We start from the raw sequence: 72,089 nt of genomic DNA, 5'->3' as shown, positions 1-72,089 counted from the left end.
GTCTGGCCAGCAGCACCCTTATTTTGCTGTCATTTCAGTAGTATCTGCAAAAGAAAGGCTAGGATTATTCTCAGAGAAAACCTATACAGATTACACAGCGCAGGCTTCCATTTGGTTGGAAATTCATTAAACCTAATTGAATTTCCTTTGGAAAAGCAAAAGCTTCACTGAAAGGATGAGGTGTTTTGCCACACTTTGAAAGTAATAAAAGCTGTTGTAGAGGCTTTGCAAAAAGCCAAAGCAGCAGTTTCTCCCAAACCAAACTGGATCCCACCATGGCATATGATGCAGAAAGGCAGATAGGTAGGCAATTATAGAGTGATAGAGAAAGAGATGGGAAGGCATGTATAGATAAACAGAGATTTGCAAATAGTAAATATGGGTCTTGATGGACTTGCATAGTCTGCCCATACATTTGCAGGGGAAGAGGATTAACAAGCAGTTTGGCATCCCCAATCTATAGAGCAGCTGTTCTACAATTAGGAGGACCTGTTCTTTGTATGTATTTGGCTAAGTTGAAAACTATTATTGAAAATCTATCTGCCTCGCACATGCATGCCGACCTGGAGAATATTTACTTTTTTTGCTTTCCACTATGAGCAGAGACAGAGATCTGTCCCTCCAGTCTGAAATAGATGCTGCCTCTGTAAGGATGGTTTAAGTGCAGTTATTGTGAAATGATACAAAAGCGCTAGGCTCTACTGTCGATTTCCAGTAGATCCATGTGAATAATTGATTTTGCTTCTTTATTGACAAAGGAGAAAACTTAGAAGGGGAAGTGGAATATTTAATAAGAAATTATTTATTTATTTATTTATTTATTTATTTACTTATTTATGTTTTCTAACTCAAAACCAGGCTCTGTCTTGTTTTCTTTTCCTTTGTTTTTCCCACCAGTGCAAGTTCACAGTAAGCTCACTGGAGATGTGAACATCTGTGTTAGTACCTGTGAGATGCTTTGGGGGGAGTCACTTTGATGCATTTCATCTAGTTTATGTCCAGAGAGTGTGGCTGGTGCCTGGGAAATGGCATTTCCCTGGCAGCACACCTGGTTCTCCACCTCTGCAAAACTTGGCCACCGCAGCACTTGCCACCCCAGGTTGCTGTAGCAACTTCATTAATTTCAAGCTGAACTGAGCTGATTATGTCCCAAGATAGCAGCCACCTAAGTTTGCGTTCCCCACAGCCTGGCACAGCGGTGACCTCCACACAAATTGCTGCTCTCTGAGTGGGAGCAGAAACAACCGCTCACAAGCCTCACAGGCTGTGAATCTGCTGTCTTCTTCATATATCTCTTTATATTAGAGAAATTTCAGTCCTGACTCCTTCATTGCATTGTCTTTTTCTGAACTGTCATTTTATTCATTTTATTAAATACTGCTAAACCATCCAGGAGTATGAAATGCTCACGGACTGCAAGGGTTTAGTTTCTCCATATCTTTTTCATATATTCCTGCTCTTAGCTCCTCCATCCCAGGTAGGACACCGCCACACAAACACCTCTTTTTCAGAAACAAGCTTTTTTTATTTATTATTTATTTTTACATTTTTGCCTCCCCCTCTTCCTGATTTTTTTTTTTTTATTCTGCTAACAAGGCCAAAATAACTGTCTGGAAACAACAGTTTAACAAGCTGAGGCCAAATATCTCACATTGAGAATTGCTGTTTTGGTGAAGAGCAACTACCAAATTTAAAAATTTGCAGATATGTGGGCAGATGCACATCATGAGCCCCAGCTGAGCACACTGAGTGTGTGCAGCGATCTGGTCACTGCTATCTCTGCACATCTCCACCAAGGAAAAACTCATAAAACAATTCCCTTCTTTTAGTAGACAGTTGCTTTCATGAATCCACTCAAACTTCAGTTTTTAAAAATACCAACTATCAGCTTGTTCCCATACATTAGGACATCACCACCTTATGCCGGTGTTGTGTTTTGCTGCAGCTGTTATTAAGCCCTCCGATGTTTGTGCAAGATAAATTCCCTGCACTTCAGATTATTTAACACCGAAATGAAATTGAGTTTGTTCATCCCTCCGAGTTGCTAGGCAGCCTTCATAGAGCATCATGCATTTCTGATGTGTCGGTTAGCAGGTGAAATTATTGAAGGAAATATAAATAAAAAGAACAAAACTGAGCAGGTACATTTTGAAGTCAGGCACCTGCTCAGTACTCATGCTGTTGGACCCCTGCAAATAGGCAATAACATCTACTTCAAACATGTAATTGTTCACACAGGGTACCTATGCACCCATTTCACAGACAAGCAAATGTTGTCTGCATCTCTGGTTTCCTTGTGTGTTTATTCAGCTGCAAGCACAAGTAATCCTTATGCTTTTAAAAAATTAATGTAGAGTAGTGCTTGGAAGAATGCAGTACCACCCTGACATGCCTGGGACGTTATTTAGGACTAATCCCAATAAGGGATTTAGCATCTAAATGTGATTTAGGCAGATTTAGGCACTGGAACCACTGGAAGGGAGGTGGCTGGAGAACTGTCCATCCCTTCTGTGCAAAACGGGCTGCTGTGCTCCTTGGATTATTACAGGTTTAGTCCACTGGCTGCTTAATGTAATAACAAACAGCTTGAGCAACAGGAGCTACAGAGGAGACCCTACTCCTGAAGAGTGTGCAAAGCACAGAGTTTCTGAGCAGCAAATTATACAATTAGCGAGCCATAAGATATAGCAGTTGTGATACTGTACCAAAATGTTTCAGCATGTTTTTCCCTTTTGGAAATCTCAGGTGGAGATACACGTTGCTACCCGGTTCCCTCCCACTCTCCCCCAAGGAGCAGCTCCTTATCTATTGTATGGCACTTTCCAGAAGGAAAATTTCAGCCTGGGAATTGTAGAAGTTTCAGAACAGTTCAGATCCTTCATCTCACAAAATGCACCACATTGGTAATTATCAATTAAATGGAATAAATTGCAAAATCCTTACTACTGGAATAAGTTTTGCAAAGCATTGTCAGAGGAGGCTTATTTCTGATACATTACTGACATTATTTCTGATATCTTTTTTTATTTATTCTTTTTTCCAAAGTGTGGCTGACTACTCAAGGCATGATCCCACTTAAAAAATTGCTAGCTGTTAAAATACCATACCATTCTCTGACATACTTTATGTCAATGCATGAGAAAAGAAGTAGAGGTCATACTGATGAAGGAATGGGGCCCATGGGGCTCAGTGCACTGCTCTCTGGAGAGGAGGACAATTTCCCTGTGGGAGGTGACTTGGTGCTGGGTCCTTTGGGACTAGCGTGTGGACAACATCCCTGGCTGGAGCCCTGTGGGGTTTACGAAGCTGGATTTATTTAGAAGTGTTCTTCTGCTGCACTGGGATTGTAATAGAGTTCAAAAAGAGATGTGTGTCAGAAAATGTAGCAACCCTTCTTTTCCATATATATATATATATTTGTATTTGTATTTGTATTTGAAATATAAAATGGCTATTTTGAGCTGAGTCTTACAGGACTGGAATTTCGACACAGATTTACAAGCTCTGGATTTGGAAGGAATACCTCATATTTATTCCAAAAAGATGTATTGATTTTCTAAAAAAAAATCTTTAGAGAAATATTTTTTGTAGAAATAAAAAATGTTCTGTAAATGCCTTAACAACCTGTCATTTTGTTTTGATAGTACCTACGCTAAGTGCTTTTTCTCAATTTATTCAAAGACTAGAGAACATTATTAAACATATATATATTTGGGTAATTTTTTTTAAGTGGGGTGGGAAAAATTACACAAAGACCTGCTGGGTTTCACATGTGACCTACTTATTTTTTTGACCAAGAGCAAATGTCTTGGATGGTGTGGTCAGCAAAGACTGAGGTCCTTCATGAAGTCCATGGCCTTGCTCCATCCTAATGCCTGAACTAGGGCAGAAGCAGGGTCCTAGAAGTTGAAAGCTGGACCTGGCATTATTTCAAGGTCCCTTCCAACTTGGGTCGTTGTATTGTGTGCCTGTCTCACCCCAGTGCTTTGGATAAGTCTTCACAGAGCATGGTTGGAGGATGCACTCTGTCACTGCACTGGGCTTTCCATCTGCTGTGTGACCTCACGCAGAGTTGCCTTATACATCAGATATTTGGGAGATTCGAGCCTATTCAGCTACGCCATATAAGGGGATTTCAGCAGAGCATGCCTCCATGGTGCCTGTTGGGTATTATCTGTATAACCCCTTCGGGCTGGATTATCTCTTATACTGAAATCTGTTCCATATAAGGGGCTGGGAAAGGGCTGTGCTTCTCAATCTGTTCGTGCCTTGGAGTGGTGAAAGGACCGTGTGCCTGCGAGGAGTTGGCTCCAGCCCCAAAACCTCCCCATGCTGAGATGGCTGCAGCACTTGGCATGGGAGCCCCTTCTCCCTGTGGTTTGCCACCCTCTGCTCCTTGCCCGTGAATATTCTCTGGGAAATGGGCAGCTGGGGTCAGATGATGGCCTTTTGTGGCACACAGGTAGTGCCAAAAGATTTGACCCTGGATATGAAATCAGCTCTGGATTATGCTATAGCTGGGAGAAGAAGTCACCACTCAAACCTGGCGTCAGTACCCAAAAAAATGGTACGGTCGGTTTAGCCGTCATGGAAATACAACAATGAAATTTTACTTATGGAAAATGCACTGTCTGATCTCTTTTGTACTGACTACAATTCAATAACTATAGGTAAGAATGCTGTACCTCAGTAAAGGATAGACTTTGGGAAGCATCCTCATTTCTGGGATGCTTGCTAATAAGTTAATGGCACAGAACAATCCATGGGCAAAGCTACTTTCTCATCCCCCCCATTAGTATGTGGTCTGTTTTGTATAGAAGTGATTCATTATAGAATTTTACTCCCATAAAAGCTCTTATATCCTCCTTTTGTACATATGCCAAAAGGCAATGAAAGCCAGAGGCAATTAAAACAAATATGGCTTGAATTACAGACCTGTTCCCACAAGACCATGTGATAAGAAGATGGGTTAAGATGTGCAATAAGGCAAAGTAGATGCTGTAGAGAGGCCAGCTTCTCAAAAATGGGGTTAGTCTTGGCTCCCTTGTGCTTACCCCCTTCCCTTGAGCGAGGGTCTCCCCATCCTTGCAGCACCGTTTGGTGCAAAGTGAGTGCAACGTGCTCAGCCTGTGTCCAGCCCTGACCCCAGCCATCCTGTACCGTGGAGCTCCAAGGCCAGGTTTTGCTTCCCCAGCCCAAATTTCAGCAGCTAAACCCAGTGTGTCTTCTCTGTGGATGCCAGTGGTAGAGAGCAAGTAAGGAGCTTCGTGCTTGCAAAAATGGGGAAGAGCAGGAGCATCGAAGCAGCAAAGGATGAGGAAAGATGAAAAAGGTTTTCCCTTAGACCTCTGCTGTCACATCAGATCAGGTAGGCAGAAAAGGTCAGACTCTTTATTATTTTAGTAGTGCTTTTCCTCTGGTGAACTTTTGGGTGTGTCACCTCCCTCAATGTGGTTAGACACATGGATCGGGTTGGGGCGGGGGGCACTATCTCTCATGCTAGCACAGAGAAAGGCATGATCCAAATTCAAATTCACTCCTGTTCAAAGCGTCAGGGTACACCAAGTCTTTCTATGCTTTTTTGGAACAGAATTGAGAAGATTTAAGAAATGCTGTATGCAGAATGTCCTGGACAAGGGGGTTGGTCAAAACAAAATTAGCACAGTGGTCTGGTATTTATGATAAGGCATGAGGCTCCCTCAGATTATCCAGAAAGATATCATTTGGACATCTCTGTTGTGCTTTTCAACGTTGTGATAAATTTCTATTGTACACCATTTCAGTTCTTTACACTGTAATGACTAATGCCTTAAACCTTGTACTCAACCCATAGCCAGGAAATCCTGGGCTAAACTCTGCACTTGAATTACATTCCTGATGATAGCTGGGTTGGACATGAGTGGAACTTGACCTCACTGTGGGTCTGCGTCACCAGGAATCCCGTTAATCATCAGCACAACAGACTCTGTGGCACCCTGCTTTATATGAAGTCACACTTTTGCATCTTCAGGGCTGTTCAATGTCCTCAAAAAACAGGGTTCGGCCCACATCCTGTATGCCAGTTGCTTTAGCACAGAACCATTTGGATGGATGAACGAGCAATTCCCATCTGGCTTTTAGCCAAAACTCTCCCTAGAAAATTTTCATTTACCTGACAACTCTTTTTTAACAAAATGCTGGAAAATATGGCTTGAGAAAACTGGAAAACAGTGGGGGCTTTGGAATGGTCTGTGCCTATCTGGGGATGGGGGAGACTGGGAGAAGGAGAAATCAATTTTTTTGTTTAGCAGTCAATGAAAGTTAACTAAGCAGTTGCATTGCAAATTCCATCTAAAGCAATGACATTTTAATGCTTTTTGTTATTTTTCCCATAAAAATGCTTACCAGGATTTTTCCTTCACTGCCCATCTTGTGCACAGCCCTGCACCCCACACAGGAATGAGTCTGTGGTAGGACACGTTCAGAAACTGTTGTGAGGTACAGGGGAGAAGCAGAAGGAGGAACAAACTTACTTTTTGGCTACATATTTTACACTGCAGAAAACAACATCACAGACTTGGATTGTTACCTCCACACTGGGTCAAAGCAGACAGGTGACCTTAGAAATAGTCCAACTTGAGACTGCAAAGTTTGGTTCAGGGATTTTCACTTTTTGTCTTTCCATTACACTCCCATTTAGCACTTCTTTCTGCAGGTGAACTTCTTTCTTCTATGCTTTCAAGCCAGTATTTTCTGGTGCTAAACACTTAGAACACAAGAGCTGCTGAGGCTGGTCTAGATGTTCTGTACAAGGATCCAGCTGGAGGCAGCGTGTGAGTATCTGAGTTAGAGCTGTCTCAGGGCTTGTCATGGGCCATAAGGTTAGACAGCTAGAAAGGGGTGAGTGTGGCCAAAAAAGAGTGAGAGTTATAGCTTAAATGGACAAATAAATAAAACAACACTGCTGACCTGTTTTCCCTTGCCAGGTCTCGTTGCTCATTGAAAGCCATCAGTAATGTTATATTTTTGCCATATCTGTGTCAGTTTATGAGCCTTTTTCGACCAGAGATGTTTCTAAAAATTTTGCTTACAAGTGAAATTGGTCCTGCAAACTGTTTGTGAGCTGGTCACCAGATGCTCTGGGTCTGTCCTCCTGTAACTTGGAAGCAGCAGTATCGCAGGGCTACGCTGCAATAATACAGCTCCTCCCAGTGCAATAGTGCAAAAAATAGTGTAAAATTGTGCTGGCGCAAGAGGAGGTCAGAGGGTCGTTTTCTGGCTTCTGGGTTTGGCAAAATAGTTTGGGTCACCCTTTGTAAAATGTGGGTAATTGGTTCAAGATTGGTTTGCTTTTTGGGGACACACCATGTCTGGACACCCTCTCTACCCTCATCTTCTAACTAAGCAAGAGGACAGCACTAACCCCCCAGCAGCAGAGGTTTGTCTAGGACTACTCACCTCCTCCAGGCACATAATGTGATCGCATCAATGCAGCCCTGTATATTCCAGGGCAAAAACAATTACTGAACCCAGAAAGCCAAGGCTGTGCGGGTTATGTGCGGGTCAGCACAGAGCGCCCCGAGCCTCAGCCACGCATCCTCCATCAGAGGTAAAATCAGGGGAAGATGGGCACCAACTGGAACTGTCATTACTGTGACTGAATGAGCAGGCACAACCCTCTGAAGAGGATGGAAAGCATTGATTTTTACCTGATTTATGCTCATTTATACATATGCCTTGCCTGTCTCTTGGAGATGGATGCACAGGCTTCAGCTGATCTACTTTACCACTACTGAGTAAAGTTAAGCACTTCAGAGCCTGCAGGCTTTGGGCCTAAATCCATAAGAGCAAAGCATCTTGCCTCATTCCCTGAATTTATCTAGACCAGAACAGACCCTTATTTCAGCTTGAAGCTTCCCAGACCCTCTGTCTATGTTTCCATAAGAGGACGACCTTAAGCCCTTGACATATTCTGTTGAAAAGTGATTTAAAGTTCTGGCAGAAAGGCAAAACTTTTTTTTCTTTTTTTTTTTTTTCAGAGAAAAACACAATAAACAAACATAAGCTGCTGCCTTTCTTCAGCTCTTCATTTCTTCTAGTAGACGGATTCCTCAGGCAGACAGGTAAGACACAATTGAATTTGTGAGCCTAATGCATATCAGTTCATGCACCCTGGACTAGCTCCCAAAACTGCACATCACACCATCTGTCATGCATAGGTGGAGAGAAACAGGGAAAAAAAATCTGCCTTGGTATACAGAAGAAAATCATTAGCACTGGAAAGGGTGCTGTTACCTGAAAAAAAGGCAGCATGTGCCTCAGGGAACAAAAGCTTATTAGAGTTCCAGTCTCTGTTTCTTTATTGTTAACCATCATGTGTAAACATTAGCCAAAATGTCTATTTCGAGAATTGCAGTGCTCAGTCACACATGATTTTCTAGCACTTTATAGACATCTGCTCTTGCCAAAAGCTGTTCTTCTTTTCCTTCACAGCGTTTGGGCTTTCCCTCCAAGTTTCTCCACCTCTTGGCCTGTGGGACTCTGTAACAACGTGTCCATCTGTCATACCTCAGTTTCTTGATCCATCTCCTCAAAAACCATCACCAAAAGCCATCAGCTTCCTCTCCGAGGCAATCTGCCATGGTGCAGCAAAGGACAGCCCAGCCCAAACCAAGCAGGTTTCAGGGGCTGTCAATATTACAGAAGACTTAAATTACGTCAACCGTGCTTTTGTTAGAGATCACCTTATTCCACAAATATTTCCACTGCTCTGGGTTGAGTCAAACACGTGAGTGATGGGTTGTGCATCCAGATACTCAGCGGGGTTAGGACATTGCTCCTGCCATAAGGAAGAGGGGTCTGCTGTACCAAAATCTCCAGCTGCCTTCCAAATGAGACATCTCCAACAGGGATTATGGTTTTTCATTTTGTTTCCAGAGCTCAGACTAGATGGTGATTGCATCCCCTTTCATTTAAACAACTGATTTATGAACTTCTTGTTCCATAATGAATGCACTGATCAGGAATGCCTGAGGCCTTGCTAGTCCTAGATGTAATTGAATCTTGTTCAATAACTTGAAACTGCTATCAATACTTATTGAAGCACACACCATACACTTGTCCAGTCAGTACTTAAAAGTGACTTAGGTTATTATGTTGTGGTTGATTTACAAGAAAACCATCTGAATTATGAACTGTGAAGAAGAGGTAATTAAATTTGAGAGGTTAAGACTGCCAGTGCTTTTGATCGTGATAAATACAAAGTCAAAAAAGTCTTCCCCAGGGACATTAGCTTCAAGAGATGTTCAACTACTTCATGGACATATATCCTTTATAGGGGAAAAAGTCTGTTCTTGACAAAAAAGACTTTATGATTTAGGGGTGGTTATTCCAGAAGTTAAACCAGTAAGAGCTGCTGCACGTGGCAATGGGAATGTTGCTGAATGGTGAGAAAATTGAAAGACAATCAAATTATGCATCAGATTGATTTTCTTCCCTTACATTTTAGCTTTCAGATTTATGGAATCAGTTATAACAAAGTGTCTACCAGCATCTTAACTCAAAGCCTTAGATGCCAAATGCTCTTTCATAGCAAGTTTGCTGCCATTGTTATTGCTCCAAAAAGGCTAAACCTTCAAACTACTTTATCAATTGCACTTAATAAATAGGCCGTGGAAAGAGATAAATTCCTCTAGCGTCTGATTCATCCCACTTATCTGAGATAAGTAATTTAGGAGGGGATGAGTTGTCCTTTTGAGGCTCCTGTCTCTTACCATGGACTGCAAATGGATCCTTTAGCGCCTAACTTTATGGGAAGTAGTATTAAAGGAAATCCCACCAGGAAAGACTGACTGAGACAAGAGATAATGTCTTGTTCAGTTTGTGTGGCTGGTCATTGCTCCTATCTTCCATGCTGCACATGTATGTCTTTCTCCTAGTGATAAGACTTTTACGTATACTTCTTGGTCCATCAATACAGGTGATCCAAATCACAGACCAGATCAGGAAAGCTTTGAGCTGCTACTCCTTGAGTAATACAGCTGTTATTTGATTTTGGCTCTCATAGCTATTGAAATATCCAGAATGAGGAAACATATCTGTTTGCACTAGACTAATGTACCTGATGTCACATGTTTGTTTTAGAAGTCCACGTTACAGTATGTACCTTCTGAAAACATCCTCATGACGTTGCTTCAGAGACAGTACACTTTAGTCCCTTCTTGACTAGATGATGGATGATATGTTTTCTTTTGCTCATTTGTTCTATATCTCTTACTCTAAAAACAAGACAGAATTTAGGGGCAGGAGTGTGCAGCCATAATGGCTGGTGTGTTCTCCTAGGGGATGGCTTTTGCTCAGATTCTGGCTCCCGGAAACCCCACAATTGGGGAAGATGAGTTTGCAAGGTTTCTTCCAGCTCTTTTTTTTTTTTTTTTTATGAAAGGCTGATTTCTCATTTCTATGAAAAGGCACATTTGTCATAGACTTATCGTGCACAGTTGTCAAGATTGCAAGAACTGTTCCTACTGCTTTTGGTGTTAGCACAAATAATTCGTAAATACAGAGGAGTCATTGTTATTTGTGAACAGCTTTAAAGGATGCTTTTGTATTTCTTCCTGAATTAAGAACTGCAGGCAGTAAAATTTGAATCTTAAAAAAAAATAAAAACCAAAAAAAACTTACTTCTTCTAATACATAAACCAGATGTTCTTGTGATTTCTAAGCTGACATATATTCACTTCAGTGGAGTTAAAGAGATTTCCTAGATGGATAAGGTTTAAGCCACTAACCTGGGTCATTCCTTACTCCCAGCTTCCCAAAGTATCTGTTGTCCTCAGAAGCTGTCTTCTTGAACCCCTCTGTGTTACATCCCCTTCAGCTCTGACTGTGGTGATCAGCTTTTCTAGTTAGATATTTTGATGACAGTTACTGTAATACTTGTGCAGAAGACAAAATACATGGCAAATAATTTATTCTCCAAGAACCCCATTATAAGAGTGTTGTCACGTGCCTGGGAATGGGTTTACCACATGGCATTTCTGCCTTGCCTGGCACTAAAAAATATCTGCCAAGCTTGCTGTATATGGGATGACAGATACCTTTTTTTTTTTTTTTTTTTGAAATGCCAAGACTACACTTGTGGCTCAGGGTGCCCTCTGACTGTGAAAAAATACAGGGGCATGTGCCCAAGCCTGCAGCCTGCACCAGAGTCAGAAGTGGTATTTCCCTTGCTATTATTAATCTGATTGGGGTATTGGCATTAAAATCTGGTGGTGGGACAAGATTAACCGTGTCATGGCTGATCCCACTGGTGAATAGAAAAGACTCAGGCTGAGAAAGAAGTGCAGGACAATAAAAACAAAACCAGAAGAAATAGAAGGATCCAAGTAGGGAAAAACATGAGAAGAAAGAGAAAGAAGAATAAAAAAGGGAAGAATTTGCAGCACCCTAAAATGAAGCATCAGTAAAGCACTGAACACATACCTCATGCCTTCTGCCAAGGGACATGCTCTGCCAGCACGACAAGCTGCCCACCAGCACTGGAGATCCTTCTGCCTGTACTGTGGGATGAAGAGACCTGCCTTTATACTTGCCTGCAGGATGTTAAATATAAAATTTGACTCCCTCCACAGGCTAATGTGATGCTCCTGGACCAGACAATGTTAAAAATGGTTTACCTTTATTTTCTAGCCTAAAACACGTCTGCGCTCTTTGATTATTCCTGCCAACTCAGCCTCTCCCCAGGTTCCCCCCACGTTGCTAGTTCCTATATAAATCAAGTGCACAAATGGAGGTTTCTCTCTGCCGTGTGCCCGTGTGCAGCCTGGAGCCAAGTTTTGCAATAAGGCTGACAGGAGACTAGACCTCTATTAAGAGAGGTGGCAGCAAAGAACAACACAGTGATTAAATGCAAAATTGAAATCATAATGAAAATTGGGGCACTGAAAAGAAATTTTAATTAAGTAAGGAACTGCAAATCAAACAAATGTATTCATTATTTAATCAACTAGTGAGTGCAAAAATCTCAACTAATCAGGAAAGTCTCAGGGAGCAGATAAAGAAACAAATCAAAGAACCAATTTAAAAGCCATAAGAAAATAGCACACATCCGCACTATAGAAGAGCATTTGTCTGAGAAACAGAAGGTGGGGATTTTTTTTTTCCCCCCACAAACTCTTTCTCTCTCATCATTTTATGGCTTTGCGTTTTTGTGGTGGTGGTGGTGGGTTTTTTTGTGTGTGTGTGTATGTTTTTTTTGCTTTTTTTTGTTTGTTTTTATAATATGCTGTGATTTGTGATGCCATGTTTTCTTGCATGTTTACTTTTAACCTGTTCAATCACAAGTGACTATGAAGTGATGTTTTTCTTTTCCCATTCCCACCCTTTTTTCCCCCACTGCAAAACCCCCTATGACGTCTCGTTATATCCAATTTGTTTTACAGGGAGACAAAAGTTTGGGTGAGCTGAGGGGAGCTGAGCACCTCATCTGTATGATGAGGATCTCCAGAAGGCAGTGCTCTTAGCTGTGCTCTCACCCCAACTTTTTTTTTTCTGCTGATAGATGCGACCACGGGAGCGGGTGTGCATCGTTGGCTTAAATGAACTCCTTGCGAAGTCAGCAAACAGCTCAGCAGGAGCACGGAGAGCCCTCTCAAACCTCCGAGCTACTTCAGGGTAACCAAATGAGTCACAAGCAGCCAAGTAATTACTTTCCCAGGCTTCTTTACTCGAGGATTTGGATCTGTGTACAAAACCACGAATCCAGAGAGAATTGGCCGTCATGCCTTGCGAGCGTAGACTTGTTTGTACTCAGAGCAGTTGGAAAGGGGCAGGAGATATGTTAAAGAGTAGTACAAACAAGTCATTTGCTGCACGGGCTGGTAAGTATAGCCTGCCTAGAGCCTAATAAAAATCACACACTTAATTAGTGGCTTCATTCAGCATTGTGTGAGCGGTGATTCACTGTGCCAGGCAAGAGGAGATGGGTAGCAAATAGACCTTGCACAAAGTATCTGAAAAAGAAGGTTTTTTAAGCATATAGTAAAGACCAGCTGCAAAACGAAGACCTGTGTGAAAACACGGTGGTGCTTTTAAAATGCAAGGGAGGCAAACTCTTCTGTAGAAAAGGTGGAAATTGAGTGCATATGCATGTAACAAAGTCCAATTTTACATCCTTTGTAGGGAATTGGGACCCCAGATATTGGGTTTCTTATTCTTTTTGTTTCTAAAACACAGCACAAATGCTTTTCCTTCCATATTTCTTCTTGTCTATGTTATTTCATTGCTCCTACTGCCACAACAGCCAAGCACTTCACACTCATAGCATTTTTCACCTCCTCACATCTGTTTTGCAGATGGAAATGCCCAGCCCTACCTCCACACAGGGCTGCTGGTTGCCTGAACACTGCTTGGGGCTCCAAAGTGAAACTCTTGTTTTGCAGGGTTCAGGGGGCCTCTGATGTTCAGAGCTGGAAATGTCTTTTTAAATTAATGTTTCCAGGTACTTCAAGGTCTGCCGATAGCACTCCACAGCCTTTAGAGGACCAAATATCCCAGTGCCCATCTGGTTCTTCAGGCTCCTCAGGGTGCACAAAGTAGGAGCTCCCTGGTGGGGCTGGGGCTGCAAGCATGCTCAGAGCACATTTGCAAGACTTGAAAGTCTTTGTCCTCTCCAAAATCAATGGTTCCTCTAGGGCCACAGCTGAGGAAGCTGGTTCATTTATATGAGACTTTACTATGTTTTTTTCATCCTCCCCTAAAAATTTAAGCCCATATTCTGGTCTCCGTGGCCACAAAAGCATAGGGGATACTGGAGCAGTGATGTGTGCTTCATTCCCCGCTGTTGATGCTGTTCCATTCTCTTGAAATAAATAAATGATAATTGGGCTGGGAAGAAGAGAGAAGTGCGACTCTATAGCTTCGTGACTAGGGTGCTTTCCTGGGAGGGAGCATAGCTGGCTTCCAGTCCACTCAGTATTTTACTGCTTGATCTTAAAGAAAAGGCTTTGGTCTGTGCTATCCTCTGAGTGCCTCCAGAGCACACAGACCTTCCATCTCATTCCTTTGGTCCAGCTTTGCTGTTGATTTCATGTTCCAAAATAAAAGAGACTAAGAGAGCTCAGTGCCAGCCACTCCTGTTGCTGGTGCTGCGTGGAAGCATCTGCCCATCACAAGCCCCTGGGCAGCCCCAGGGAAGCCCAGTTCAAGTTTCACACATGTTTTGCTGAATCAAGGTTGACTTGACTTAAATTGCAGAAGTCATAATGCAAAGGTAGGTTTGTATGGTTGTCCCGCTGCTGACTACCACAGTTCAGAGCAGTAGCCCTTCTGGCTTACATATCGTCTTGATGCTTCAGTGATCTAACTCCCACACTGTTCCAATTTCATGGCTAGGATGCAGCATCCCTCTGCCTTGCAAGACTCACTCACCCTCAATGCCCCTGGTTCTGGCTTCGCTACCAGCACCCAACATCCCAGACATCCCAGAGCATCCCCTGTTCCCTCCTAACAACATTAGCAGGAGGTAATGACGTTGATCAGATCGAAAGGAAATAGCAAATTTGATTGTGCCTTGCTAGCAGGATTGGTATGCTGTCAGCAAGCACATGCACACATATACATGCCCATGGAGTGACCTATCCTCACATGCACACCAGGCTTTGTCTCTGGAAACCCACTTTCTATTAATCAGCAGAGATCAGAAACAAGCCTCTTAGTCTACTATGGGAGATAATGTCATTCTGGGCTAAGAATAAATCTATCAGCTGGAAACTGGTTGAATAGTACAGATTTTAAGGAGGGTGAGGTCATTTTTAGGTTGCATCATGCAGACATGTTGCATCCCCATTTATATACTGTGAGAGCATACAGCAATTTCAGCTTTCCCACAAGAACGTATTTGAGTAAGCATTATCTTAGGAAAGAGGCTAGAAATCTTCCTGTGTACAAAAGAAGCTGCTTTATGAACTTCATCCTATAGTAAAGGAAGCATTATTATCTCCAGAAAATCCATCTCCCCAAAATCCCTGGTTATATCTTGAGCTGGAGTTCAGAACCGTGCTTGCTGAAGGGAAATCCCACTCAGCACACATCTAATTATTTTTCTGTCCTCCAGATCCCACGTAGCAGTCCCTGATAAAAGGATAGACAGGGAAGAGGAATCAGTTGCAGTCCAGTTTATGATTTTACATTATTAAGCCATTGGGGACTGCCAGACAATCTGAGAGCTTAGTGAACTGAACTCTCTAAGACCTGTTAAGTACTCAGGAGGCACTATGCAAACCCACAGAATAGGAGCATTAATCGTCAGGCAGAGCTGTCAGGATGCTCAATATGTGAGTGACGGATGAAAACAGAATGGAGAAGAGAATAGGGAAGGGCAGAAAAGAAGAATTTGGGGGTTTCACACACCTCCCCTCTCCAAAGCTCACAATCATTTTTCAAAACTCTTTTTTTCAGATTGATTTTGCTTTTTATTTCATAGGGGAAAATCCGTGCCTTAGCACTGATTTCACTGGAATTACTCCAGATTTACTGCAGCGTGGCTGTGCAGCATTGGCTCTTCATAATAATATGCCTCATTAGTGGCTACTTACAGTGTAACTGAATTATAGGACATCTAGTTCTGGGCAGTGGCTGCAAAATGGAGCGACGTGACACCTAATAAAGTACTTGTAAATGCCTTCTGGGAGTCACAATGCTATATTATTTATGAAATGCCATTGTGTTTTAAAGACAGAAGACCAGATGTTAAAATCTGCCTTATTTATATGAAATCACCAAGGATGAAGTCTGTTGTCTTTATCAAGCAGGTCCCAGTATACACCATGCACAGGTTGGCACAGAGCATTCCTGGAGAGTCAGAGGTCAGGCACAGCATGATACGCAGGCACCATCTATGGAGACAGAATGGCTCAAAGTAGATGTGTCCTGGTATGAGCACTGAGCCAGGTGTTACAGATGTGCAAAAATAAGTAGGGAATTATGTTCTTCCCACATTTGACTTCCCACAGCTGTACAGCCCCCTTGCTCAGAAGTGACTTTTTGGAACAAACCAGGAGCCTTTCCTAAGAGTCAAATCTTCTTTGTCTACAAGCTCTGAATTCATATTAAACAGCCTTCTGAAGAGAGAAAAGAAATGCAGTGTAAATCTGAGCTCCTAGCTTGCTGCGCGTGCTGTTAGGTGCCTGCAGGCAGCATGTTGCCCGAGTCCCAGAGCTCGTAGGCAGAGGTGTCTCCTGCCATGTAGGAGGTTTAGTCTGGTCCTACCCTGGGGCACTGCCACCAGGTGATTGCAGCTCCAGAATGCTGTCACATCAGCAGTGTTCAATGCAGTCTGTGTGCTGCGTTGCTGTGCCACAAAGACCTCTGCACCCCAGAAAGGAGCCATGAGGAGCTTACAAGGGAGCCCTGATGGTGGAGCAGGACCCATTACTCCCTTGGGCTTCTGTCCAGCTCTGAATATCAGATAAGTGAAGTCATTCTAGTCAAGCTCTTTCCTTTTTTTCTACCAACGGACGAGAGCATGGACTAGCTTGCTTCTCAAAGCACTTCCCTTCAGTGATTTGAGCATTCCTGGTCTCCTCCCAACAGGTACATCCAGTTGTGGTGAACACAGTGGGATGCTGTAAGCAACCACAACAGCACCAGCCCCACAAATATGGTGCAAGAATGTTGTGTTACACAGCTTAGGGCTTTAGTCCCTCAGAACTGCCTTGTCTGAAGCTTTGTTAGAGTTCTAAAGAACACTTAAAACAGAAATCATGATGACCAGAAATACTGACCTGCTTTAAACAAGCACTGACTTAGGGAAGAAAGCTGCTTGTTAGGGAAGAAAGCTGCTTGTTGGAGGAGTCTTAGATGAGTGCTCCAGTTCTCTTGCCTGGACTGTTCTCTACAGGTACTAAGGGACAGGAAAGGGGTGTAAGGCAGGATGGGCAAGCCTCTTCCACCACCATCAGCTTTTGTCCTCTTCTCTCCACCTTCTCTTCAGAGCAGACCTATAATACCCATGGAGAGGGTCTCTCAGAACAAACCATAGAATCAGAGAATCATAGAACAGTTTAGGTTGGAAGGGACCTTAAGGATCACCCAGTGCCACCCCTGCCATGGGCAGGGCCCCCTCCCACCAGCCCAGGCTGCCCCCAGCCCCATCCAGCCTGGCCTTGGGCACTGCCAGGGATGGGGCAGCCACAGCTCCTCTGGGCAAGTGTGTCACTGTGCCAGGGCCTCATAGTGAAGCACTTAGAGAAACTCATTGTAACGAATAATAGAGAAAGGCTGAGGCTGGCTTGCTGGAGGACAGAACCTGGAGTAGGGGATATCCATGTTCTTTGGTTCCTACAGCACGGATGGTACCAGCACATTTATGTATGCAGCAGTGACTTCATTATATAAATACCTAATTATCACCAGTTTCTGTCCCCAGTGGAAATGACCTGGGGATTTCTCAGTGTCTGATAGCTACATGGCTCAAAATGAGGAACGTTAATTCCTCCACTTCGGTGAGAGTAGTGCCACATCTCTGATGAATAAGAAATGCTATCTCAGGCCAATGAGGCATTTCTCAAGCATACAATTTAACAACTACTTAGACATGACTGTGTTATACATCTTTTTAAATACCACTTCTTCAACGATATCCTTCTACAGCCTGCTCAGGTCAGAGCCAGGCTAGAACCACTCTGGACTTTCAAATAGCTGTTTGGGTGTACAGCTGGCATGTAAGGTCTCTCTCTTCTGCCACAAACTCATGGGGACTTCATAAACTATGCAGGATAAATTAATCCTTTATGCAGCTCCAGAGGAACAATGAAGCTAAAGTAAGGATGAATTGAAGAGCATGGTCAGTGTAGAGTGGCAGAAGAATCTCTCCTGTCATCTCTACCATGACATCTCTACCATGACCAGTGCAGCTGCGCCTTAGAGGTGAAGATGCTGCTTGCCATGGAGGTTGCAGGTGACCTAAAAGAGCAGCTAAGGAAAAAGTTATGTACTGCCTGTAAACATGCACACACATTATTACGGTCTCTGTAGGCATAGACCAACATGACTAGTAATAGCCCAGGCTGCCCAAAGCCCCATCCAACCTGGCCTTGAACACTTCCAGGGATGGGGCATCCACAGCTTCTCATTTTTCCTCTCTCCAGACCCTTGGTGCCCATGGCACAGAACCAAAGAGCTAAACCTGTGAGCAGCTGCCTGCTGTGAAGCCCATAACCTCTGCCAGGTTTGTGGCTTGGCCTCTGAAGATGCCTTTCATTCAGGCAGTTTCCCCAGGAGGACAAAAAGCCCACCATCCACAAGTCCTTGCCACAGCTCTGACCCCAGGGAAGAGCAGTGCTGCCCATGTTTTGAGAGGTATTGTGGTGGTTTTTTTGGTCGAGGTGAACACCTCAGCCCCCTGCGGGGCTCTCCAAACACAGCCAAGCATACTAAACATACCCAAGCATAAATCCATCCATCACTCACCTTACCAAAACCTGGTGGGCCACCACCTTCACCCCAACAGGGAGAACAGCAGGGACAAACCTGACCCACTTGCGCTTATAATTACTATGTGTGTGCAAACACTGCCCTCTGCCTCTTGGAGAAGGGCTTTGTTCTCGGCTTTGGGATATCTTGATTGCATTTTCTTTTTCCTTTCCTATGCAGCAGGGTGATAAAATAGCATTCTCCAAGCCTGGCCTCATGCTGGTGCCCGCTGGCACAAAAGATGCTGAGAGCAAAACACCAGGATGCTCAGTTTGCAACTGGTAGTGCCAGCACAAGTATCCAGAGCCAAGGGGTGAGCAAAAATCTTTAACTATACAGGGAGTTAACTCCCTCCCTTAACTATACAGTAAGTAAAAGTCAGGGCTTTGCTTCTGTGTCTTAAGCAAGGGATTTTGGGGGGCTTGTTTCACCTTGTAGGTTCACATTTTCAAGAGTTTTCCATGAATGTAAAATTTGGAACTTTTTTTGTTTGTTTTTATCTGCGCTGAATTTCTCCACTGAAGGGGGAGATATAATGGCATCAGTTTGTCCCTGCAGGACATGTCCCTTGAAGGACGGTGTGGCCACCAGCTCCTAGGGACTTTAATGGGACTTTCAGCTCCCATTCACACCTTGGAAGATCCCCTTGGCCTTTTGCCAGCACCGGCCATACACAGTCCCTGGTCGCTGCCCAAAGAGGCAAGGAAGGAAGGAAGGCTGTGAGCCAAGGAGTCGCATGAAGAGAAGAAAAGGGGTGAAGGTTGCAGCCATTTGGGTTTCCCAGGCATGGCCTGCCCTTCTCTAGATGTGGGATTCCTGGCTGAGGTGGCAACCCTGCTCCTGTTCCATGCTGGTTTAGCAAAAGGGTTACCATGGGGAATGTTGTATTCTTAAGAAATGCATCTTTTCTTCTTCTTCTTCTTCTTCTTCTTCTTCTTTTTTCTTTTTTTTTTTTTTTTTTTTTTTTTTTCCTCTTTTCTGGTCAATAAAGCTGCAGTTTGACTTTAGGGTGAAGATTTGGATCAATTCTCATTTTCTACAAAATGATTCACTCTTATACACTGAGGAATAGAATTGAAAATGTAATCTATCTTGTTGAGAGGTAGAGTCAGGGTCATGAAAATTAACCCCCAAGTGTCGTTTAGCATGCCTTTTCACATGCCAGCAAATAGCAGGGAACATCTTTGGATTTCTAAACAGTAATTTAGAAAGAAAAGAAAAAAAAAGAAAAAAAAGAAATCAGTCCTGGCTAGGCATCTGAACGGATCCTGCCACAAAGTCATTTTTACCTGCAACGTAAAATAACTGAGAAAAATCCTTTTCAGCAATGATTCACTAGCAAATACTATTGCCAGACCCGAACTGGGATCTGGATGAATGTGTCTCACTGCACTATTTTTTAAAGCAAGGAAGAAAATGTCATTCAAAAACTTTTTGGTGGCAAATAGCAGGAGTTCATACCTTGTGAAATGGACTCCCTCGCATCTCAACATACTGGCTCCAGTATATATATTTTATTCTGCATGAAAACCCAGGGGGAAAGAAAGTTGTGAAGCACCATGGAGACATTGTGGGGTGTGGGCAGGGAAATGTTTTCAGTTAAAAACTCAAGGTTTCAAATCCTTGTCAAAAGAAAACAACAACAACAACAAAAATTCATTAATGGAAAAGCTTTCACAGAGGCAGTGCAAAAAAGCTAGCTGCACTGACGAAGAATGGGGTCTGTGGATTTCATTCATCTGATGCATGAAGCACAGTTTTTTGAAAGAAACTAAGCTGACTTTTATCCTCAGCCCTGCACAACTTAGAAGCAGCGAGCTCTAAATTACTATCCTTCTATTCATCATCTGAGTTCCTACAGCGCTTGAGAGAGTCCCAGCTGTGGATCAGGATATCTTTGTTCTGGCCACTGTAAAAACACAGAGTAAAAAGTTATCCTAAGAGTTTCCAACCAAGGGAAAAGGTGTTTAATAATAGGTGTAATAGATTACTGGGGAATGATGGAGTGGTGTCTATCAGCGCAGTGGCGATGATACTCGTCTATAAGCACAGTGGCGATGATACTCGTCTATCAGCAGCTTAACCACTACCAAGGGCTCTCTTGCAGCAAAAATAAATTAAAATGAGGGCATTGAGGGCACTTTGCAGACAGTCTCTAGGTGTCCACCAGAAAACACAACAGTATTTGTTTGAAGATCATGCCAGTGAGAAGAGGCTGGTGTTGGGCAGGTTTGAGGAGGGAATTAGCGATGACAAGGGACAGGACACAGAGGCCTTGAAAACAAAATCAGGCTGTAGTGGCTGATACAATAGATAAGGCAAAGTGCGGAAAGAGAAAAGCACAGAGGTGTGCCAGCCAGGGCAAAGGGGAAATGCTGTGAACAGATGTGTGCCTAGAAACACTGTGCTTGCCTAGGCTAGGGAAAAGGTTGCTGCAGATTTGGGTAAGGTACACTTGGAGCAAACTTTGGGCTTTTGTGAGTGGTAGGAAGAACAAATCCTAAATAACTAGAAATAAACTGTGTGGGGAGAGGCTGGGGGAGTAGAAGGTGAGCCTCATTGAGGGCACTGATAGGAACCCATTTCATGTTGTCCACAGAGACTTGGCTGGGGGGAGCCCAGGAGGTTCCCCTGACCCCCAGGCTGTGCCGGGTAGGTGGCGGAGCCCTGGCCCAGGCTGTCCAGAGGCTGTGGGGTCTCCTCCTTGGAGAGCTCCAAAAGCCGCCTGGCCATGGCCCTGGGCACCCTGCTCTGGGTGGCCCTGCTGGGGCAGGGGATGGGCCCAAGGGACCCCGAGGTGCTGCCAGCCTCACCAGACTGTGATCCCTTGGTGCTGTGAGACAGCAGCTCAGCTTGGATGCCCAAAATACCAGTGAGATGCCTAAGTCCCAAGAAATGGAGGAAAGCGCTTGCACACCTCTCTGCTTTTTGCTGCCACCTTCATGCTCACAAAGTGCATCCACCTCTGCTAGAGCAAATGCTGCCAGAGCCTCAAACTTACCTGGGGCAGATGCACACGTGGATCGGAGATGTGAGCACAAAGCCACCCACCGTCACAGCCGTGACACCCATGGGCGATGAGGAAGGAAGCCACTCGGCGCAAACCCATCACTCACCCGCTGCGCCTGGTGGCCGTGTCCCAAAGCCGCATCGGTGTCAGCTCTTCCGCTCTCACAACAGCTGCTAAAGCGCTGCTCCAGCACTTCAAAAGGGCCTGCTGAAGTGGTGCTGCAGCAGCCACCGCACACGCTCCCCTTATCTATCTGTGGGGATAAGACAAGACATCAAAGTGATTGATTCCCAGCTCTCCACATCAGAGTTGAACGCGGGGGCTGGCAGCAGCCCACGCATCCTCCCGTCCCACAGGAGCGTGCCTGCACGTGGGAAGGACTGTCAGATTCCCAGGGGCTTGCTTTGTGTTTTTTTTCTCCCCAGTCAACTTCATCTCCTTCCTGTTGGCAACCAAGCTTAATTTGCACTTTTGAAATTATTTCCTTACCTTTAAATAACAATAAGAAACACCCACAGAAAAATGTCTTGGTGCCCTGACAAGCAGATTTACAATGGGAAACAGTGACCACCCAGCAGCAAAAAATGATAATTATAGGCACATAATCCACTCTATCAGTCCACCAATAACCACAGCATGAAATGACCCCATTAACACCCCGAAGACTTAATCATTCACCTTCCTCCAATGCCATGTCAAATAAACAGCTCATGTAAACGCTTGTTATTTTGCTGGATGCAAAAGCCTACCTGCTAGCTGATAGAAAAAATGGGGAAACGTTGTAAATCAGAACTCTCCCTTGATTTATTTTAATTTTGCTAGCAGATAGTTGTTGACGGTCTACTTGAGCAGCAGCTGGCAAGCTGTTTTGCCCTCCCTCTTCACTCTCGTCATTGCCTAACACACTTGATACCATCCCTCCTCAGCAGGACTGTGAGGAATACATATGTCACACTGCCAACCCAAAGAAAAGAAGAGCATCTCTTATCTGAGCTGAGCCACCCTGAGAAGGTGCTGGCTGATGGGAGATAGGCAGAGGCTTGCTTGAGGGACCTCTGAAAGCTCCTTATTGCCTGTTGCGAGGTATCCAGATATGGGCTGCAAGAGGATGATCCAAGGGCTCACTTAATGTACGTCTTTCAGAGCTCACAGAGTGGTTTTTAATGGTAAAAGGAAAGGCAAACACATTGTCCCTGTTTCCCCCAAAGTGTGTCCTGGGTTTCTGCAAGGTTGTGTGAAAGGGCCCAGCTTTCTCCAGCAGGCTAGGAGCTGTTCTCACCAAGCAGGACCTGCTTGCTGTGTCAGTGCGGCATTTTGAGGGACTCCTGCTGTTTGTGTTGCATGAGTGAAGGTCCCCAGCCACCATTTCTTTCACGTCCTTCCATTCTGGAGCCCCGATCCTGGGGACTTCCTGTAGATACACAGGAAATCAGGAAAGACTTTGGAAAACTCAAGTCTTTGTGCAAAGCAGAGGATAACAGTGAATGAAGCTGGCCTGAAAAGCCTGAGCTACATGAAACCCACTTGTTCTTCATCGAGGAAAGACACTGTGCTGGGACAACATCAGTCTCCCCGGTGCATGGTCGGGAAAGAGAAGTGTGTGCTCCTACCACCCTGACAGCATCTACTGCTGCAGAACAGCAACTGACCACAAGTGAGAAACAAAGTCCTGACGGACAGGCAGGGAAAAAAAAAAAAAAAAAGAAAAAAAAAAAAAGGAAATGTTACAATCAATTAAGCAACAGAATTATATTCCAAGGAGGAAGTCAGTAAGACAGAAACAGTCGTGATACAAATAGCCCAGAGGCACACGCCGAAGGCTTTAGCACAGCCGGCTCTTTGCCATCAGCAGTGAGGGATTGTCCCGCTGGACACGCGGGGTCACTTTCTGCTTCGGTTCCTCCCGACAAAGAGCTGAGCTAACAGGTGCAACCTGGTGCTTAAATTTAAATAAGAATAACAGAAAGCTGTCAGCACAGCCATGGATGAGTGTGCGCCTGCTTGTTTAGATGAAAACGGGAACAACAGGAGAGCGCATGGGCTGCGGGGATGAGCAGTGAGGAGGGGACATTCAGCCTGTCCCCAGCGCCGGGGCTGCTGGATATCCTGTGTAACACGAGCAGGGAATCTGTACACAACGACAAGAGGTCAAGTGTCCGCTTCAGAAAGCTATGAAAATCACGGGAAGTGATTATTAATAGCCGTAGCGGGGAGTCGGAGGGCTTAGCAGGTGGCCCTTTCATAAGAGGGCTGTACCTGTTCTGTGGGGGACACGAGAGCTCACCCCTTGGTGCTGTCAGTCAGGCGCTTTGCCTCTGGTGCCAGAAGTCTCCATCGCAGGGAAAAGAGAAATGGGAGTGGGTAGGAGGGGAAGGTTGGGTGGGTCTCCAGCCTCTTTAGGTGATCGTGGGCAAATCCTTCCCAGTATCCACCTCTGATAAACAAATGTAATTATCTCTTCTTATCAATCACTGTTCATGTGAATTGTTAGTAGGGGTGATTATTAGGGACACCAGGAGGATCGGGCCATGCTCATTTGTATTCTGCTCTGGTGAGGCCGCACCTCGAGTGCTGTGTTCAGCTTTGGGCCCCTCACTACAAGAAGGACATCGAGGCCCTGGAGCATGTCCAGAGAAGGGCTACGAAGCTGGTGAAGGGCCTGGAGCGCAAGTCCTGTGAGGAGAGGCTGAGGGAGCTGGGGATGTATGGTCTGGGGAAGAGGAGGCTCAGGGGAGACCTCATTGCTCTCTACAGCTACCTGAAAGGAAGGTGTGGGGAGCTGGGGGTTGGCCTCTTCTCACAGGTAACTAGTGATAGGACTAGAGGGAATGGCCTCAAGTTGCGCCAGGGGAGGTTCAGGTTGGAAACGAGGAGACATTTCTTCTCAGAAAGAGCAGTCAGGCATTGGGACGGGTTGCCCAGGGAGGTGGTGGCGTCACCGTCCCTGGGGGTGTTCAAGGAGAGGTTGGACGTGGTGCTTAGGGACATGGTTTAGTGGTGACACTGGTGGTAGGGGGATGGTTGGACCAGGTGATCTTAGAGGGCTTTTCCTGCCTTAATGATTCAATGATTACTTTAGGACTTCCCAGTCATGTGAGCAAAATCCATTTTTCTACCCAAAAATTTGCATCAGAGGACTGGGACTTGCTGTGCAGTAGAGTTTGGCCCACCCTCACAAGCAGGCCTGAGACCCAGCTGCAGCTCCTCCTTCAGACTGGGTCTCCCACATCACAGGAGCTACCACACCGTGTGACAGCACTTTGGCCACTGGTATCGGCAGTTTTTGGAGCCTTTACCTGGGGAAAGTAGGCATGGGCACAGTGATGGTCTCTCTGCTGACTTCCCTGTGCAACAGCCTTGTTTCTGCCCAGCCTGTCCTTGGTTCATTGCCCTGACTTGGGCTTCTGCATTCAGCCTAGAATTCAAATACCTAAAGTACTCAGTTTTATTCCTGGAAGCCACTAAACTGTAATAGAGACTTGAACACAGTCATTCTCACTAAAACCCAACTATTTTTCAAAATGGGTTAGATTTTGGGGGGTATGAGGCCAGACTCCACCCAGGAACAACCCTGAGGATGATGCCAGATTTGGAGCAAGTTGGTTCTCCATTTAAAATTGTCTCTGGGTAGAAGGGGGAGAAGATGCAGTACATAGTTTTTAGAGGGGTTTGGTTGGCAGAGGCAATCCCTGATGCTTTGTTTGAAATAACTCTTACTCCTTTATGCAAGAAGAGGTCATAATCCTTGCATTTCCACTGCACCTTATTTCTCCTGTAATCTGTATCTCATAAGCATTAACTTGATGCACAATAAATTATGCAGACTTAAAGTGGTCAGAAAACTCCCATCTGCTAAGCAACAAGTATGATCAGTGCTTCTTTGTTCAGTCTGAGATTCTGTAAAAACAAGGCTTAAAAATTTGAAAATGTAGATTACTAGCAAACCTTAAAGGTCGTCTTGACACATAAGGCATTTAATGAATTCCCGGTTTGATCTTTGTCTTAGTTCTTCTAGAATTGGATTGTAATGATAGCATTTGGAGTTTCATTGTTTTTTGTATTTTTATTTTTGGAAATAGAATATTTGGCTTCGTTAAATAAACTAGGGATTGTTTTGCTTCAGAAAGAGTGATTGGCTTTATGAAACTAGCTAACTGCAACTAAAACCTGGGTGCATATGCTGCACTAATCATCCAGCTCCGTGATAGCTTCAGTAATTCAAATAGTCTGACATACAAGAAAGGAAAGTAAATTTAGCTTCAAATTGAAGGCTACGTATTGTTGGCATATTTGACCTCAAGAGATATTTATGAGCAGGTTATTCTTGGGGAACTTCAGCAGGTATAACCAGGCCTGCATCTTTTAAATTCTTCAGGGGCACCAAAATAAATGGTCAGTGCTTATGATATGGAGATAACACAGGTCTAAGCATGTGAAAAATCTGCCCCAGGGCTTCCTTATGTAAAAGGGCATGAAGTTCTTACAAATGGGTAAATCCACACAAGAATTACCACTGATTCCTCCTTCAGACAGCTACACTGAAAATGTGGTTACTTAAAATTGCCATCCTTAATTAGAATGTACAAAGCCTGTGGAGTGCATGCGAATGCCCTCTGGAAGACCCATGAGCAAAGGGCAAAATTTAGGACACGATGCTTTTATTTCTGCTCCTTCCCAGGCAGCTCAGGGAGCTTCCTGCCCCTTGGCTCAGTGCTGCGGGGTCCGTGAGGTGGAAAAGAGATAAATAAGCCAAATATTGCAGCGCTGAACCAAGTAAATCAGGTTTCCAGGAGAATTTATGTCCTAGCACAAACTTAGAGTTAGTCCTGTAGTACCTGTGAAACTTTTTGTTCTTCTCTTTAGCAGCTGTGTAATACAGGCAGCTGTATTATGCCAGACTAAATAGGATTTTAACCAAATGTTTCCTTTTAAAAATAGATGTCAGGAAAATGACGGGGTCAATATTGCATGAGCATTGGCCCCCCTCAAACTGTGACACCTCCCAGGCACAGCCATGCAGACAAGTACAACTCCTTATGATGATCTTCTTCTGAAACCTTCATTCAGCTCTTATTTCCTTGGCCTATGGGCAGATGCAGACTTGGGGAGGTGCGGGTGCAAATATAAATGTCTCTGGTGCCTATCACTTTGCCCAGAAACCTCGGGACAGCTGCAGGGATGGCTGGGTGATGCTCATGACCTCCCTCCCCTGTGCAGAAAGGCAGATCAGATGATCACTGTGGTCTCTTCTTGTCCCTGTCCTTGCTAAAATAAAAGTCACCCTGCTCCTCACCCTGCGACTGGCTCCTGAAGGCAGATGCCTGCTCTCACATGGCATCTTAAAAAGCCCATGCATCGCAGTTTGGATGCAGGCTTTTCCTGTTCTGATCTGATCGCAGGAGACAGCCATCTGTGGAGCTGCATGGGGTCAGCACGTTTTTAAGGGCTGCCCCATTCTTCGGTCTGAACAGGGGAAGAGCATCCCTGGAAGTGACTCTGATGGGATGAAGCTAGATGTGAGCACTGTAATGACTTATCTTTCTTTTTCTTTCCTTTTTTTTTTTTCTTTCTTTTTTTTTTTTTTTTAATGCAAAATAAGGATGCCTTTTTCTGGCTCAGCTTATACTGCTTGCAGCTTGCCTTGCTCCCGGCTACATCTCAGTGGTAACAGAGGAAGAGACGTGATGGGTGGCGTGAGCAGGAGATTTGGCTGCTGTGCAGCAGCAGCTTCTTCTGGGACTATTCCACGGCTCTCCTGCCCCCTCTCATCTGAGCAGAGCTGTGTGTGGATGATGGAGAGCAAAAAAGGTGTGTGTCCAGCAGTCTAACCCGGTGGCATGGCACTGGACGTTTGAAGAATTTGCACAAAAATTGAGATGAAGTTTTCCTTGTCAGATTTACTGCAAGTCCAGTGGGGTTAAATGTCCACCCTCCTCAGGTCATTAGCAGCCTTCTCCAAGCTTTGCTTCCCAAGCCCGAGGCCCCAGGTGTCTTCCAAGCATTGCAACAACGCAACTTCTTTGACACAGATCCCAGTTTCAGCCTGTATAAAGAAACAAACCTTTAAAAAGTCGGTGTTCTGGTTGAAACCTCCACTTTTCCTTTTAAAAGAGATGTAACTATTAAAATCAGATATTGTGTAGCCCATATCACTCTAGGATGGGCTGTTAATTCCCCGTCCATGTTACAATACATCAATGTCAGCAGCATCAAGGCATATCTCCCCCTTTCACCCGCAGGTTTATTTTGCTCCTGAGCTGATGGAAGGAAATGCAAAAGCCAGGGCTTGACTTTGGGCTGAGTTTTGGGGTACCATGTGCTGGCAGGTTTGCCGCTAAACTTACAAACTATGAACGCCCTGGTGTATTTGGCTGGCTTGACGCTGTGATAACCTCGCCAGCTTCCTGGGATCCTTCCAACATCACCTTGGCTGCAGCATCCAGCCCCTGGGATCTCTGGGCAAGCACTATTAGGGCCACAACACTTCCCTTCAGCTTCACCAAGGCTCACGCAGGCTTGGAAAGCCTCCATTCACCGCTGCTGGTAGCAAAGGTCGGGGTTTTCTGCTGGGCTTTTTTCTTCCTTCTCTCCGACTTGGAAGAAAGCAGCAGAACCACAGGTGATGCAATTCGATTAGAAGCTCCCGAGGCTTAAATTAAACAGAATTATTTATCAAATCTCTGGGCCATTAGCCCCGTCTTGAACAACAGCCGTGCCATAACCTCCCCCTCGCTCCTCCCACGTGCATTTCCCTTCTCTTACAAAGGCTCAGCAAGAGCCAATAAAACAAAATGAAAGGGAAAAAAAAAGGGGAAAAAATTTTAAAAGGCAGAGAGTAGCAGGGATGATAATGCACACCCAAGTAGCCACAGTTGCCAGATGCTTTGTGCTTCCACATAGCACCTCTGCATATTCCCCCCCCCCCCCCGCTGATGCTCCCACCCCATCCCCAGCTCCATCCTTCCCATCCCACCCCTCCAAACCTCACTGATGAGGACTTCAACAACCAAGATTTCATTGCTGAGACTGCATGTGTTTATTTATATATATATATATATATTATTCGTTTGTAGTTTTTTGTCCCCTCACTGATGGGAGTTTGGGTTGTAGCAGAGCTGGACATCCTTGGCCTTTACCTCCGTCACAGGGAGTTGTAAGGAAAGCCAAGCTCTGCACTCACTTATCTGTGGTCCTGGGAGCACCAAGCCACACATCAACTTATTTGTGACTTACAGTAAACCTGGCAACTAGGCAAATGAGTTACATGTCACTGAACAGACACTGATAAACTGGTTGAGCCTGAGAAATTTTACATCTCCATTTTTGATATTTTATTCTGTAGGTTCTGCTTTTTGATTGTTTTGTTTGTGCTTTTTTTTTTGTTTGTTTGTTTGTCTGCTTGTTTGTTTGTTTCCCTCTAGGGTAAAATCAGCCTGAGAAGGTCTGTTTAGGCTGAGAAACTTTGTTTCTTCTTGTTTCTCTGCTTAAGTAAATTAACTGTCTTAAATTTTAGCTGTCTTCAGTATGCCTTCCCTGCAGGAATGTTATTGGTGCTATTTGCAGAGCGAGATGATGTTGAACACATGTTAGAAGAGCAGAACTTGTCCCTTGGTACTTAATGCTTCCCCCAGCTTAGGCTGATTATCAGAGATTTCAGTTCTATCTCAGTACTTGCTTCCAGTTTTGTCCAAATTATTTGGCTCAAACATTCCTTGGCTGGAAAATGTGTTGAGGTCAGCCTCCCCCATGGGAATCCAAGGGCTTCTGAAAACACTGCAAGCACAGCCTGCTCCAGAGCAAGGAAATCAACTTCAGTACAAAAGGACGGAGCATGAGCTGGGGGTCCGCGAAGGTACGAAAACCACCAGGAAGATTGGGGTCTAGTTGCCAAAGTTTAGACCTGCTTTTGTTTAACCTGCACTATTTTCCAGTTCCAGATGAAATAATAACACAGTTAAATGTAGTCTGGATCAGTCAGAAAGGGTACAAAATGAGGATGTAAGAAAGCTATAGAGCTTTTATGAAGCCTTCTGTATTAACGTATATGTATAAAGAGAAACTGTACATATATAAAGAAGATATGGTTGTTACAGTTCTGTCATCTTTAAGGAAGCTGGGTTTGTGCTTCATTTAGCATTTGATTATGAATGTAGCCCAATGAAGTTCTTTTCAACTGCTGTTTGCTAATTGGAAGCCTGTAATGATGCCCAGAAATGGTATTCCGTGTTGAAATGAATAAAGCAAGATTACATGATTAAGAAATGCATAGCAATTGCCTAATTAGATGTACAAGTAATAGAATAAATCTTATTGGAAAGTGCTTTCTGCCCACTTCCTGAGCTGTGAGACAATAAAAAATAATAATTAAAAAGAAAAAAAGAAAAAAAGAAAATCCAGCCAAAATGTAGTAGGCCAGAACTTTTCTTTTGCCAAGGGGCAAACAAAACTCCCAAGGATTAGTGGCCACTCCTGAAGATAGAAACAAATCAGGCTTTCAGAGTGGGCTCTGAGTCTGACAAAGCAAGTCATCCTATTTCTGCTTTAAATCACAACCTGAAGATAAAGGGCATTTCAAATGTCACTTGATGCAGCATTCTGACATGGCTATATTTCGGCGAGGCACCTATCTTTAGGTCTATTTCTCTCAAAACTTTGTGCAGGAGTCAGCATCCATTTGCCGTTCTGCTGCAGAGCATCCTCAGTGCTGGCATTTCCCAATGGCTGGGAGCTTGGTACATAACCCGAAGGCCGTCCCTTGCTTGTACGTGGCAAGGACAGATCCTGTTTCTCCTTTCCCGTACATTTGCTTCAGTCATTCACGGCCATGCAAAAACCCCGTCACCGCTCCACTGTGCTCACGCAAACACCAAGGTCAGTCCGTGCAAGGAATGATGCCTCGGAGTTAATTACCCCCAGTTTGATTGGGGGCGAGGGTAAAACCATGAGTACAATCCTGAAGTTAACAAGCACAAAAGAGCATTTAATTATTCTAGTTATGCGGCTATCCCCAGATACTTTCTTGCTTTTCCGACAGGATCTGCTCCTCGAGGGCATGAGGTAATTGCTGATTTCCTTGCACGCTTCAGCGAGCGCTCTGGAGTAGTTAATGATTTATGAGGAGAGCTGGAAGCGCTCGGCTGGCAGCACCATGCCCAGCACCTTGGATGCTGATAACAAGAACCCAAAGCCCAGAAGTGGGGCCAGACAGCCAGCAGGCTGCCACGCAGGGACTTGGGGATGCTAGAGGCTCTTTGCAGGGCTTCCCCTCCTGCAAGAAGCCTGCGAAGGGTCAGCCTCTGGAAAAAAAAAAAAATAGAAAAAATATCATGCTGGTGTAGCAACATCTCTCCCAGCCCGTTTTTACCTGCTGCAAAGCCTCCTCCAGGCTGATGGAAGCACAGCTGCATGAGCACCAAGCTCGTGGTCCGTCTGGAATCCTCCCCAGACTTTCAAGTTGTCAAATTAACATTTGCATCAATTTAATTTTCACATGACTCATCACTAAATGATTCAGTCTCTCTCTGAGCAGCCTTCAAATAGCACTGACCTTTCTTTCAAAGCTTGACCTCAGGTGGGGATTTAGAGGAGGAACATGAGAGTGATTCAAACGCAGATGCCAGGGTCAGGCAGCTTGCAAAGGAAGGGAGCTGTCACTGCACAGGAGATGTTCATGATGCATGGTTTCCTGCTGCCTTGTATCAGTTTCCATAAAGGACGGAGATATGGCAGGAAAGTTATTGCAAGACAACAAAAACGTGGTCATAGGACCCTAATGTTGAGATGGAAATGTGTCTTTGAAGTGAGATCTACGAGTTGTGTGAGACTCACCCAAGTCCTGTGAAGTCTCTTTGCACAGAGCTCTCTTTTCTACCTGGAGCAAGCTGGGACCCACTGGTGTTAAATTTCAGATGACACTATTGAGGAGTATTTGTGAGGGGCGCACGCACTCTTTTCTGAAAGCATAGAGGTCTACCTTTTTTCTCTGTTAGTTTCTGTAGCCTTTTGCTTTGCCTTTAAACACATCTCTGTGGCACATAATGACTGAGCGATCACCCCAGCACTTGGTCAAATTGAAGACTGGTGCCTGCTAAGGTTGCTTGTAAAACCTCTCTGTCCCCACTGCTTCCAGAGAAGCACAGGCACTGCAGCCCTTGGGTTGATGGGGAATACAAAAGCCAAATGTGGTGATAATATTTGTGTGTTTGTAGGGAGGAAGGTGAAAATCTGGTGGGAGACATACTCCAAAGCAGGAATCTGCCCACAACCTGGGTAAGATGTGCCAAGTCACCCCTCTGGAGGCATCTACTGCCCTTCCAAAGCTAGTCAGGGAGCAAACATCTTCAGTAGGTGGTCCCTATGTTGTTGACACATGTCCCAAAGTGCTTAAATTGTTCCAGACAAGGTTGGGCTCAGCCTGGCAGTAACTCCTGAGTGCAGTGTGCAGGACTTAACTCAGCAGCAGCTAATGGGGAACCAAACAGCAGTTTCAAAGAGATCACCTGGCAAAAGACCTGCAGACAGGTCTACATGCAAGGGTGGCCCCTGTAGATCGTCCTCCCCATCCCTCGTATTTGTTACATAGTCCAGAGTAACAAAGGAGCAGTGGCTGCTTCTGAGCATCTGCTTCTTTGCACCACCCCAACAGAATCAGAGGAAAACTCAGGTTGGAAGGGACTGCAGGAGGTCACCTGCTCCAGCCCTCCTCTGCTCTCCCAGTCTGCTTCTTGGGGGAAATGAAAGCCATGCCAGGAGTAAGGAAGACCTGCTGGTTTGAGGAAGTTCCCACCAAGATGACCACCTTGGGCTCACCTCACTAAACAAAGTGAAGTGTTCTTTGCTCTGAAGGTGGGGTGCCAGACCCCATTCCCAGCATGGTACCTTCCTCCCCTTCTTTTCATGTACACCCAATCTTCAGCATCCTCCCCACCACGAAATCCTACTTTTCCATCTCTTGTATCCCCCCAAATACTTGCACATCTCAGGTCTTTGGCTTAGGTCAGTTTTGGGAGCCACCAGCAGCTTCCCAAGCTCCCTGCCCTCCTACAGTCGAGAAGGGCACAAGCCTGACATGGAGTGTCCTGGCTTCTCCTGAAGGCTTATTTTTTTAGTAACTCTTCATTTTCAGAGATTATTGGCTTGCTTTTATCATGAAAGCTGCCCCTGGCGATATTCATCCTTTCTTTGTGAGAAAAACATCCCTGGCCCGAAGTTATATAAGTGTCACGTGGGTTTAAGGCATTTTTTCCCCACTCACTCATAAGTGTCAACTAGAGTTTCTTATCCACAGGCGGGGAGTACAGGAGCAGTTTGGGTCTCTTTGGCTCCAGTATCTCATCACGGGGCACTTTTCACTTCAGAAATCTCTCTTCCCTTCTCAGGCTACTCCTCAAGTCAGGAGAAAGACTGTGAACTGATGTCTGAAGGGGGTCAGCACAGCAAGCAGCTTATTTTTTTTCCCTCTCCACAAAGCTGGAAGTCGGGAGTGTTTATAAGACAGAAAGATGCAAGCTGCTAACCCTTTCATCTCACATTTCCTTGTGAAAGATTTGAACCGTGCACTAAACAAGCAGGACACCAAGAAAAGTCCCAGTTGCTAAAAACCTCATAGCTGTGAGAGTCACCTTGTTTGTGGAGTGATAGGACAGGATTCAAAGATAAAGACTCTTTATCAGGGGGTGTAGTGACAGGACAAGGAGTAATGGCTTTAAACTAAAAGAGAGTAGATTTAGATTAGATATTAGGAAGAAGTTCTTTACTATGAAGGAGGTGAGGCCCTGTCCCAGGCTGCCCAGAGGAGCTGTGGCTGCCCCATCCCTGGCAGTGCCCAAGGCCAGGCTGGATGGGGCTGGGGGCAGCCTGGGCTGCTGGGAGGGGTCCCTGCCCATGGCAGGGGGTGGCCCTTAAGGCCCCTTCCATCCCGCACCATTTTTTGATTCTTTGAAAGATGTATAAATAAGTATGAAAAAATGCTGGGAAAGAGACAGCAGAAGTTAGAGAAAGAAAGAGAGTGCCACGCTGTCCTCATGCTGGGGAGGTGAGCCAGCCATCAGCAGCACAAGCAGACCTGAGCTGGAAAAGCTCAGTCTTCGCCCTTATCTCTGTTGTGGGCACCTTCCTCCATGCTGCCAGAAGTTCCTAGGAGCTATGGTCAAAGCCATGGATAACAGCATGCAAGGATGGTCCCTGTCTGCTCCAGACACACCCTCTGTACCAAAATCCAGGGTATCTGCTATGATTTAGCCTTAGACCATGAAAGACTCTCCCAGAGCTTAAGGACACCTCTCCAACCCCTTCCCCTGGATGGCTTTGTGGGAAGAGACAGTGGAGAAGTTTCCATGATTAACTCAAGGCTGGAGCCCTGAAGATTTCTAGTCATTAGGGCCAGCTTTATGAATCTGTGCTAATGTATTAGCCTCCTAATGTACCCATCTACATTAATGGTCCTGATTTATATCAGTGTTGAAATGACTTTGTTTCACTGTGTTAGCCTGAACACAACAGATCCTGAAACATTAAGATCTCTTAAGGAGAGGACACTTCATCATTTAGCTTGCTGCTAGGACACTTTTTCTAATATTCCATCAACATCAAAAATCTTTAAAATGGCCATGAAACTCAGATATAGAAACAAGAAAAGTAGTGTGAAGTCATGTTGGGTCCTGACAAGTTCTGGATAACTGCAAGCAAGATTTTTGCTCAAATTTCACACAAACTGTGCAAAATAAGATGGAAAGATGTCCTCCCATTTTTATTTTTATTTTTTTTCTGACCAGAAATGATTCAGTTTCTTACAGTTTTAAGAAAAACACTTTCAGATGTAAAGCATGGTATTTGGACAAATGTCTCTTACACCTCTGGAACATGTCTTGCTGATCTATAAACTGCTCCCTTGATTCAGCCACAAATTTCTGCTATAGCTTTATCTAGGTCTCTTTATCCCCATATTACAAGAGCTTGATTCACTTCTTTCCCACCCATAAAATTTGTCTGAATACATGCAGTATCACAGAAACATAACTGCTGTCATACAAGAGGAGACTTTCCAGAGCTGAGATTTGTGCTCTTGCTTTCATTTTCTTTGAAGTACTTGAAGTGTATTATTTTACAGTGTTGTTAGCAGAGAAGTGTAACACCTAAAATAAGAGTCTGAGCTGTGGACACGTTGATATTAAGGATTTAGCCAATGCACTTAATCCTTACAGCAGGGTGTGATATACTTCCTGGGTTTAGTTGAAAGAAATGTGTTTGATTTTGTTGGTGGTTGTTGGTTGATTTGTTTTTTTTGCTTGTTTTTCTGATTCTTAGATCTTTTACAACAGCTTTACAGCCCACCCCCAGGCTCTTTTGATGAGAACTGCCACTGATCAGCACTGATAATGCAGTAAAAGAGGGACTTGATGGACATCTTCATATCTCTGTCATCCAAATGCTGATGGGAACGCTTCCAGATCAATTGTATTGCCGTGTATGAAACCATCTGAAATACAATATTTTGATATGCAGATTTTTTTTATAGGCTTGAGCAATGTATCTTGCTCAATATAAACTCAGAAAGAGGGGATAAATGCCTCCTCCAAAACCAAAAGAACCAAAAGAAACAGACCCCTTGGGTACCTACAGATTAGATGGCAGCTGAGTTACGGCTTTGAGAGCCTTGGTTATGCTGAAATTTGGTATTTGCTTTAAGGCTTTTGGTTAAAGTTTCAAGAGATTGAAATCCCCAATTCATTTTATTTCTCTAGAAGATATTCATGGATCATTAATACATTCCGTTTATTTAATAGACAATAATAGCATTACAACAGGAAAAGAAGGGGAAAAATCAGTACAATAATTTGGTTAAGTGGCTGAGCCTGCATGATGGGGCCGGGACTTCTGGGTTTCATTGACCCCATGTGTGACCTTGAGACAGCTGTGTCCGACTGTTCATTTGCCTTCTGAATAACAACCTGCATTACAGGGGTGATGCAAACTCACTGTTCTGCCGAGGAAGTCCCCAAAGAGCATCTCATGAATGGTACCTCCCTCACCTGGAGGAGCTGGCAGAGGATCAAGGCTAAACATCCCACCAGGACATCATCAGGGTGTGACATGCAGTCCTGCTCCCTGCCAGGGCATCCTTGTGCCTGGCAGGTTTGGGTGAAGCAAAGGTGGGATATGGGAGTAACCAGAGAGATAAGCTTGCACTTTGAGCTTCTCTCTCTCAGAGCTTCATTAGCACACAGTAATGCTCATTAAAACCAATGACCACCCAGTTCAAGCCCCGCTATTTCTTCATTTCCATTTCTTTAGTAAACTTGTAGCATCACCATTGAACATTTCATTAATATACGGCCATAGGTGACCTGCACTTGATCGATTACCTAAGCAGGTATCATGCCTCGTCGCCTACCTAATTGCATCCCTAAAAGAAATGGCACTTGGTCCTGTAATGCCCTATTTAAAAGTAATACAGTTGTGCTGGAAAGCTGTTAATGGTGCTGTGCCACATTTCAAAACAACACAGCGGCTAAAAACTCATTCAGGAGGAAGGCACTGATGTTAGGTAATGAAAGGAGAAGTGATGTAAATCCTCTGTGTGTGCTCTTCTAATTGTTTAATGCATGAAAATGGACAAACGCTTGTCGAGTGTTTCTTTGTTTCAAAGACAGAGCTGGTAATGCACGGGAGGATGGGTTGGCTGCTGCTGGCGTGGGCTGGCCCACTCCCGATGGGGTCACCACACTTCTGGCAGTTTTTACATCAGCAGCGAGTCTGGCTCTACAATTATGCCTCTTCTGAGGAGCTAATTGCATGCTTCATATCAGGCCCTGCCTCTCCAGAGCAGTCTTCGGTACCGATTCCTAAATAAAAGTGCATCTCAAAGGAGTTTGATTCGGGAGGCTGCAGGCATGATGTGGATGACCTGCTTAGGTCCTTAACATGAGCACAGTGACAGCAAAAACACCAGGTGCCTTGCCATGCTAGGATGATCCAGACTGCCTGCATCGAGCACCTCCCGATGTTTGCCACCACCCGCCTGCGCAGGATGGGTATATTTTGGTGCTGGTGCCCTGGGGGGCTGACAAATGGGAGATCAGGTTTCTAAGAAGCAAGAACAGGCTCCATCCTACAGCTGCTCTATGCCAGCCCGTAGCTTCTCCATTCTAGCCCTGCCACAGGCCATGGGTACGCCAAGAGTAGGACTTTGTCCATGTCCAGCTCCAGAGGTGGAGCTGGGATGTCTAGGATTCACCATACCTAGGAAAGAGAGACAGAGCATGAGAGCATCACTCGCAGGCAGACAGACCTGCTCTGGTCTCTCATCTCAGGAGTATTCCTGAGTTTTTCAGCCAACAACTGTCTCATATAAAAGGAATAAGTCATGCTTGAAGGAGGACCGGCCATGAGGTGAGACTCAGCAGCCCCCCAGGGTCACCTGGGCCAGATCATCACCCATCACTTCGCGGTTAGGATGCCCTTCCCTGAAACCTAACTTTATTTTTCTTTGCTGGCAAAATACAGCAATTTCTTCCAGCTCTGCCCCCACAGACATTCCCCACCCGCCTAGATTAGAAATTCATAGAGCACACAATAGGACCGTGATTGCTATTTTCCACATTCTGCTCATCGTTTTCTTTAGTCACACCTCTGTGATGTTTAATAAGTCCTTATTGAATTTGACAGCAGTCGTATGCCAGAAGCACAGACACAGCATTAGTCATATTTCCTCTACTCTGGAGTAATCCAATAATGGCTAGGTAATTAAAGCCTGCCCCTTACTAACATGTTGGGCTTCATGCTTTTTCTTTTGTATATTCAAAATCTAGTCATTTTTCTCCCCTGCAGATCAGCCTGCCAGAAGTGCATGGAACCTTGTGAGCTGTGTGGTGAAGGCAGTGCCAGAACATCAAGGAGCAAGGGAAGAGCAAGTAAAACGAGAGCAAAAGAGGAAAAAAAGGAAGAAAAGAAAGATTGAGGGAGAAGTGAGAGGGGACTACCTGCAAGCCACAGGCACCTCAGGCCTTTTCCTGGTGCCTTGTTTTAGACTTCTGCAAAGTCACACCGAAAGTGAAGGAGCAACACGCACCCCAATGTGCAAGGTAATATTGCAGTAGGACACACAGGCACATCAGGCAACGTGAAATAAGAGTGCTTTAGAAAAGATGCTGATCTCTACACCAAAATCCTTTTTTTTGAGTGTTGAGCTTTTACTTCACATCTGAAGAGAAGCAGCTATGAGGCAAGACAATTACATCTGCTGGTAAACCCATGATATTTGAACCTTTTTCTCACCGGTGCTCCTCATGGATTTCCTTCCTCATTTTGTTCTCCCTCGTCCTCTTTTACCTTGACTTTCTTTTGAAAGCCAAGGGCAGCACTTTCATATGCCAATGCTTAAAATTAGGACATAAGCACACTTTAAAATAAATATCAGGTCAACAGCACAACTATATTATCATTAAGACTGACAGCAAACTAATGCTGTCCACATAAGGTGGTTTCTAACCATTTCAGGTATGAGGTAGGAGAGCGAGGACCTGGTCGCACAGAGTGACCCTCAAAAGCCAGATAATTGGGGTATTTATCTAAATGTACCAAGTGGCTTTAAGACTTTTCTTGGGAGCCCTGATATATTGGCTTTCCCTAAGGGAAGGATCAGTGTGCCAAGGGTGCAGCGCTGTCCTCTGGCCGTGGGCAACAGCATCATGAACCTCCTGGGCTCCAGGCTGTTCTGTGGATGAGATATCTTTTTGACATTAGACATTTGCTGATGAGAGCTCTGGGACACAAACATCATGGCAACATCCAGAGCTGGAGCTCCACTTGTTGATCCTGCTCTTTTCCTGCACTCTCATTTGCAGTGCCTGCTACAACAGCACAAACAGGGGTTAAAACCAGGATAATGCCAGAACCCGAAAGCCAGTTCAGGAGTGACTTAGCAACATTGGCAGGAGATGGAAATATAAACTATGAAGGAGGTAAGGTGGGTCAAGGAGCCAAGCACGGTTGACCATGAGTGCAGATCCACTTTCACCTATAAAAAATGCTTAAATGTGCCAACCAACTCAAAGAAGAGTAGCAGTAGCAGCCAGGAATACAACACTTGTAAAAATAAGTGCACTTTCTCCGACCCCCCTTTCACATAATACTGAACTTTCAGCCTAAATAATGCCTTGAAGGCCAAAATCCCTTTCACATAGCTAAAGTTGGGTATATGTTTCTGTATCCTGATGCTTCAGGGCTTTTTGCAACCCAAATATAGCTGAAGAGAGCTAATATTAGTGCTTTAATTTTTCAAAGTCTTGGCTGTCAAGCCCAATATATTAGTGTTTATATTGTTAAATGTCTACCCTAAATTATATAGGTGGTGCACCATGACCGACTCAATGTTTTCATTTCCTGCCTTCTGAACTCTAAGGAGGCAAATTTCCTTTTTATAAAGAGCCCCCTTTGAAGTCATTGAGACTACTTGTGTGAATACATGTTTGTAGGATCATGCCTTGAAACTGTAAGTCTTTTGGGTGGAAGCCTCATCCTCTCACATGTACACAAAAGGCAGTAAACAAGTACATAATTCTGTGAAATTATACATTATAGCCGAGGCCTCTGTTCTGCCATGTGGACTCATTTGGAGCTATACTTTGCTCCATTAAAAAGAGTGTGTCTACTCAATAGCTAATGCTATATTGGTAGAAACTGAATATTTCATCCCCTGGTTGCAGATGTTATTGCGAAATCAGAACGAGAGGGACTTCATATTTGGGGTGAAACCCTCTAGCAAGACCATTCTTTCCTGAACTTCAAGGCACATTCAGTGTGTCTGTACTGGTAAATTAAGCAGTGTGAGATCTGCTTACTACAAATGGTACAGGGGCTTACGCTAATGTTTCTCTTTACCTCTAGACTGGTTGGTTTTATCCAGATTTCTCAGGGAGAGAAGTGCCTGGCTCACACCATCACCCCTCCCACACCCAGAAGAGTGCTGGGGGGCACGGGACAAGCCTGTGACAGAAACTGTGCCAAACTCTGGACACCCTGGATGCTGTTGGCCCCACACCAAGCCCCATCCTCATCCTTTGCATATTCCGAGCATGCTTTCTGCTGTCTTGGAGCCCCCCACAGCAGGTCCCGTAGCCCCCTGCCCAGCTCAGCAGCCCACTCCCTGAATAACAAAGGGGGTGCTGACACCCTCAGAGCAGGGCATGGGGCTGCTACATTGCCATGGGGTATTGCCCTTGGGCATCTCTTGCCTTATCTCCACCAAAATGTGGAGATGTTTGCTGCCAGCTGCCTGGAGGAGGTTACTGGTGAGCCCTGTGAGGGTGAGAGCAGCTCCTTTGGGGAACTGAGCAGGCTTAAACCACCTCTCTCCTATGCCCCAGTTTAAAAATAAAATCGTGCTCCCTTTTTATAAGCCCACTCCTTCTTGCGAGTTCCCAGAGATCTCTGAAAGGTCACGCAAGCTGCAATAACAGTCTTTAGTAATAGCAAAATGCTTCTTTTCAAGCGTTCGTGTGATGTGTTGGACATTGCTTACTAAAACATTCACCTAGTGGCGACGAAAACACCCCCTCAGACACACATACACACACACACACACACCACGGATAAAAGCTCCTTCCAATTGCAGCAGGAGATGTGACATTTCAAACGGGACAGACAAGGGCACAAATAATCCCTGGTGAAGAACAAACCTGTGGGGACTGAGAGGGGAGTGGGCAACCGCGCTGCTCTTTTCCAGCCTCAGTGCCAATATTCACATTTTTGTGATTTAATCAACAGCCCTTCAACAAGCCCCCGCCATTCCCCTTCTCCCACGGAGCAAATACAAAGCGGAGAAAAACCTGTGCTGGGACAAAGGGACAAAATCAGTTTCACAGTTGTTTGATAACAGATGTATCTTAAATATTGTGTACGTTAAACTCACGGCTTGCTGTCCACTCCCCCAGGCTGTCACAGTCCCTCCAGATATTAACAAGGATGTAAATTCAGATCTTCAGCTCAGTGTATGATCACCAGGACCACCTACAAGCAATGCCATAGCACTTGTCAAAAGACACATCAAATGACACATCGAGACATGAGCCCACAGTCAATAAATTACCCATCTCTAATTTAAAAATCCCATTTCCCTTTTCCCCTCCACCAACCCCTCTTTCTCAGGCATGTGTTGGCTGCAGCATTTACCTGGATCATAATTATATGGTAATTATTCCTTATCCTACCCCATATGCAGACACAGCCCTCTGTGACACCGAAACTTGGCAGCATTAGGTGGGCCCAAGGTCCAGAAAAGTCCACCAGGTGGACCAGTTGGAACGCTGATCACCACATTGACATCTCAGTGTTCCCTGAGGCTTGAACACGCTGAAATTGGGGCAGTCATCAGCACCAGTCACAACCAAAGACACCTTCCTGCAGGGAAAAAGCTTAAGGTGTCATTTCAGAAGCCCTGGCAGGGTGAGGCACCTTCTGCCCTGCCCTTTGGGCATCCCAAGATGCGGGATATTCGTCTTGGACTTGTCCCATGCAGAAGAGCTGGGTTGGATGCGTGAGTCCGCACAGGCTCAGACCTTGGGGACAGATGTGTTATTGGGATGCTAGCACGGAAAACACAAGTCTCTGGGATATTTGCATCCCACCTTGTCTGTTTTGCTCCTTGCCCACCCATGGCACCAGCAAACCTTGTAAGGGAAAGGGCTTGGTGGAAAAAGAAAGGAAATGGGGTCTTAAGACCCCATTTAAGGTGTTGGCATCACCCCCCCCAGTGTCACCTCGTGCTTCCCTCGCCCCCCTTCCCTCTTCACCTTGCCATTGCTTTGCCTTTCTCAAGCTTCTCAGTCCAGTGTCCAGCTGCATTCGAGGAACGAATTTGTCGTCTGGGGGAGGAGGGGGTAGGAAGGGTGGGGGGAGAGAGGAAATAAAAAAAGGAAAGAAAGAAGAAAAAAGTAATTTACTGTGAAGCACTGGCTGAAAATCATTTTCTGAACCACTGCACAATTTTAATCAGGCGACCATACTGTATCCAATCAAGGGAGAATTTGCGAGGGGAGCGGGGGGGCGTTCACCGTGGTCTTCCCCAGAGGACTGTAAATCCAAGCTCTGCTCAGGAAGACAAGATGTCTCGGGCTTCGCAGCCTGCCCAAACCTAATTTGCACTAGAATTACATGGCCATTACTAATGTATACAGTGACTCGAAATGATTACTTTGCTATTAGTAAGAGCAAGGCGCTGGCTTTGGTGATGGCAGTTTCCGACAGAGGGGGAGCACCAGGGGGCGAGAACAAAGCCAGGCGGCTGCGCTAAGCCTGGAGGGGGGTGAGGAAGAGTGTGGGGATGAAGAAGGCCATGGGGATGGAGACGGCCATGCTCGGGAGGGAGTCTGGCACGGCAAAGGGGATGGGAATGGCTGGACTCAGTGTTTAACATGCTTAGCATATCTTGCATTAAATATATATATATATGTATATATATATATATAAAACCTGGCTATAAATATATATATATATATATTAATACACATATATATTATATATATATATATATATATAGCACCTGACTTAATCTTGGGCTCACCGAAGTTTTACCATGAGCACCAAAGCTAGGGAAAGCAGAGAAGATTTAGCAGGAGAGCTCAAGTCCCACCTCCTCCTATACCCCAACGGTGACTGTGTCCCCCCCAGTAGTGGGAAACTGGTGTTCAAAGCCCTGCTTGCATATTGACCCCTAATATTCACTTCTGCTTTTTATGGACATTGCTTTTGCAAGAAGGACATGGCCTGCCTTGAACACCTGGCAAGGGTTCAAAATGGGCAACTCCACAGATGGAGAGAGTGATGCTCTGCTACCGGCAAGAATTGTTCTGAGGGCAGGAACATCAGTTTCTCTCCTGAAACCACCTACTCACTACAGCACAGATCTCAGGTAATGAAAACGTAACCCTGGAGGCAAAGCTCCCTCTCGCAGCCACACGCAGATCCTGGCTCCACACAAGCACACCCTTCGCATCCCCACCCGCGGGAATCTCCCCACGCACTTAAACACCCGAAGATGAAAGAGGCTGGGGAAATTTTGCTGCAACCTTTTTGCTGTTCCTGCACAGCCGCTGTTAAAATTGTTCGGCAGACTACAGGGTGCCTGCAACAAAGCAGAAAGGAAAGGTTGAGAAGTTGTCACCCACGCTAATGTGCACAAAGCAATCGCTCTGCTCGCTCTCTGGCCCTGACAGGTACTCGCAGGGCTTCCAAGTGCCCCTGGCAGGGTGTGGGGACAGCGGGTGGCTCCGGGGAGACATACCCCATCACCAGCACATCTCTGCAGGTATCACAAGGGACCTGCTGATGGCACAGGGACACGGTTTGGCATCCCCCCTCCAGCAGCACCATAGGTTAGGTCAGCTTTGTCACCTTGCTTTCACAACCTCGTTGTAGCTTACCTTGCATCTTGCAGGGCTCAGGTGTTGCAAATGAATCCGAGCCCACGTCCACTTTCACAGCCACACTGTCTAATTCAGCTATGGTTTCATTTCACTATGGTTTCTGTCCTACTGCAGCTCCCCAGGTGCTCAGGCATGGCCAGCCTGTTCCCGGGGCAATGCATTGCCAAAGAGCATCAGCTGGGTCACAAAACAGCCATTCAGGGAGGAATGCATATTTTTCCAAAGGGGAGTAAAATAAGGCTGGACTACTAGAAAATGTGTATTTTTTAATCTGGACCTGAAGCAGAATCCACGTGTGATTTTAACCAGACTGAGATGTGCTGCCTTCGTTTGCTCTCCCCTCTACTTTATAACTACTGTGCAGAGTTGTATCCTCCAGCGGGTGCTCAGTGACCACTGAGCAAACACCAGCTCCTACTGCAGATTATGGCTCCCGTCCATCACAGAAGTGGTGGACCCAGTCTGATCCAATCTGCCCGGCTCACACAATGCCAGGGAGATGGGCTGGTCCTCCTCTGGATGGATGCACCATGAGAGGAGGAGATGGGGCTTGATTCTGAAGGGTTGCAGCTCCCAGTCCCAGCCGCGCTCAACGCTGAGCCCTGCTCCATCAGCTGCTAGAGAAGGTTTGCAAGGGCCTTTTTTTGTTGTCCCAGAAAACATTTATTCCTGGCACAAACCAAACTTACCTTTGTGAGCAGCCAACCACCTCCACTCTGCTTCTGAAGCAGAGCTGGAAGCACTTTGTTCCAAAAATGTTTTCTGCTTCTCTCCCCACCTGCCGAAGGCGCTGGCAGGGAAGCTGGGATGCCAGCCACTGTACCTCTTAAACCAACATCGAAAGCCTTGCATTCAGCAGTTTGAAGCGAGTATTTTGGGAATATTATGTCGCCACAGCCATTAATTTTTCACATGGCAGGTGGGAAACCTGCCCTGTTTGAAGGGCATAGTGGGAACTGCCAATCGCTCTGTAATATTTTACACCATGGGAAAGGGGGGGATGTTTGTAGCCAGTGCTGAGCATCCATCCCAGGGCATCCATGCAGACAGTTCAGATATTTGAAGGAAATACTCAAATCTCTTATTCGGTCTTTTCTTCCAAGGCACGGCAAAGGCAGATAAGCCATTAATTGCACAGGCAGATGGCTATTAGGAAGCATATGAGAACTGGCTACACCAGCACTGTGTAGGTGGAGTTGATTAGATGGACCTGAATCAGAAAAAAAAAAAAAAAAAGAAAAAAAAAAGGAACATTTCCTACAACCCCGCCGATACTGGCTGATCTGCTTTGCTGCATGGTGAGAAAAGCTTTTCCTGTGTAACTGCAGGAGAAGACAATTCAAAATAACAGCAAAATTGCTCTTCACTTACCCATTGAGCCAGGTTACCAGTAAGAGTGCTTTGGGGTTTATACATAATTCCACCACAGCTTCGCTGCCAGGCAACAAAACATGGGGACAGGATGAGGACAGAAGGATTTGCTTCACACCAGCTGCCATAGGTTTAACAGCACCAAGGGATTGGGGTTGGCTTGGCAGCACCTCAGGGTCCCTCGGGCCCAGCCCCTGCCCCAGCAGGGCCACCCCGAGCAGGGTGCCCAGGCCTGTGGCCAGGCGGCTTTTGGAGCTCTCCAAGGAGGAGACCCCACAGCCTCTGGGCAGCCTGGGGGTCAGGGGAACCTCCTGGGCTCCAGGCTGGGCCTATGGCCTCCTGTCCTGGCACTGAGCACCACTGAAAGGAGCCTGGCTCCGTCCTCGTTACACCCTCCCTTCAAGTGCAAACACAAAAAGAGTCCCAGGCGTTAGAGTACCAGAGGTGCCCACTGCTCTGGAAGCTGCCACCAAGTCCTAATGCCCCTCCCTGTTCCTCTGCCATTGTCTCTTTAAGGTGTGTATTTTGGGTGATGAACTCCTCAAGAGCCTCCTGGGGGCCCGAGGCCTTCAAATCCACCAGGGAAGGCCCCAAGCCAGGCTGCTTCCCCCACAAGCAGCCCCAGGGGACAGCAAGGCCTGAATCGGCTGCTTTGGCAGCGTTGACATAAGGTGGAGGTTTCCACTTGGAAGATCGGTGGCTTCAAGGCCGTGAACTGAATAAAAGGGCCTGTGACAGGACTTCTGCTTGGATGTCTCACAAAACCAGGTGGCATACTGGCCTCTGATGGTTTTCCATGAAGGGGTTATCTAGCCAGTTCCATGAAAACGCTCATGACTGAAAACCCTCAGTGAAACCCGGTGCCCACCTCCCACAGCAGTCATTGCTGGAAGCTTTGCACCTTCCACAAATCCTGGTTTTTCTATCTACCTGTCTCCATTTATTCTACACCCAAGTGTCTCTGTCAGGGAGATGATTCCAGTAATTGAAAGGACACAAAGCTGGGTGTTGTAGAAACTGAAGCTCTTTTATGGGTTTCAACCCAAATTTCTGGGTGTGTAGGTTCTCCCCTTCCGGTTGTCACCTGCTGTATCCAATACATATTACATTTTCAGGACAGGGACTGTTTCTCCACAGGTTAGTACAGCCCTTAGCACAACTAGCTAATGAGACCCATTTTTTTTTTTTCCACTGAAGTGCAAATTGAAAATTGTAAAACAGCGCTCCGAAGCGAGCCAACCACACAAAAAATAAAGAGCAGAACTTAAAACTGCTCAATAAGATGCTTTTATAGATGCAAAGCAATATTATTGCAAGACTACGGAGTTAAATCCTCACCTAGAATGAGATTCATGAAGAAGCTGGACTCAAAATTGTCTTTGGAGCAGATACTCAATTTGGCTGGTCAATCTAAAGGCACTTTAAAACATTGTCAAAACCCTTATCCATGAAAAAACATTAGCTCCATCCTGCACTGCTGTCAGTATAACATTTCAAACAACAATTCATTTTAAATGGATAGCTTAGTATATCACAAGCAGAAAGAAAGTTATTATGGGCCAGATATACTCGATTCATATCCCCCACTATTTCTGGCCACCGAGGCCGACACTGCAGAAGCAGCCTGCCACCAAAAGGCCAGACACCAACAGCACACTGAGCTGGGACGGTGGCTGCAAACCCAAGCAGCACCAGCCCTGGTGAAGGCAGGAGCTGAGAGCCCTTGAGCACAGCAGCAGCTCTCACTGCGGTGTTTTAGACAGCATTGTCCTATTTACCACCACTTTCCCCGAGTCAAGATTAGGAGCAACAATCAGGAGTAGGTAGTCAGTGGAATATCAGAAAATTACTGTATCAGGCCACGGCCAGTCTAGCTGTCAACTTCCCTTGCAAGTCAGCTATTTAGCTTTCGAAACAAACATATTGAAATAGTGGAGGAATGAAGGAGTCTTCTCTGTTTCTGGGACTCCTGGCACGTAGGTGCATCAAGGGGTTCACATCATCACTAGAGATGCACAGCTGCAAGTGATTAAGCTCGCAAGGGGAGTGACAGGTGGACGCAGACACAAGCGCTGTTCTCATGAAGAATCTTGAAGCAATTTCTTGTGGAGGTGGCTCAGATTGGTGTTGAGTCAGTCCCCACACCCCCTTGCCATCACTTGTCCTGTATTTCTCAGTAAAAGAGAACACATTTGTTTTGTTACATGCTAGACTCCACAATTACCTCAGGCGACATAGCCAGCCGAAGACGTGCAGGTGACCATATCCTTCAGCACATGAACCATGGTGTACAAACCTTTGACATATGAACCACCATGGACGTGGTTACACAGTTCATCACCTGCTGCCACCCTTCGAGGGAAGCTGAGGAACACCAACCGTGCTGAAACAGCTGAAAATTACACAGGGAGTCGATGCGGTAAACCACAAGGCATGAAAATTATGGTAGTTGGGGCTTGCAGGAATTCAGTGGGGCACAGAAGGCCCAAGGAGGTATTGGGTTAGGGGGCAGCTGGTCTCCATAGCTGGCCTCTGTCAGGTGAGCCACCCTCAGCACTTCTACTCCTGCTGTAACAGCAAGCTGGCAGCAGAACAGGGAGGTAAGAGTTCTTCAGATACAACTGGTGCTGTCCAAACACAGGTTTTTGCCACAGTTGGACACGTACCTGTAGCAATGAGATCTGTTTCAGCTGTAGCTAGGTGTGTGTGAGCATCTGTACCTCTCTGTCCTCTCAGCTGAAAAATTCAGTGACAGAGGAAGAGGAAAGTGGAAGGTGGAATTAAAACCATAAATAACTTGGGTAATGCCGAAACGAGGAAGTTGATGCAAAAAGCAATGACCAAGTACCTTTTCGACAGAAGCTGATGCCACCACAGCACCAGAAGGCAGTTCTAAGGGCTGCCTGGACTCCTGTGAAGCACATGCAAGGCCCCGAGAACACACACGAAGTATCAGGCAGGTTGTTCTTCCAGGCAGCAACACTGACATCTATATCCCACACAGTGAGAGGTGGCTTGTTGTTTTGCAGTTTACTGTTTTGTTACATTCAGTAAGATTAACAACCAAAATTCTGGGCTAAAATTGAAATGAGCAAACATTTTGTCAGGACTTCGCCCAATCTGTCTCTAATTTATGTGGGTAGTAAGCTTTTACGATGTCCTTAGCTAGGCACACTTCTCTGCTTTTAAATGTCTGGATTTTGTAAATGGGTTCTTGGCAAACACAGAAGTATCATGGGAACCATAACGACATTATAGCGATCTGCTTTTGGATCGTGCAACTGAACTGAGATGAAGGAAACTATGCAGTTTTTAAAACATACACGTCAATGATTCACAACAGCCAAATAATGCTCCTGATTCATCCTTTAAGGAAACAACCCAATTCAGCCTGGCATCACGAGACCCTTCTCAGAAATTATTAGTTCTCACAATAAAACTATTAAAGGTATTTTTACTGCACAACTCCAAATTTAAATAGATGCTTTTCATTAAAAAAAAATATTCTAAATATTGACTTTTTTACTCTTTCTTTCCAGACATAAAATCTCACAGGATACAAGTCACACTAATTTATGGCTGAAGCTAAGATGCATACGCAAGAAAACAGTGCAGAACTAATGAAAAAATTTATTAAAATCTCCCAAGAAGGTGAAAATCAGAGCAACTTCAGCTGCAGCTGGAACAGAAGTGGAAATGCATTTATAGTCAATCTGCTTTCATGTTGCAAAGCTGACAGACCAAAGCCTATGATGCTGGGCAAAAAGCCAGCGAGTGACCACCACAAATGAAAAGAGCAGCGTTAACCTCTCAAATCAAACAATAAGCAACAAAACACATCTATCCAAACTTAGTGGTTAAAGTGAAATATCTTACATTAATTTACGAAGACCTAATCTACGCTGGCAGCAACTTGTGTAAACTCTGCTTCAGCTGTTTTGGTTTGCTTTTTTAAATTTGCAGTATTCTATGGGAAGAAGCCTGTTGCAGATGACAACAGTTGACAGCTACTGACATGCTACGGTATCCAAAGCATGCAAGGTCAGCAGAGGTAAGAGACAATGTGTTTTGTTTACCACAACTAACTAAAGACTGTAAGGGATTCAGATTATGCCTTACAAGCCTCTATTAAATGTGTTAAGTATTTCTAAATTAACTTAATTTTAAAAAATCCCAGAAACTACCCCCATTTCTACAGCATCATTCTGAAAGACAATTGCAGGCTGAATTACATTTAGAAATGTTCCTGCTATACTCCCAAGGTGTCTACTGTCTATTTTTATAATATTCCTAGAAGGGATTCCGTACAAACCCCAAGTCTGACGTCCAGCTTGGAAAATAGCACAAAGCCTTTTCTGGAGGTCCTGTAATCTATTCATGCCAAAAAGGGGTCATTTTCATTTCCCACATCTAAATACTGCAGCAAGCCATGTGTGGGCATCGTGTTACACAAGAATGAACATTATCCCAAACCCATCATCTTCCAAATGTTTCTTTATTGTTTTCACAATTCAGAAAAGGATCATTTATAAAGCCCTGTTTTTTGTTTGCCTTCAGCTCCCCTCTCAAAGTACAAACACCAAGCATCTTCCTAAAGAAGTACTCAGCCAGCTTTCCCCTCTCTAGCTGCTGTTTGTTTTTCCTGCAGTAGTTCTTCCTCCTTCTTCTTGTGAAGCTTTAGGAGATACTCATCAGGCTCAATTCCTGCCTCCTTTAACTCTGACATGGCTTTCTCTAACCGGTGCAACGTACGGGCACTCTGCACTTTTCGAGTAGTGATGTACAACGTAAATTCCTTGAAGCCTATCAGTTTACAGGTGTCCACCTCACAGATATTTTTAACATCTCTGGTTTTGTCCACTTGGGGGAAGAAAACTAAACCTGCCATTTTTTCCAGCTCTTCAATATCTACTTGGAACTCAGTCAGCTGGTGACTGAAGCCTATGGGATCATTTGGCACCACAAAAGCCCCCAGCACCAAGGGTTCTGTCGATGTTCTGGTCCGTCTGGCAAGGATCACCTTGTAGAGGTGGGATGGCACAGCTACGTCATCCTTTCCAATTACCTGTCAAAAGAAAAGACACAGATCTTATTAACTGAGGGGAAAAGAGAAGTGAGACCAATCCTACTACCTCTAAAAAGGTGTCAGTCACAACACATAACTACACATTGAAATCATGTGCAATGTTATCAGACCAGAAGCTGAGGTGGAAAGGCACAATTTCATTGCAGCTCCTCATATAGCTGGTCAGGACTGGACTAGTCATTCTACATCCGAATCTCAGACAGAAGAAGCAGGGCAGAGAACAGTTCACTGCAGGGTTGTTTGGCCACCGTTGGTAGAAGACTCTCCCAGAAAGTTCTCTGCATTTCTCATACCGCCCCTGACTTTACATTGCACTACTAAAAGCAACGATGCAGACAAAAGGCCAAAGGATTAGCCAGTCATTGTCTACATATTTGTAAAGATCCAGAGCAAGGAGCTCTGGTAGAAGAATGAATTCAACTTAAATCTCCCAAGCACTTACAAACCAGAGCAACTTCAGTTACAGCTGAAACTGAACTGGAACCGAATCTGAAAAACATATTTGGAACAGGGAGTCAGCCAAGACCCCAGCTCCCTAATCCTCTGGTGCTGATCTGTAAGTGTAGCTGACATGAAGGCATGGTAGAGGTTCTTGTCATGCTGCGTCACACTGTTAACACTTTGAGCGCTGTTTTTAATAACGCTGGGTCTATACGTTTTACATGAATCCTGATCTGACTGCTCCAAATCATGTACCTTTTAGCACCCATTTCAAACCTGCTCTAGCTTACCTTCTGCCAGTCATTTTTCATATCTCTAATACCCTTACACAGGCTGTTTTTACAAGCTGTATTACCTAAGGAAATACATTTTTGAGAGGCTCTGGATATAAAGTACATTCGGTGACTCAGTATCCTGAAGAAAGCCTATCCAAAGAAAATGCATAATTTGATGAATCTACTTCTTCCATGAATTCACTATGATTCAACTTAAGAGCTCGTATGTTTTAGATTTCCTGCTGTGTCACTCAGATCAGGATCCAGGAATTTAACTGAAGCACCAGGATGGGATGATCAGGAATCTGACGTCACATAAAGACCACTGCGAACTCACACACGTATGTACACAGAAGATATCCCACCATGTCTCAAAAATTAGTCTCAGGGAAGATACCTACGATCAAAAGTGTAATCTCTCCAGTATTCAAAAAGTGATGCTCATGCATGCATTGTTAGGCTTTTCTTTTTTTTCCTGCAGCGTTGCTGAACTGGGTCTGCCGTGCTGACAAAGTACAACAGGCTCATGCAGGGGAAGTTTCAGTTTTGCATAGCCCTTCTGTATAATCACCCTTCCAGAACTCATGCTTTTATTCTAATGGCAACAGAAGAAAAAGATACAGACTCCCTGCAAGAACTACAAAGGCATCTTGTTTTTACATCAAATCCAGTAATTTGGTAGTATTTCCAGTACTTGCAATACCTGCAGAAGCAAAGACTGCCTATTTGATTTCTGACAGCTTTTGTTAGATGCAGTTAAAACACAATTTCAGAGAAAGCAGGCATTTATTTTGCTGCCACAACTGATCACATTAATTGCAAGTATTTTACAAGCTAAGTTGGTATATCAGTTCAGACATGCTTTGTCGATTTATATATACAGTATAACTCAACCAAAGAAGAAATATTTCCTATGCATGCTTTATTCTGATAGTAGTCAGTACTTCTGCAAAAGGAAACACTTTTTTTAAATTAAAATTTGACTGTGGGTACTGAAACAAAGTTCACTTCAGTCTATTCCAACCATAAACTATTTTCAGTTACAAATTCTTTCAGTGCTGGACGTGCGTCTTCTACCTCTGATGCCAGTCCTTTCAGTCTTACTGGTTAGACTGAAACCAGAGAAAAGCACCTTTAGGAGAAAGGCAAACCTCTAAATACAGAGAATTTATTTCATGCTTTGTACAGCAATGTAGTAGTAACCTTACTACTGTCTGTGGCAAATGTGCTCTTAAGATTTCTTTACTCTGTTACCAAAAACAGAGTATTTCCTCCCCTTCCCTATACTAGGCTATTTAACAGCATTGCTGTAGTTTACACTTTTCTACAGAAATGATCTTGCTTGTGCCACCAACACTCTCCTAAATAAAGCTCTGCTTAAACATCTAGCAGTGATTGAAAACGGAAAGCAATAAATAAATGCCTTATGCCAAAGTTACTTTCCTTTTCTACGACAGATGTCTTGATAGGGAAATGAGAGCTCCCGAGTGTCAAAGCACTTTACATTTAGCATTCAGTGTGGGTGAAACCACAGTTACAGCTCCTCAGGATCGACTGCATAAATAATCAAAACCGACTGACGTACAGGTAATTTTAAAATACACTGAAAACTACGCTTCGACCCACTGTTATACCTGGTGGGCTACACTGAATTACAAAAACGAGGAGTGTCAGAGTGTAACCTGCTTGAGATAGCTGGCACTCAAACCCGGGAGCACATGCGATGTGTTGGGGGTGGGAGGGAGGGAGCTAAGCAGCATGAAAAGCCCCGAGGGGGAGAGGAGGAGGGGATTCATATTTCTATATTCACCCGAGCACAAGCAGTGACTGATGCTGTTGAAGGCTGGAGCTCTTTTTTCCCAGTGGAGAAGGGAGCTTGCAGAGCCTGTGCTGCAGTCCCACCTCCTGCCCGCTGGCAGGGCAGGGCAGAAGAGAAAGAAGGGGCTGTGCACAGCTGCGCTGCACCCTGAAGCTGCTGTGGCCTCCCCAGGGAAGGCAATACTGAGAATAAACCCTGCTCCCCAGATTCCCCTGGGCCAACAACCCCTCCTCAACATCATTCCTGTGCCTGCACTGCCTTCTCCAGGGCTCTTCGCAAACTTTTTCCTACTATAAATACCTGCATAACACCTTGGTCCTCCTTAGCTTTGTCCTCTCCCCTCCTCAACACCTCCCACACGCAAACACACACCAGCATCCTCTGCCTGTCGTATAAAAGACCAGAGGAAGGGTGAACATGTAGCTGGAGCTGCTGGGAGTACCTCCAATTAGGGGATATATATGGCATATGTAAAACAAACAGGTGAATGTGTGTGAGCGAGCTAGCAGAGGGAACAGGGGATTGAGGCTGAGGACTGACTGGGTGGAGAGAAAGGCGAGGGAATGAACAGAGCTGCACAAAGAGGGGTTAGGTATGAAATGGAAACGCTGAATGCCTGGAGTGGGTGTTAAGGGAAAACAGACCCTGTGCTTATGTGATATTATGCCCCCCCAAATATATATATATATATTCCATGCAAAATAATGCACATTTATGCATTGTATATGAAGTAAAGAGGAAAAGAAGGAAAGAGAGGACGAGTTCCAGAAAAAGGAAGGGTTGGCCTTTTGAGAAAAGCAGTTCTAAAAAACTCAGCTCGGTACAGGCAATGGCCATACGTGTAATTTATGTACCACTTCTGTTCCATGCAAGCTCTCTTTTGAGGATTTAAACAAAATTTAAGGAGTGCACAGGCTTTATACCGTATCCTCTGAGTAGCAATAAACTATTTCTGCAATTACTTTGCTGAGTTCTAATACCGTTAAAATGATTAAGACAAATTCCAGCCTGCCAAATGGCCAGAGTCCACGGCAGCGTCCTCTCCTTACACAAAACGGGGTGTAAAAGCTCTGCCACTAGCTCATTCTGCAGGCAGGGAATACCACCAAAGGAAAACAGAGGGTGCCTCATTTCTCCGACAGACTAAATATGCCTGACAAAAATTTTTCTGCACTTTAACACTTACATGAACCACACACAGGATGCATCACCAGTCAGCTCTGCTGCCAATATGATACAGTGATTCCTGTTAAAAAAAAGTGCAGTTCTGGAGCACACCATAATATTTCCATCATTATGCTCTGTGATATACCACAATTTGCCTTTCTCTGGGAGTTGACACAGAAGCTGCAGACAAATGAATCCATATCACTGGCCCAGACACACAGCCCAGCAGCCAGGGAACGAAGCAGTGTGTGATCCTGCAGAAGTGAAGTTTGCAACAGAAGCAACTGGTAAGAAAAACAAACTCAACAAGTCACTTTCTAATGCCACCTAGAGGATTTTCCTACCTAACTACAGCAGCCTGAATCACTACCCTGACCTGTGCCATCCCGTTTATATCAATGCATGCCTAACAGAGGCAGGGAACATATGCCCCTAATGCACGAAAAGGGAAAATGGGTTAAGATTATCCATACAGAAGCTGACTTTGATTTGTGCTCGTCTATCCACAGGCAGCAGATGATCTTTTAGCAATCAATGCCTTCAACAGCTATCTGTCCCAGTTGGAAAAGAGCAACAGTTTTTAATAGTGTATGTGACTCAGAAATATCTCACAAGCTAATACAGCAATCTAGAAAATACAGCCGTGGCATATTGAAAATCACTGCTGTCCCACATGCTTTTGCACCCTGCTGAGAGCCGGCCAGACGGAAAGTTTTCTCTATTCCTGTAAACTTTTGCTAAATCTTTCAGATTGTCAACAACCTCATGACAAGGAAAAAAATGCACTCTACCTGAAAGTCCTCTTTTTACAGCAGTAAAAGTACTCCTTTCCCATCATCGTTTGGGATACTGATGTGAAGTTTCAGATATGACTTCACTTTTTTTTTATTTGTATTTGTTCAGCATACAAATGTTCACTGACCTTTTTGGAGCTGCTTATTCCGTTAGTTTGCTTTGTTCTTGTTTTGCTTGGTGATTTGGTGCTGGCTATAACTAAACTGGCATCATCTAATAATGCAACTTCATGACAATGTCATTTTCAGCATAGTGTTTATTGTGTTTTTTTTTTATCATTATTGACATTCCACAAGTGTGTATAAATTTGTTACACTCAATGTTAATGCCCAATTAAACATGGACAGCAGTCACAAGGACGGGCCATTAAAATGCACACAATTCCTGACATTTAGAGATACTTATATACTGGTAAAACAACAAATATAACAGCAGTTATCCAAACATAAACAGCCCACGTGGACAGACGAAGATGAGGGCAGGAACAACAAGATTTCTTAAAACAGAGAGAATTTAGTGAACTTTGATAAATTCAGTCTCATACCTAAGTCACTGGATGAGGATTCTTCCTAAACTTGTCTTTTTGCATAATATTTTTTGCATAACTATTCTTGCTTGCAGTTTCTTCAATTAGAGGAAGGACAAATTTGATAATACCTGCAGAGCCATTAGGTATCACAATAAAGAATGAAGGCATTTGCTAACAACGGCATCCAGGGTAAATTTAAGCATATGGCATTAAATAATGTCACCTTCATGGGGGTAATTAGATAAAGACAGGAAAAAGCAGTCCCTAAAAATCACAGTTTGGGTTTTATGAGAAAGAAAATTCCATTCTTACATAAACTGCTTAATGGCAGAATACCTGAAAGATTGTATTAGAACAGTAGCAGAACTGTTATTCTTATTAGACTTTTTAAAACAAGCTTTATCATATCTTTGTTTTACATTGTACTTGTTACAGCTGCCCAGAGCAGTAAAAGCCTTATCTTTTGAAAGGGTAGGAATCATTTTTAAAAGGACGGACTCATGAATGGGAAAGTAGTATTTTGCCACCTAGTGACGAGAAAATGAAAATCAACCACGAAGAGAATTAGCAGAAGGGACTAGCCTTTTACCAGCGAGTGCCAGGTCTCGGCTGGCAATTATCTGAGATTCTTGTAGAACCTGGTAAACAGAAATCACGTTCAATCATGACTTAACTGCCAGCACACGCTGAAGAGTCCTTGCATCAGAGGGTACCATCACAAAGACATCAAAACGATAGCTGCAGATTTTCCCTCTGCACTCCAGTAACCATTTCTTCCATCCCACTCTGTCTTTAATAACCCGATTTTAGAACAAAGCCATGCTGCAAGCCTGGATGGACTGAAAACAGCACACGTACAATTCTCCAGGTAACAACACTCCTACATCTGGCCATTAATGAAATTAAGACGTCCGTCACATTTCTTGAAGTAAAAAGGACATTCCTGTCACCCAAAATAAGACTGCATCTCTCTCTGAAGAGAGGCTTGTTTCATTTTAGCTGTAACTTACAGCATGACACTGACCAGGCCCATCAGATGTTTTATTGTAGATAGTATTCTTCCTGCTGATACGACCCCGTGTTTGACAGTCAGGAGCTCATTATAATTTGATATTGAATTCTATATAGAAGCAGACAATCTGGCAATGTAAAAAAATCCCGTTCCTATCAGTATAATTTGTTTACTTGATTGTTGTGACAGCTTTAACCGCCTTCACTCCAATTCCTTCTGGATTTGTGTTAGGCAGCACTGATTCTGCTGATAGTGTTTTTTCCCCAGTATTTGGGAGAACTCCATCAGACAGCACTGAGAAGAACTGAATGTTGTGAAGGCAGTTCTGGTAATACAGAAAACAGAAAACATTACAGATAAAAACATATTAGCGAACTGTTACAAAAATGCACAACTAAGTTCCCCAAATGTATGTATTTCTGAAAAATTTGTTATGGCCGTTTTGCTATTCCAAATCTTTGGCAATCTTAAAAAATAAATGAAAAAAATAAACAAGAGATGGTAAAAAAGCTGTGCCTAAAAACACAACTACAGCATTAAAGGACACCCTCCGCCCTATTTTTTTTATTTTAATAAAGAGGATGCATATAGGCATTCCAATGCCATATTTACATGATGACAAACTACTACTCCCACAAAATCCATTTAGGTTATACTCAACACTGAATCCACTACAGCCCCTACCACCACTCTTCCTATAATAAAAGAACCTTCAGCAGGGGTACAGTGCTAAATAAAAGCAACCCCATAAATCTACCCTGCACCTTTGGTGTCTCTTCTCCTCCAATCTTAACCCAGCGTCTATTATTTTCACTTGTACATCATGTCTAAATTTAGGGCTGACAGCGCTCTGGTCATTTACACCAGCTGATCTAGTAACTACCCATTTGAACGTAGGTTTTATGGGACGTGTATAATGGACCTACATCCCCTAGGTGGCTGTGCAGCCTTGAGCACATTTGGCAAAGCCCCAGTAGTCCCCAGGTTTATTTCTTCCTTTAACAAAGATGCCCGCTCTCCTGGCTAAGATACTATAGGGGAATCTCTACCACTTCTGAAAGCTGACTGGGGAAACCATAAAGTACCATCTTATATTTGAGAGGTGCAGTTTGTGTCCCAGGGACTTGTTTGCCACAGAAATAGATGACAAGTAAGTGTATTTTCTGGTTCAGCTGTTGTGCAACTCAGGCCCAGCTTAGGAAAGGATCCATTCCATTTTGAAAATTAAACCACAAACATGATTCCAGTATAAGCTCACTAAAAAGTACGGGAAAATGTTGTCTTCAAGCAATAAACAAAGGGTTATCTAAACCATAGTTTCTTTCATAGGAAACCTTTCTCAAATTATACTTTAACTACAGTGGCACAGGGAATAAGAGAGCGGAGGGTTGAGCACAATGCGGCAGAATTACTGCAAAATTTGTATTTCCAACTCCAAATCTGCTGACAGAGGAAAATCACTGAAGTGACAGTCACTGAAGAACAGCAACGTACAAAACGAGACAATGTCATTTTGATTTGATCTGGACGAAGACGAAAAACCTGCATCTGCCTCTCCAATGACACAGAACAGATTTTTCCTGTTGGCATTCTATTTTACGTATATTCTCAAAATGTATTTTTCAGATACCAAGCGTGGTCATCAATCTACTCTTTGCAATAAAAGCCACTGCTGGAGACAGATGAAATGACAGAACATATCTGAGGATACAGCAAGTTCAGCCAATAGATAGAACAACGCTGGCATCTAAGGAGTTCAAGGTTAATTCCCTTTCTGGAATTAAACAGCAAATGGTACCAGAGTCCAAGCAGGAACTGGGAACAATGCCATGACCGATGCTCTGTTTTTCCTCTATAGTGATCTAAAAATAACCTTTTTGGATGTCTGATGAGAAAAACACCAGCCTGTAAAGCCACGGATACATATTTCATCACTCCTTTAGCCAAAAAACAAGGAAACTACAATTGAAGAGATGAACTGAAGCAAATCAACGGGGACACATTCACTGTAGTACTTCTGTGTTTTCTTTTTCCACGGCTCTAGTCTTGTAGGATGAGAACAACATCAGAAAGGAGCTCAGCCTTAACAGTTACGTTGCCAGATTACACGTTGCGGGTTTCAGCACTTTGGTGTATACTACAGCACTTTCCCCTAAACAGCACATACAAAGAAAAAGGACAGTTCCCACATCAGCTTCATAAGCCCAAACAATGAGGAGTAAAAGCCTTTCATTTCTAAGTCATTTGTTTGAACCTTACAGAGTTTGCTCCTGAAAGACGGCTAAGAGGTACCTTCCTGTCTCGTTCAGCTGTGAACTCTTTAAGTGTTCTCGTTTTAGGGGCAGAAGCCTAGACTACCAAAATCAATGGCGATGACAGCAATTGTGTATGTTTGAAAAGAACTTCTCCTCACTGTTTTGACAGGTTGTGTTCCCTCTTCTGAGAGTACGTGTTGATGGATGGAGGAAAAAAAAAAAAAAAAATCAAAACCACAAAAAAAATCCCTCGACACTCTACTCTCAACTCTCTCTCCCTACAGGAGGACTCCAATGGCAAACAAAGGCACTTATGCTATACAGAAATCTCACAATAACCAAATTCTCGGCCTGCATTTATTTATGCTTAGGAGTGTACCCAAACAGGATCCAACTCAAATAATTGCATATTCAACCCAAACTAGCCTTCCCCTTCCCCCAATCAACATTTTATTTTTCCACCTGCTGACAGCATTATCTGTTCTTAAATACAGCTTAAATACAAATCAATCTATATAATGAATCTCATCCTAGGAAGCTGACCGAAGGATTTATGAATGGCCAAATGGCGAAATGAACACGTGAGTATGATCGTTCCACCCTTTTCAACTCCACACTGAACTTCACTTCATAGTTTATATTAAGACCAAAACTGATAAAACATTCGTAAAAGACCAGAGTTGTCATCAAACCCAAAGATGATGAAGACATCTTGGCAACAGACAAGAACAGAACGATATGATAATCAAAGCAGCACGGACATTTTGTGCAACTATTATTCCAGCACCAGATCCTGGTATCGAGTTACTTTGAATAAAGGCAGTAAGATGCAGTGCCTGCCCTTATTTTTATTTTACCTGGGGAATGCTAACGTTTACATTTCAAAACCAAAATGTAGAGCCATAACTGTTTTTCAGAAAATGTAATCTTTCCTCTTTTAAGTAAACACTTTCTCTAGAGAAAAAAAGTAGATAAAGACGAGCAGTATTAAACCAAAACGGTTGATAGATGCAGTTGATAAATGATTCAACTGCTTCCTGGAAAATCATTTTACCCTATACAATTTTCAAGTCTGCTCAGGATTTTTAGCTCTTTGCAATGTAAGACTAAGCTGTATTTTTAAGGATAAATAAATGCAGTATCTTGACAACTACAAGGAAACAAATTCCAGCAAGCTATGTGCAAACCTGGAGAACTCTTACGGTACCATTCTGCATGACAGTAAGCCAAATGTTCAGCTTGACACTGTTGAAAAGGAACATTTCCCTTCTGCTCCCAGCTACGTGGTTTTGCCACATATCTCACAGTGTCACCGGTACGTGCCGGACTCCTGTGTGCTGAGGTATCTTTCTATAGCAGCAGAAAAAAAGCCAAGGAAACATACAAAAACAACCCGGTGTGGATGGACCTCTATTGCACTACTTCACTAAGTACCTCGTGGAAGGATGTGCCAATCAGCACCTGCACACGAGGTAAAAGGCTGCAAAGTATAACGGGCAGTAGCGAAGACAGCCCTCTCCCCTTAGGTGGCAAGGAACCAGAGCCAGAGTAAAGTCACCCTTGCCACTAACTTGTCGTGTGACACTGGTCATATCCTTTAACCATGATTTACTACTTATCCCCTTGAAAATAAGCACGGTTGTCACCTTCCTCACAAAGATACGGTGAGAACTGAAGGTTGCAACTGGCACCCAACGTAAAAAAGATGAATTATAATTATTGCATTTTCATGTGCGTAACATAGGACTGTCTGAGAAACAAACAAACAAAAAAAGAAACAAAAACCAAAGCAGTGATTTCATTACAGTCAAGGTTATAGACTTGTGGGTGATATAAGGGATAGCTTTTAAAGACGTAAACAGGTAAAAGTGAACAGGAAAAATTACGTTCTGTCACGACTGAGTTCCAAGTTCAATCAAACAGAACTGAATGTGCATTTACAACAGAGAAATAGTGCCTAAATCTTTCTGCTAAACAAGCTAGCACTGAAAGCTGAACATCTCTCCCTTTTGTCTCTCTCAAATCCCTCAGCTACAGAGGCTTTTTTATAGCAAGCTCGTTCATTGCTCCTCAGAGAACTAGCTGGACAGCTGAATCACTCGCGAGTTGAAGCTGCAGTTCATCTGAGCACTTATTTTCACAGAGAAGCGTTTTTTCAAGAGGTACAGAATATTGTATTATTTGCATTATGCTTGCTAGCATCTAACAACTGAAAGCAGCAATAATATGTCATTACAGTAGGGGCAGAAGAGCACAGTAAGGTTTTCGAGGAACCTTACAGATCCTACAGATGCCTAAAAGCATGCTTACAAGAAGTCACCACAAGCAACAGTAAATTCACCTCTCAACACGATAACCTTTCCTGTTTGTTCTATCAGTGATGGTTTCTAGAGACTGTGCCTGATCAAACACCTATCTTCAGAGTATTTAAAGCAAATAATAAAATGGGGGACCAAAAGAGGTACCAGTACCATGGACAAGCAATTATATTGCGTTCACCTAAAAACTACCGAACTCGAATGAAGTCTTCCAACTGACTTTGGTGTTCTTAGAGAAGGCCTTGCAACTGGGATTTTAAGTGATGCATATGGGGTACCACCAAGCAACTGTTTTTGAAATTGCTTTTAGCGGAACACAGGCACTGCAATCCCCTAAACAGGTTTGAGAAACCCCCACTACCTTTGTAGCGCACTGTTTCTAAAAAATACTTTAGTGACTGCATAGATGCATTCAAATCAGCAAAACCCACTAACTCTCTGCTCAGACACTGTCAAATATAAGTCAGAAAACAGTTTTACTGCAAATCGTGAAGACATTCAATAGTTCTCTCAGTGTAAATAAAACAAATTATTTTAAAATGATATTTTTAATATGTAGGCAAGATATTTCCAATGAACTAGTCCCAAATACTACTGGACATATTGTACATAGTGAGATGTTTAACTTTGTTTTATCAAGCTACAGAGATATCAGACCTGTTCTTAAATTTTAAATAGTAATTTTAAAAAAGTATAACTACTGCATTATTAACCCAGCAACGTATGTACATACCTGGTAAGTAACACTCTTCTTTCCGTCATCATTTGTTTGAGGTAAGGTCAGAGGTCCAGAAACTACCCAAACATCCTCAAATCTCTCGGTCAATTCCCGACAGTACATTTCCATTCTGAAACATATTTGCCAGACTGAGTAGAGCCAGCTGGGAAAACTTAACGCAACAAACTTCAAAACAGACTATGAAGGGCAAGAGGACTTCTCCACACTCACACAACTGATTCACATGCCAAAGAAGGTAAACCACAGGCCCAAGTCATACTTCCCTCTTGTTCCGGTTTCACTTATGTACAGGTACACATGTGTTATCACACACATCTGAAAATGGTTTCTGTAGCCTTGCCACCTAACTTGAAAATCTGAATTCTCAACTTAATCCCATACCTGACATCAGAAAGATTACTACTGATTAGATTAGCAAGACACTTGTTTTAAACAGGCTGTGGTATTCTTAATTCAAATGGTTCTACCACATGACTGGGTTTGTATGCATCCCCCAAGGAATTAATGTCCTGAACAAACAGCTCTCTCTGTATCTCAAAGAACTTTTAGAGTTACTATGTGCCATTCCTACTAAGCCTACTTACTGCTTATTTTGATATGTAACTGATTAAAAATAAAGTAGTTACTCCGAAAATATTAACACTGTTTTTGTTTTCTAAACTAACTGATTCAGTTTACAACATAAAATACTTCTCCAAACAAAAAGGTTTCCGGACCACACCTTTATTACAGAAAATGGGAGCTTGTAGCCACTCTGATCTAACATCACAGGTGTTACAGAAATTACATAAAATGAGTACCTACTGGGCCTTTACTAAAGACAGAACTGTACCTCACTCAAATGGACAACAAGACCAGAAAATGAGACAGGGAACTCCAGCTAATCTGGCTGCTTGTATGGGGGAAAGTTTCACCTCCTTCCCCCTCCTGTTCCTCATACCTCTTACTTGGGCTACCTTTAGCACTCCTCACCTGTCCATAACCCTGAACAAAACCAGACTTTTTTCCTCTGATGGGTTAGTGAGTCAAAAAAGCTCACACAAACCAGAATTAGCAGGAATTAGCCCATCTTTCTTTGGTGATAGTGCGCTGCCATGTGACAAGCCAAAGCACTGACCACAGGCTAATTTTTTTTTTCTGCTGTTAGCTTTGCTTCCAAGTAGCTCAGCTCCTCTGGACGTCTCCCTGCATGGCAATACAAACACCACCTGGCACAAGGGAAGAAGGAGAATAAAAGCAGCTAGGGAACAGACTGCTGTTAGAGGCAGCAGGGACAGAGATCAGACTACAGGGACCATGAAGTTACACTCAAGACAGACGGGAAGAAAGAAGCATGTTGGTAGGAAGAGAATGACAAATAAACAGTTAGACCACATCAAGAAACCAATCTAACAGTTTACTAACAGCTTCCTGAAAGACAGTCCTGCAGTCTCCTTTCCCCCTGCTCCCCTTGCCTACCCCAGCTGCACTGTCCTACTCCATCTTCTACGTTGGCTCTAGCGTTCGTCTCACCAGTTGATCCAATTTTCTAATCTGGCAGAAATGCAACAAACCAAACCAAAACGTGGATCAGTTTAACTGGGTTAGTAAATGGCGTCGACTTGCTGTAAAGTAAGGCATGTATCAGAGCTGGAACTGGGAAAGCAGCAAAAACACGCAGCTGGAGGGCAAACACCACTTTAAAAATCATCGGACTGTTAAACTGTCTGAGCTGTACTGTCTGCACCTCAAAAGACAATTCAAGAAGTGATTAAAATAAAGAAAGGAAGAGAGTACTGAAGACAGGAAGGGATACAACACACACGAAGCGCAGTATCCTTAAAACTACATATCATTTAAAAAGTGACTGACAAAACAAGTGACACAAATATCTGGCTTGTGTACTTAAACTGTGGGGATAAGGTGCTGGGGTTAGGAGAAAGTGATAACAGCAGCTTAAACTGCAGGGCTGATAGTGCCAGGGAAAATTCCGAAACGCTCCCCATGATTTCCTGATCAGGCACCAATCCTGCTCCAGAGAAATAAGGAGGGTTTCCAGCCTTAAACTGGTACCAACGCTTAGCTTTGGTACAAGGAAATTTTATGCTCAAACACTTGAGGTATTAAAACAAAACAGAAACATCTCTTAAAATGTTATAGCGTTTTATTTGTCTATAAAATAGTGTAACCTTACTGAATGCCTCATATGATTTTATATGCATTCTTGTAAAACTGGAAAGCAGGTGTGTGTCGTTGAACGATGATGCATTTCTGATATACTTTTAGTACAATACTGTACACGATTTTGCCAACCTTCCCTTGAGTGAGCCTTGTGAAATTCATCATTCTCCCCTCCTGTTTCTGAGTCTTCACATTCTTTAAGCCCTATGCAAGAAGCACAGAATGAATGCTCGTTTTATTAGGCTTTTTTTTCTGCTCAAGGGAATGAAAGAATAAAAACCCTACATAAAGAAAGGTAAGATTTACTTCCACTCGCTTCACCTCCCAGCTGATCCAGCCAGCATTCACAAACAACAGAGAACTTGCCTGACTGCTACTTGGAAGCCAGCACTCCAAGAAATACCTAAAAAAGACCTGGAGTAGTCACAGCTCAGCAGGGAGCACTCAGTTCTCCTATTCAAAGTGAACAGATGTCCACGTACAGAGATGGGGATACTCTGATACTGGAAGTGCTTTTTTGGAGACGTTAAAACTAGATCTAAACCCCTTTCCCTGCTCCTACTTATTTTTCCTCAAGGACAGAAATGTTAAGCCTGGTACCTTTACCCACATCAGCCAGAATAAATGATTTTATTCTAAGTAAACGCCCTGCAGGGTTTTCCTGAACAAAGAACTAAAGCAGTCATTATACTGCTCTTGCATTGTGAGTACTGTGAGTTACCTTTCAGAGAAGGTTGACATGATCTCTACAGATAGCCCGATATTTTTCATTTAGTTAGTTCCCTTATAAGCAATTGCTCACCTGTTCCAAAATCCAGCATTATTTTCATAATTCTGAGGCACAATGTTAGAGAGATAAAATGTTTCAGCCATAGCTCTCTGCATGAAGAAAGAAAATAGCATCATTTCATTGAAACATCTGAGCTGTAAACACATTTTAAAAGTTTTTGGATCAGAAGCCATTTCTAGTTTAATTTTACCATTATCAAAATAAAAGGTCAGACAAGACCTGAGTCAGAATATCTACAAAAACATTTTGGAATAAGAGGTGTAAAACTGAGGAGCAAACCTTGCAAATTAGATCTACTTTTTTTTTTTTTTTTTGACAGAAACACAGTATAAGAATGTCCAATTCTAGAGGTACAGTAGTAATTGTTAACGTGCTAACAGACTACCAATTCTGTAATGTCTTTGGAAGCAACTAGATACTCTTTATTATGAAGAGGACAATGCTTTCACTTGTGCTTTTCATTTATTTGAGTGATTAATCACCAGCTTTTTCTTTCTGTTAGAACAAAAGATAGAATATTCACCTCTATCTTACAATTTTGCAAATACATAAGGTGCAGGTAATGAAATGACGAGACCATGATATGCCAACACCTACATATCTGTTTAATTTTATACTTTAAAAGTGTCAGAAACCTCTCTGAATTGAAGCTTAACGTATCTCCAGATGTAAGGGATCTGGGGCTAAACAACTACATGTATGCAGGAAAATACGGTGAAAAAAAAATCCAAAATCTTAACCCAGAATCTTCACAGGTTCTGTAGCTGTCAATGTTTTTCAGATACTTCATCAAAATGAAGGAGCTGACAGAACTGTTTAGAGTAATGGGCAAACACTGCCTGCACTAATTAAACTGTGAAATTAAGGTTTTATAACCCAGTATTGGAAAGACTGTATTATCTCACTGCATTTCAAACCAGGTAGAGAATCTCTCTGTGCAGGTAGCTCATCTGCTATAGCTCCACAGCTAACTCAAATAACCTCCCACCAAGATGCTTCTAGTAGAAATAAAATGACTGGTTCTTTGATCTGATACATGCCAGGGTGCTGTCAGTGCCCCAGAGCATACTACTCTGCAGAGCAGAAATACAAATTCAAACTGCTTCTTAATTGACAAATTGCCTGCATTAGGCACATTTCACATGAGGATCCAATAAATCCAAGGCTGCTTTGTTAGTCAGCCAAGGCATTAGGGCATGCTTTTCTTACAACTCAAACAAATGGCAGGTGAGGACATTTTATAGACTGAAAGAACTATGGCAAAAAGGTTCTAATTTACCTCGTGCACATTGCCAGAAAGGAAAAAAAGGTTTTTAAATCATCCAGTCAATCCTCTTGCCAATGTGGAACAGTACTTAACAGTATTTTTGCTTTGCACAATCTAGCCTTAAACATTTCAGCACCTGCTGGCTGAAATGAAGTCATCTCTCCTCGTCTCCCTTTGACTGAGCTTCAGAAGACACTTGTGAGGTTTGGCTGGTGAAGGTTCTCACCTTCTTTGTTCCCATTTGAGACTCTAAATTTCGCTCAATTTAGACACCTGAATTAGACTGCATGAGCATCCTACAGTGCTCAGTCAAGAACAGACCTTGTAAGTCCGAGCTCAGGTCTGTGCTTCAACAACGAGGCCATATTCCATCTCAAAACAGTGAAAGGAACATCAGACATCACTCTTAAGGGTCTTTTTACCCTTTTCTAACCGATAAACACAAATTAAAAAAAAACTCCTACTGTTGAAAATTTGTTATCTCCTGCTGGTGCCATGTGTCCTCGCGACCACCCGCTCCCAAGGTAGTCTTCATTGACGGCACTGAACATTAGAGGGATGTTAGGATCTGGTCTGAATTTACAGTGCCTTCGGTCTGCATTGCCTAAGAAATAACACACTAAGTTGTTATCATTAAACTATCAACAACAAGACATCTCACCAAACTGCCCATGGTTAAGGATTCAACACAGTAATCTGAATATTTTTCTCCTCAGCCATACGAGACAAGAACTCTACTTACAGATCCATGCTCCAGTTCCTACATTCCTTCCCACTACCCTTCCCTACTACAGACTACGTTTACTGTTTCAGAGAGAAACAAAAGCAAAATAGTTTACCCTTATCACAGAGGCCGACTAATATCAAAGGCAAGTCTGATAAAGATATAAACCAGGATAGATTCTCTTTTTAGGACAATTAAGATTTACAAATCTTCACCGGAAGCAGTTCCATTTTTTAATGTTCGAACCACTACAAGCATTTTGTCTTTTTCCAAGTCTAGCCTGGAAGTGGAACGGCTGTATTTTATAAAGTTACCATTGGTAATAAAGCCTTTCCAGAGAACATCATTTCATTTGTTCTTCACGTGCATAGAATTAAGTGAAGAGCTTTCCTGCCCTTCTCTAGGATTCCCCTGCTGCCTTTCCAGACATTTGGAAATGATGTACAAAAAATGACCAGGCTTAAGCCTTCTGTAGGACAGTTTTTATTTTTATTTTTGCAGAGGGTTGTGGGAGGAGTTAACTGAACTGTTCCAGAGATGGCAGCCCACACTAAGCTGCTACCTCTGCCAGGGAGCCTGTGGCCTCTTTCTAGATTTCCTGGGCATACACCTTTTTGTGTCCTTGCACTCTGTCAAGTCCCAGTCCGCTCCTTGGGAAAGAAGTTATTCAGAGTGGGCTGCAGCTTTGAGAAAACTTCATCCCAAACACAGGCCACTTCCTTGAAAAGGTGATGGCCAGGAGACTTGCATGAATTATTCTGGCACTGACAACCTCCAACAAGACACCATTTTTCTTAGGGAACAGCCTTGGATCCATCCACGAACACCCATTACGAGCAAGGTGTCCCAGGGAGGCAGTTGAGGGACACCCAAGGGCTGATTTGGCTGTGTTTGTGCAACAGGGACATGCAGGTGGGGGGAGAGCTTCGAGCACCATCACTGTTGTCCACATTTTTTTTTCCAAACGCCAATATAATTCAAAGAATCCCCAGCATACTGATCTTTCTTCATAAAATTCAGGGTGTCAGGCACAATTTGACACACGCAATATAGGGGACCATTACATGTTCTCTTTTCATTCAAGCATGAACCAGGGCCTGTAGACACAAGAATTTTCCTCAAACTTGGCACTTCATAAAGTACTTTCTCTTGCAATAAAACGTGAAGGGCAATTCTCAATGATTACCACTGTTAGTTGTTAAAGTTAGTCTTCTACAGCTGACTGTGCATATACATTCAGTGATATTACTGAGTGCATACACACCCTATGCATGCTGTGCTCCATGCTCGTCACTTGGCAGCTTCTCTATCCGAGAATATAAGAAGGACCACCAGAAAGAAGGGAAGGAGTGGGAAATCAGCATACATATTGATAATGTATATTGGGAACCAGTGTCTGCAAGCAATTTCCTCTTCTTCACTGGCCATCTGTGCATATGCCCACGGAGGTAATGTCAAAACAGAGAGGTGGTCAGAGCATCTTTATGCAGTGCAGGTAGAAGGAAGGAGCTCTCACTTTTCTTTTTTGGGGTAAAGAATGTGGTACGATACTTTAACACAGGATCAACGCTTAGGAAGCAACACCGATGATGTTATCAGCATGCAAAGCAACAGAATTATCATTTTAAAAAAAAATGACACTTCATCTCAATATTTAAGACAAAGCACAAAGCGTAATTTATCAATTAACTTGAAAAATGGAAAAATATATCATGATTTATTCTCTGTCCACTGCTTTGACCTCATTTACATTTAAAGCTAATGTCTTCCCACCGTGCTACTTAAACACTTAAGTTCTTAACAACACCCTTCCCCCCTTTTTTTCCTTTACATCACACAGTTTAAAACCTCCAGTACTTGGAAGGTTTTTGTGACAAATACCCTGAACAACACAGGTATGCCCCAAACCTCACTTACAGTAGCTCTCAGATATAAGTCTTGAGCTGAATGTCTCAAGATGCTTATTTTCAATTTGCAGTTAGATGTATCTGATCATTTGGAAAAAGTTTTAACAATTTAACTTTTAAGGCCTGCTTGAAAGTAAGCCTGGAACTACTGCTTTCTTCTCAGAAAGAAGAGAAATCAATGATGCTACTTAGGGGTGGGTTATAAATATTTTCAGGATCGTGCTTTTAATTTTGAAAGGTAATTTGAAGACAGTGATAAAGATATATTTAGAGGGCTACTGCTTTCATAAAACATTTTATAATTATACAGTTACCTCCATTACTAATAATTCACCTTATAAAAGCTGAACTAATGTTATAAACTTGATTTATAATGACTGTATACCATTCACATTTCACTCAGCACTGACAGCAAAAATCACTAAGCCTGTCTTGCATAAAGAACAGGGAAGAGACTATTAGATAATGCACATCAGAAAATACAACAGAACTGCATCAAAGTAGGTAATGACTGCAGCGAGTAGGTATACATTATCTAGCTTTGAACAATTATAACTGTTGATGCCCTCTGCTCCACTTTTATCTCAGGAACACAGATTCATCTTTTCTTCACATTCTGAGCAAATCTCTTCAAAATCTATAGGTGAAACAGTCTGGCTATTAAAGGCATTGACTCATTTGGGGCAGTGCCTCAACTGACATAAATTGTCTCACAGAACTAACTACACTAGCTAAGGAAGCAAGAACAATTTGAGGGACTTGAGCAATGAGACTGAACTTTGCAGGTCTGAATAACGTAAGAAGCTTAATTTTCAATTTTACTTTTTATTTTCTCTCCATTCACGGTTATTAGAGGGAACATGACTTAGAATGTTTACACTGATTCAGCTATACTAATCTGGCGCTTTTATACTGTTTCATAAACTCACAACAGAAATTTCTCCTGGAAGGTAGCTCTAGTTCTTCTTCACTCCCCTTTCACACTCAGCCCTTGGGCTGTGTCTTGCAGACCTGTCATACGTGCAATACTAGACAAATCCCAGCAATATAAGGAATACTGAAGAGACCTGTCAACCAGCAGTGACAGATCTTTTTTAATTCACTAGCAACATCAGCCTTAAAACGTAATGGAACTGACATCCACCTAGAGGCCTACTGCCTCCAGAAAGATTGCAAATAGGTGGAAAAAGCCATACCTCGAGATCACTACAGGGTTTTTCTCCCAGCCTGCTCCTGGGTCCACCTCCTGCGAACTGCAAAACCCATTCTCTGTGCTGTAAATCTCAGTAAATAAACACCTACATACCCAGTGTCTTCTGTTTGGAAATATGTTCAATCACCCATCTAGGCACACGTTTTGCCTGATCATAAGACAGTGCATGATTTGTGTAACATCTGGTCTCTGTTCCAGCTTCAGGGAATCCATATTTTTCCAGCAGAGAGTCTTCTACTGGTTCTAAGGAGAAAAATAAACAGAAAATAATCCAAAGATGAAATGTGATCAGAAACAAGACAGTAAGAAAAGCATCTTGTTGGATGTAAATATACTGTATAGGGAACTACTTGAGGTTACTGCCACAATTAAAGACAAAAATAATTAAGAAAGCAATCCAGTGAAACTTTCTTCCATCAAAAACCAGCTGTGCTTTCCATCATGCCCTCACAGGAGGATCTGAGCTCCAGGACTAACTCATTCACTGTAATGCCTGCACACATCCACTTAGCAATCACCCTGGGCTGTCCTCTACAGGAGGAACTATCAGATATTTAGGGATGCATCAGACAAAGAGGAGTTAAGGACACAGGATATCAACACACAGATTTCCCCTTTCAGAGACTCAGCCAGAAATCAGACTCCTCCTTGCAAATCACAGTGTGTTAAGTACAAGTCCTGCTATCACTAGGAATGGTTACGCTATGCTGAATGAACGAAAACTTCACTGTAAGATATTTTTTTAAAACATTTTTATCTCATGGAGGAATATTTGCATCCACCTTACTTACTTTTAAAGCCTTCAGACTACAGAGAAATACATTCACTGCCACCAGACCCTGAGGCACCCCCAAAACCCCCTCCCTACAAACCTGAAACCCCGGGGGAAAAGGGGAGAAAGGGATGAAATATATTTACGGCCTGCCCGAACTGTGGGTTTACAAGTAAACATATGTGTACGTGTGCATGCTGTATCTTTACACAGACATGCCGAGTGACCAGACCACGCAGGGCTGCTGCAGCTGCCCACAGGGGCAGCCATCCTGTCAGCTGCAGGCACCCGCTCTCCTCACGCACCACTTGGCTGCGAACGGGAAGCCGCGTTATAACGCTATTTTCAACCCTGAATCCCCAAATATAACATTCCTCCGCCCTTCCTTGCCCCCTTCGGGCCCTCCACGGAGGAAAGAGCCAGGAAAAAGCAGCTCCGAGGGGGAACGCAGCGGCTGCGGGGCACGGGCGGCCGTGGAGAGCGCGGCCGCGCTGAGGCGGCGCCGCTCCCGCCCCGCGTTGCGCTACGGCTCCGCGGCTCCCCGCGTCCCCTCAGCCCCCGGCTCTTACCCTCCGGCAGGACCCGCTCGGGGGCCGGCTCCGGCTGGCTCTGGCTCCGCAGAAGCCGCCAGGCTGCCCAGCACGACGCGGCAGCACCCGCCGCGGCCCCGCAGACGAAGCCGCCCAAAAAGCGGCGATGGCGGGGCAAGGCCGCCATGGCGGAGGGAGGGAGGGAGGGAGGATGGCGGCGCCGCGCTGCGCTACAGCGCCCCCTGTCAGCCCGCCATGGCGGCGTCGCCTCAGCACAATAACGTGCTAATAAAGGGTAAAACGGGATTTCCCCGAAAGCTTTTTTTTTTTTAAAAAAAAGAGTGCTCGCCCTCACGGGGACCGTGGGGACAGCCCGGAGAGGTGTGCTTAAACCAGTCCCCAGGCAGGGGACCGTACCGCCATTTGGTGACTGGACATAAGGTGCTTCATCAGTAAATCCGACAGCATGATTATTAAGTTTACCCCTCACTGGCATCCAAGCCTGTAAGCATTTCCTTCTCGGCTCCAATAAAGCAGCATTTTTGTTGAAAAGTAACTGGTATAGCAAAGAAAAATGCCAAAATATGAGGGCTGGGACTTCCCACCATCTCTTGCCTGGAGAAGGCCAGCCATGCTTCAATTTGAAGCTGAGCACACCTTTCTGCCTCACGTTTGTGGGATTACACTACTCACTATGCTGGTACAAGTATAATAAGCTCTTTTAAAAAAAATATTTTTCAATATTTTTCTATGTCCACCCCCCCACCCCATGGTATCTTTCAGGGTATTCAGCTGAAGCTGAAGTTGGGGGGGGGGGGGGGAAATAAAGGCCATGAGTGGAAGCTCCATTACAATTCCAGGTCCAACGCTTGCTCTGAGCCATACCTCACACCAAAGCCATTTCCCCGCCTGTGACAGACCCCACAGCACTGTGCCACCAGGGAATTTGCCAACAGCTGCACCAGTGCATCCAGCTGTCCTCGCACACTGTGAGCAGGGGTGTGCTGCCCCGGATCAACCATGGCTCTAAAACCGGCTTAGGGTTAGTGTAACTTCCACTTCCAGCAAATATTAAAGTGTTAGAAGGGAGGGTTTTGTAAATCCGGTTGGAACCATTTTAGGTGATCACTGTCCCTTGCTCTGTTCTGCTCCTCTGCTCAAGCTGGCAGAAGAGAAGACACTTTAGGGCAAGGTCCTGGGATTTAGCTTAACCCCCATCACTGATGCTTGCAGCTGTATGACTGGACCTTGTATTGATACAGCTTAGCGTGCACGTAGTGTTGTATTTGAACAGTTCTCTGGGAATAGTAAGCGCTGTTACCACGGTGCTACAAGGGGCAACACGCTTGAAAGGATGCAGCTATCTGAGCTAATTCCCTCTTCCCCTTAGAGGGGTTTGCGAACTATGGATCGAAGTACAGGCCTCAGCTATGCCTCTGCAGGGATTTCGTTTTGCAGCAGAGATGCCATTAAAACACCAAAAGGTTCTATAAAAAGAAAATACTTCGGATAGATGCCAAAGATATTACCAAATAGCAATGAGTTTTAACGTCGCAGCAACAACAGAAGCAATTATTTGTAATTTATTGTTTATTTTCATATACAAAAAGATAAACTTGAAATAGTTCTTTCTAGTTTTTTTCCTCCTATCTGTTGGGGTGTAGCTGCTTCACACAGGGCAAATACTACATTCATACTGGTTTATTCAGACACCCAGTGCAAAGCTGAAGCAGCAAAACTCCAACTTGGCAGATCTAATTTCAAACTTGAGACTCATTTCTAAAATACCACAGTAAAAAGGAACAAAGATCCACTGCAAATTCATGAACTATGATACAATGTTTTTTCCAAAATGTCTTCATTTCATAACTGCAATACAATGGATGTCTGCATTAGGCCTTTTTATACATACATTATATATATACTTTTGCAGAATATATATATAATATACATATAAAAATCAGCACACTTCAATCCAAAAGGGGTTACAGCAACGAGCTTAACTCTCTGTATACTTTTTTAACAGGATACTTT

The 72,089-nt window shown here is 43.9% G+C and overlaps 1 protein-coding gene across 1 annotated transcript; it reads right to left on the bottom strand.

The window, feature by feature from the left end:
- Window positions 1–48,734: 48,734 nt before the first annotated feature.
- Window positions 48,735–70,285, bottom strand: EXOG (exo/endonuclease G). The gene is made up of 6 exons (XM_083823718.1): window positions 70,095–70,285; window positions 68,847–68,996; window positions 65,374–65,513; window positions 63,655–63,731; window positions 60,687–60,801; window positions 48,735–49,321 (listed from the first exon to the last, which is right to left on the bottom strand). The coding sequence occupies exons 1-6, from the start codon at window positions 70,240–70,242 to the stop codon at window positions 48,860–48,862; spliced, it is 1,092 nt and encodes a 363-aa protein (XP_083679844.1). The 5' UTR covers window positions 70,243–70,285; the 3' UTR covers window positions 48,735–48,859.
- Between the last annotated feature and the right edge of the window lie 1,804 nt (window positions 70,286–72,089).

This window comes from Anser anser, assembly GCF_964211835.1.
Source record: "Anser anser genome assembly, chromosome: 2".
NCBI classification, from domain to species: Eukaryota; Metazoa; Chordata; class Aves; order Anseriformes; family Anatidae; genus Anser; species Anser anser.
This window is presented reverse-complemented; position numbering and strand designations above follow the sequence as displayed.

Excerpts from the sequence above, each read along its gene's own strand:
- EXOG (XM_083823718.1), bottom strand. The coding sequence starts at position 70,242 with ATGGCGGCCTTGCCCCGCCATCGCCGCTTTTTGGGCGGCTTCGTCTGC. Across the intron at positions 68,997-70,094 it reads CGAGCGGGTCCTGCCGGAGG|AACCAGTAGAAGACTCTCTG; the intron begins GTAAGAGCCGGG and ends TTTTCTCCTTAG. Across the intron at positions 65,514-68,846 it reads TTCCAAACAGAAGACACTGG|GCAATGCAGACCGAAGGCAC; the intron begins GTATGTAGGTGT and ends GTTATTTCTTAG.